Raw genomic sequence first — 72,089 nt, forward strand, 5'->3', positions numbered from 1 at the left:
CGTCTCCCAGATTTCGCCATCCATTTCAACGTAATTGAATGAGGACAAGTGGCTGACAAAGATGTCCTCTTCTCCGCACACAGTGACAATCTGTCCTTCCCATATATATTTCAACTTCTGGTGCAAAGTCGAGGTCACTGCCCCAGCAGCATGAATCCATGGCCTACCCAACAAGCAACTGTATGCCGGCTGGATATCCATGACATAGAAAGTCGACTTAAACACCTCCGGGCCTATCTTCACAGGAAGCTCAACTTCTCCAAACACGGCCCGCTTCGACCCATCGAACGCCCGCACTATCAGATCGGTGGGAGTCAGAATCAGCCCGTCACAATTCAGCTTAGCCAGAGCCTTCTTCGGCAACACATTCAATGAGGAGCCGGTATCAACCAGCACATGCGAAAGCACGACCCCTTTACATTCCATTGCTATATGTAACGCCCGATTGTGATTTCTCCCATCTACAGTCAGGTCCATGTCAGTAAAGCCCAACCCATGGCTGGCATGCACATTAGACACTACTGTCTCCAACTAGTTAATTGTTATCTCTTGAGGAACATAGGCTTTCTTCAGAATTTTCAACAAAGCCTCTCTATGCCCCTCAGAGCTTAACAGCAAAGATAAGATCGATATTTTGGAGGGAGTCTGCTGCAAATGGTCCACCAACTTGTACTCAGACTTCTTGATGATCCTTAAGAATTCCTCTGCATCATCATCAAGCTTTTCTTCCGACCCAACAGGCGTCGGTGTCACATCAGGAGTACCATTATTCACCACTTTTTGTTTTCCTTTAGCCCTGGCTAAAGCCTCGGCCTTTTCTTTTTTCTCTTTTTCTCCTTCTTCTCTCCTTAACGCATCAGGAGCAAATAGTCTTCCACTGCGAGTGAAACCGCTGGGACCAGCATTATCCACCTTTGAAATGGTGGTTTCATCCGCAGTCTGATCTTCTACTTTCTCACCATTACAGTAGACCTCTCCCCCATAATACCATGGAACGGCATCATCTTTGTCGTACGGAATTAGTCCAGGTACCGTGATGGTAACTGGAGCCGCCTCAGCTAGATTTGACAAATCCACCGGATCAAAATAAATTGTTATGGTGGAGACCTCTTCTTTTCCCAAATCAGCCTTTTCAAACTGAATACTTCCATCGTCCTTCAGTCTCTGGACAGTCTTCCTCAAGAGTTCACACCCCTCAGGGGCAATCATGCACTCAGCACAAACATTACCACAGCCCGGATAAACCCCATTCAACAACAACTGCCGTTTGACCTCAGCCAACGGAGTCTTCAATTGATTAACAGACAACAACCCGATTCGGCCCTCCTCAGAGATGGCATTCACCCCTCTTTGACCATGCGCAGGCATGGGATTAGCATTCACATTGGGAGATGGTGCGAAGTTGATAGCTTTCGAATCCACCAGGTCTTGAACCACGTGCTTAAAAGCTTTGCAGTTCTCTACGTTGTGTCCGGGCGCACCTGAGTGAAATTCTCATTTTGCATTCTCATCATAATTGGCTGGCCTTTGATCAGGTCTCAAAGGTGCCAGAGTTCTTAGCTGTACCAGCCCCAAGTCCATCAACTTTTTTAACAGAAAAGAATAAGTCACAGGCGGCCTGTCAAACTGCCTATCATTCATCCTTCCCCGCACCTGATAACCAGCCCTCTGAGGCCTCTGCTGAAATGGTTGTCTTTGTTGTTGCGGTTGCTGCTGTTGCTGTTGCTGATTCTCAGCAGGAATAGTTACCGCAGCAGTGTGCTGGAAGTAAAGATCCCTACTGGGTCCTCTCTGAGCGTAGACCGCACTGGTATCACCCTCTTTCTTTCTCTGGCCATTACTTAAAGGCTTCTTCGACCCAGACGACGAAGCATTACCACCCTGAATCTTCCCAAGCTTCAGCCAACTCTCTATCCTTTCACCAGCCACCACTATGTCTGAAAAGTTGGTCACCGGACAACCAACCATTCTTTCGGCGAATGCCCCCTGCAGGGTCCCCATGAAGAGATCAGACATCTCTCTGTCAACAAGTGGAGGTGCACTCTGGCAGCCAATTCCCTCCATCTTTGAGCGTATTCTTTAAACCCCTCATTATTCTTCTGAGACATACCCTGCAGCTGGGTACGACTCGGAGCCATATCAGCATTGAACTGATACTGTTTAAAGAACGCGTCCCCAAGATCTTGCCAGTTCTTTATATCAGAGGACTTCAGCTTGGTGTACCACTCCAGTGAGCCTCCGGACAGACTGTCCTGGAAGAAGTACATCCACAGCTTTTGGTCCATGGTGTATGCAGAGATCTTTCGGACAAACGCCTGCAGATGAGTCTCGGGGCAGGAACTCCCATTGTACCTATCAAATGTGGGCGCTTTAAATTTCTGCGGGATCACAATCCCCTCCACTAGCCCCATATTTGACATGTTGACCACCCCAGGAGTGGCATAGCTCTCCAAAGCTCGGATCTTCTCAGCCAGCAGCTGAATCTCTTTATTCTGTGGTGGGGCACCGTATTGACCGAACGGTTCGTTGTGCATCGAGAACTGATCGGCTTCTCTATCTTCTTCTCTGTCATCATCGACCCCAAAGAAAGGCGGATCAGACTGTCCTTCAGATTTTGACCAGGTTGACCACCCGCAGCACCAAAACCTCCAGCATTGTTCACTATTCCCACTGTTGTTCTTTTACCACCGTCTCGAGAACCACCCAGCCCCTGGTTGGAGACACCATCCAGGTTGACACCACTATTTGCCGCTGAAGCCCGCTCGAGCTTCTCAACTTTATCAGCTAGAGCTTTCTGACCAACTGCAAAACCTTGCATGATGTTGATCAGCTCGTTCATCTTGTCTTTCAACTCGAGGATATCTGTGTTCGGGAGATCCATTAGTCTGGGAGTATTGCGGCGCGTGAAATATCTGTGAGGACGGGTTGAGTGCAAAGGTACAACTCTACGAGCACGAGCAATGATTCCTGAAACAATCAAGCACGTTATAACTGATACCTGCAAAATAAAACACAAGTTATTATGATCATGCGTGAATGCAGTGTTTATCCACATGAGGAACACTTTGTCTCTTGATCCTGGCTTCATCGAGACAAACAATAATCCGACAGCAATATTCTGACATTCCTCCTTCGATTTCATCATACAGACCAGAGATATATGATTTAGCAAAATACCGCCCAACCATGTGTGTGCTGTGTGAGTGCATACGGGAAAGCAAATAAAGCTTGAAGATCAACCACTGAATGAAAATAACCATCACATAGCAAAATGCACAATAAGTGCCATAGTCATACATCAAATCAGATACAAATCTCCAGAATCGGGAAAGAAATACAAGCAAAATGAATTCCGTCAACAAGCCTGATGGTAATCCACACAAATGATAAAGCTAGCCTGATGAGGGTCCCACAGAAGGCCCTATCTCATCGACCATCTTCGCGAACTCCGCGGCGAACCTGAGCTCGGTGTTCTCCTGCTGTAATCTCCCCACCTCTTTCTGGTGAATCTTCATTTGCCTGAAGTAATGAACTCGCTCAGCAATGTAATGATCCCTCTCGGCGATACAATGATCTCTCTCAGCGATGATCTTCACATTCTCTGTTTCCTTAACCTTCAGCTTGGCCTCCCACTCAGCAATAAGAACTCTGACTCGGTCATCCCTCTGATCTCTCACGAGAATTTGCCTCTTCTTCTGATCTTCAATGACCTTTGAAGCTCTAGCCAATCTCTCTTTGGTGATGTCGTGCTCCTTTGTTGAAGATGCCAAAGCCTGATTGACCTTCCCATAGTAGGCAGTATCCATCTCAAAGCGCTTTGCTTCCAGAGCATGTCGCTTGTCCTGATCTTCCATCTTCACTTTGATCTCCTGATTAGCCATCTGAACCCGTGCGACACTCATCTCCAATTCCGTTTTCTCCGCCAGCAACTGATCTCTCTCCCGCTTCATCTCCAGGAATTCTTCCATACTAACAGAAGAAGGAGACTCCTCAATCAACGGATACCAAGGATCAACCATAGGAAATGGTAGACAAGTGAGTTCCACTCTCTTACTGAGCCAGTCATCAAACGGAGGAAAAGACCTGTTATTGGCTCTGCCCCAAGAAAACTTGCCTTTCCTTTGAATACTGCGCCATGCATCAGATACCTGCTTCAACCTGGCCTGATTGCCCTCAACCGGGAAGTACAAAGTTTCCTGAACCTCACTCTTGAACGGAGGAAGCTCCATAGCGAATCCCATTTGTCTCTTAAGAAGTGTCGGGTTATAATTAATGCAACCCTGAACTCCCATCAGTGGCACATTGGGAAAACCCCCACAACTGCAGATGAAATCTTGTCCAACCCCACTACTGTGAGTCCAAGCTATGTCTTTGGCCCTCAAACCCATCAGCTTGGTCGCCCAATTGACATTTTGGCCAAGAAGAATAAAAGCACCCCTGGTAGGCAAATATCCCATAAACCACTTGTATAGCAACTGAGTGCAACATCGAATCAATCCCCCACGCCGCTTCTCGTTCCTATTGTGGACCGAGTAATAGACATCTCCGATCAGGGTGGGGATAGGATTCCTTTGAACAAACAAGCGGATAGCATTAATATCCACGAAGCCCTTCTGATTAGGAAACAAAATGATCCCATAAATGCCCGCAGCAATCACGGCACAAACTGTGTTCCAATTACCCAACTCAGCATTCTCCTTGGCCTTAGCTTCTAGGAAACTCAAATGAAAACCAGGCAACTTCCCCTTCTCTTTCAGACTCCCCTTAACCATCTCCGGACTCAAATAAAGAGCACGGGAAATCCCACCAATATCAGGCTCTTCCTTAGTAGCATAGAAAGGAACCTGATTCCTGATCTGAATGCCCAAGATATCAGCATAGTCCTCCATCAAAGGCCCCAATAAGTAATCTGGGAAGACGAAGCACCTCAAACCAGGATCATAGAACTGGAGGAGAGTATGAATGGTGCTCCTATCTCTGTCAGTGAGTCTGAAAACCATCTTCAGAATACCAGCATATGCCTCACGAAACATCCCCACATGGTCGGGTGTAATCAAAGCTATCATATCCTTCAGCACACTGATCTCTGGGTCAAAGAAGCTATAGGCAACATCGTCCTTCAAACCGGGCCTCCTCATGTCTAAGAAGTCTCTCGACCAGGATCTCAATCAAAAATGTCCCTGCATATGGATAAACATGTGTTAGATGCAGATAAATGCAGAATGTGATGATGCTGATGAATGAATGCAATGCATTGCCATCCTCCAAGTCATCTGAACATCTGTTGCACTGAAACCCTGATTTCTGAACTGATCACAACCATCTGCGGGAATATGTAACCACAAATCCAACTCAAGGGTTCCGAAATAAACGGAAGATACATCACCATCATCATCAAACAATCTCTGAACAGATACCCACAATCCTCTGAATCGGCCCGGGGAATCCTGAAATAAACGGATCCCCACTGATAAATAACACGGACAGCACTTCGGCGTCTCCGAAACAAAGGTCCATAAATCCGACTTATATATATGACTCTGATCAACGGAACCAATAGTCACCATCAAAGTCACCAACAGAACAATGCATCTGTAAGAATCATCCCTCCCCTCACAGGTAAATTCTAATCAGGTCATCCTAAGGCGGACAATAGTCTCGACAATCGGGCAGAGATACTCAATGGGTTTGCCCTTTCGGGTGTGCCATTGTAGCTCCCTTAAGATCGTCTAAACCAAAGATCCGGGAAATGATCGGTCACCAGAGTCAATAGCTCAAAAGAGGTAACCCAACCAAAGTGGAAAACCCCACTGAGGAAGAGCACTCTCAGATGAACCTCGTCCGGCTTGTGGTATGTCACGTCGCAACAGCATGCCCAACCGACATGTGAGGAACGTGAGACCACACTAATCCTAGGTGTATACTCGGGCCTAGGTTTTAGCCCCACTCAGAACACCCACCCCAAAACAGAGGAACCACCTGCACAGAGGACGGCAACATGATAGTATGATGCATGCAAATATTTATGCAAATATATACACAACAGAATAATAAATGCAATAAATAGAACACAAGCAACCTAAACTATCCTAGAACGCTAGGAGAGACTCGCTTAGGGAAAATGGACCAGCACAGGTCAACATCTTATGTCCCCAGCAGAGTCGCCAGCTCTCGCATCCGCGAAAAACAACCGGCAGGCTAAAACAAAAACAGACAGAGCCGCCACCGTGCGTTATTTATCCCAAAAGAGGGAAAGGAAACGCTCAGAGTAAACCTGGAAAAAGCATGGTCTCGCGACCAAAGAGATGGGATCGGGAGTCGGTTATGCGAAGGGAAGGTATTAGCACCTCTACGCATCCGTCGTACTCGACGGGATCCACGCTCTAAAAGATAGGAAAAGGTTGCTAAAACAAACATCACACACACAAACAACACAGGTGGAGAAAGAGAGGAGAGGGCTCGCTAGGATATCGCATCCTATGCCTACGTATCTCGTCTGGAACGAGAATCAGAGCTGCCGTAGTTCGGCTCATGCACGCCAAACAGAACACACACAAACACGGGCAAACATGGAACCCGAACGCTAATCGCTGGACTTACATCGGCTTCCGAACCAAACAAACACACTCAGGATACGGGCAGCCAATCGCTGGGCTTACATCCATATCCTGACACACAAGAGGGAACAAACAACAAGTTACTAAGGAGTCGGGAACTCGAGCCTAGCAACTGTCAAGCAAACACACACAAAAAAGAAAAAAGGTGCCCGGAGAGACCTCGCACGGTCTCCTGCCTACGTACCTCATCTGGTATGAGGATCAGGGCGACGTAGTTCCCCTGAACGGGAAAGAAATTCTAACCAGATACAAAGGGAGACACACTACTCGGGAGCTGGACTCGAGCCTAGATGTTATCATGCATCATTGCCCTATGTTATGGTTTCTATCTACTTGCACAACAGCAAGCTAATCCTAACCAGGAAAAAGCAAAGCATGCAAGCATCAACAAAACAAATCAAACATTCACAGTTAGCACACGCTATATCCAGACAAGGTGGGCTCAATCAAGGGTTAAGTTGCAAAAGCAACACAACTGTGTCAGATGATATTAGCTCTTAACCCTGACATTGAGAGTCAGGGTGAAGCCAGATGAAAGGTGAGTGAAGATTAGACTTCACAGCTCTTATCCCCGGCCAGGGAGAGCTTCAGATAAAGGAGTGTGGGTTCAGAAAGTAGGAACCCTTCTACACTCATGACTCTGACTCAACTGATCTTGGGTTAATGTCCCAATGCATCAACACAGTGGTGTGAGCAGAGGGACGACTCAACAAGAATAGCAGGGGATGGATTGCACATCCCTTGGGTTCTGCCAATTGCCTTAATCAAGGTCTTTTCCTGCTTGGGGACAAAGTTAAACAATCACAAACATCGCCTCTTAAGGAGGACTTCAGACAGTTGCCTGGCTAAATAACAAGCCAGGTCTTCCAGACTACATGGAGACAAGAGAGTCTACCTCAATTGGTTTATACAACCAAGCAGCAGCACAGCAAGTTCTCAAAGAACTATTAGCAACTAATGTACCTGAAATCAATCAAATACAATCAGTATACCAATCACAAAGTCAAAACAAACAGTACAAAAACCAACAGACAATGTGCAATCAAACAATGCAATGTGCAAAGCACAATCAACTCAAGTGAGCCAAGCACAAGCTCAAAGCAAGTGAGCCAAGCATCCTACAAAACACACAAGTTAGTTCATAACAATTAACAAAATTCAATCAACTTGAATTAACATCCTCAAAGCATTTGCTTCTTCAACCTTATGGAGGATGCAGTTCGTGATTTGGCGCTTTCAAGGTCTCAATTGCAAAAACCGATGATGCTTGATGATGTAGAAGTTGAATGAAGCATGTGTCTCAGCTCAATTATGCTCCAGATCGAAGAACTTTCAATTTGCCATGGATGAGTGAGGTCGCAACAGTCACGATTCTTTAACCTTAGCCACGATCTTGTTGCAAACAGTTCTCCACAAACACTTGTAGATGATGGATCAAGCAAGAATTCACACTATGGATGATTGCAATGAAAAATGATGAAAAAGTGTGAAAAGGTTTTGAGAAAATTGAGAGAATTGTGATGAAAAGTTTGTTAGATCTGAAAAGTGAATTGTGATTATGCATTTTCTGTTATGATTAATGTTTTATACCACATGCTAATCCAAGTGCTAATCACAATTAGCAAATTCAAGTGAAATTAGCAAATTCAAGTGAAATTAGCAAAGTGAGTTTTATGCATAATTGGCCAAAATGCCCTTTTCTAGATGCATCCAATGTAACAGTAGAAAACCAGTGCAAACAAGTCATATTGGATATTTGGAATGTGTTGGAATTGGTCTTGTATGGAAATCACATGTATTTTGGAAATTCACTATTTTTCCCACCAATTTTCAAATGGTTCACTTGAAAAATGACCTTTTTATGTGAAGATTTTTAATGAAATGTAATGATGCATCATGAAAGTACATGTCAAATGTGGTTTGCTCAAAAAAGATGTTAGACGGTGTGGCTAGTGATCGAGAGGGGGGGGGGGTGAATAGATCACCTCTTTGAGATTTAACGGATTTGAAATTTTATCAGAGTTTTCAAAGTTGGCGGAAAAATCAGTCCCGAATCGACTTACGTCTATTCTAAACCGCTACTAGAAAGCCGGACACACAAGTTTAATTGCTGGATTTTAATGAGAATGACAGAAATAATTCACACCAGAATTTTAACTAATTGAATACACTTATCATTAAAGTCTATTTCCAACGAATAAAATCTAGCTAACCGTTTTGTCAAACAGTTGGTGTGTATGTGATCGATGATAAACAGCAATGGAGTTTGATTAAAAGTTTTCTTGCCACTGCTGTCTTGCAACAGGAACAATCACCACACACTAACTGAAATTGCGAAAATAGTTTTAAAACGTAAAGAGGAGTAAGGTAAGAATACGATACGCAGAGATTTGGTAAGGAAGTTCCCCACGTCGTCCTCGCGTGTGGGTACGTCTCCCTCTCAATTTCAAATGAAATTGAGAACTTTGATTATCAATATTTGCCGAATCCGTTGATACAATGTTATGTTACAAAGACAGAATTCTAAACTCTAAGAACCTCTTCTTGTATGAACCTTCACTTGATCTGAGCACGATCAAGATTTTCCTGCACGAAATTGCAAACAATCCACCGGTTCCACGACCTGCTTGCGAAATCCCCCGATTTCCAAACGCAACGCTGCGGCTGAATATGTTCTGCAAACGTGACTCCCAAACCCTCCAGAACACTCCAGTTCTTGAAGGACAAACCAATAGGTTTTTCCTAGAAACCCCCTTCAATCTTCAACTCAGCTAGATCCTCGATCGTTCCACTGCAAACCACAGCTAGATCCTTGATCGTACCACTGAACGTTATCTCGATGCTTCTTTAATCCAAAGAACAAGAATGGTTATGTGTAAATGTTCTTGAAGAAAAGTGATTGAGAAGATGAAGAAGATGAAGTCTCTTTCAGGTTTCTAATTGCTCTCAAACAATTGCTCCAACACTGCTTTTGATCTTGTGTTCAATTGTTTTCCCTCAATGAATTCGTAAAATGCACTGCTGTCATAACCTGTCTTATATATGCTGCAAAACAGTTGCTTTTATAACATAAAACAGCATTATGTATTGATGCATAAGAGTGTGTATCGATGCATACTGTAAGATATGTGAATTTTTGGTGAAATTTATTAATCATGTATCGATGCATAATTCGTATGTATCGATGCATGTGATTATTTCACTAGTATGTATCGATGCCTAATGCGCATGTATTGATACACAGGCTGTTTCAATTGGTCATGTATCGATGCAGGGATCGTGTGGATCGATGCATAGAGTCTTTAGCCTTCCATGTATTGATGCATGACTCGTATGCATCGATGCATACTGAACAAAAAGGTTTTGTGATTTATCACATGCTGTATGTATCGATGCAGAGGCTTATGTATTGATGCATACTGACATAAAATGCATTTTAATTGTTATTTTAAGGGAAGTATCAATGTAGGTTTATGTGTACAGTTATGCAACAATAGAGTGGGATGAAAAACATAATGAAAACACAAATGTATCATGTAATGCAATGCACAACCAACATTTGGATGATGATCACACAATTTGCTATCATTAAAAATTAATTCAAGGTAAAGAATTCTCTCACAAACTCCCCCTTTTTGATGATGGCAAATTCTTGGCAAGATGTGTGATACTCCCCCTGAGTTTGTGCATATCTGCATTTTCTCCCCCTTTGTCAACATCAAAAAATGGAAGAACCAGATTTATCAAGGTAGCATAGTGTAGCAGGACATGGCAAAAAATGGATAACAGGCTATCAATCACAAAGAATGAAGCTTCAAAGTAAAGAATCATTCACAAAGAATGATGAATAAGGGCAATAACAATAGAGATAAACAGAAATAGAAAAGCATTTTAAAGATACGAACGAGTTTAAGAGTTACATAAGCTAAACCATATATTGTGCAACAAAATAAAACTTGAGCAATATGAAATGAAATGCAGTGAGATGAAATGATGGTTGGTTAATTTGGATTGTGGCCACCACAGGACTCCTCATCATGTCTGTCAGGATCTCTGTAGCTTGGCGGAGGCGGAGGAGGAGGCATTGTGTCTGGATTTTGGCCCATGAAGCAGTATTGCCTAAATCGGTTCTGAACTTCAATGCTTCTAAAGCTGTCCATAATACCAGGATTTTCACGGCAGTCGTCCATAAAGCCGGACATTTCGTTGTAGAAAACCTGATGCCATTTAACCAAGTCTTGGTGTCAAGCGTGTTGATTCTGATACATCCGTGTATGCTCATCATGCCAGTCCCGATGCTCGTTGTGCCATTCAGATTGTTGAACATGCCAGTACCGTGCTTCTTCATGGCGTTCTTTGTTGACAATATCCATCTGTTGAAGCATATGAGTGATGTCCGCATTTGGTGTTGAGGCTGAAGTACCACCGGAGAATGGAGGGGCTGTAGGTTCAGGTACATAGTTGGTAGGAGACCACCTTCGTGGCACCCAATCACCCCAACCAGCATTGGCCTCAGCTTGTGGTGCATCTGTTTCAGCCGCATCCTGCATTTCTTCATCAGGCTGATCTTCAGCAACATGGATGCGTTCCGAGGGCACGTCAAAGTTGTAAATTCTGGTTTTGGATTTTCTTTCGAAGAAATAGAAACATTTGCGGTCCTTGTCCCACCGATATCCCATATGCGATAGAGTGGCAGAGTCAAACTCTTGAGCAGCAGATGGAGATAGGAGAAGAACAATAGGTATTGCAACTTTCCAAAACTTAAGAATTTTCATTATTTGAGAGGCATAACCTAGAGCCACATTCTTGGAGCTGTCTCGCACGAAAAATAGACGTTTTACAAAGTAATTAGCCCAATTTAAGAGCACCTTATTTTGCAAAATGTAGAGAAGATGTATGTTGGGCCTGTCCAACCGCGAATGTCCACTGTTTGTTGGACGCAGAATATGTGTAATAATCCAGTGAAGAATACGCGGAGTTTGCTTGATCATACCAGACGTGACGTGGTCATCATCACTCAACGGTCTGTCTATCTTTAGGATAGATAGAGTAAAGTCCTTCATGTCAAATTCAGGATCAAAATGCAGGTCATGCCAGCACTTGAAAGCCATCGACGGAGGCGGCATTTGAAATACCGTTTCCCAATCAGAGGCTTCAAAGGTATATGTTCTGACTCCGATAGAACACCGGAACATATAGCCTCTACCAGTTTGTAAGCCAGCATAAAAGACCCGAATGAAATCCTCATGATAATCATCCTTTGTGGATAGAAACGACCCAAGTCTTTGTGCATGTAAGAGTTCAACCACTTCATTTAGGTGTAGGTGAATAGCATCTGTTTTATCAAAGACGTGAGGTTTCATGACTAACCTTGTCTTGAAGGATTCCTCAAATTCAGCAGCAACAGCAAGATGAAGTAGCTCTAGGGCATTTGAAGGAACGTCTGGTGGTTGCTGAGAGGTACCGGCTGTTTCCTTTCCCTTTCCTTTTCCTTTGGCTCTGGCTGGAATAGTGCGTGGAGGCATGGTGATGTGAGATTTAGGGTTTTAGAGAGAGAGTGAAGATGAGGAGGATTAGGGTTAGCCACTGGTTTTGGGGTTTTTGAGGGCAGATGATATGAAGTCTTGAGATAGGAAGTGATATGATTGGCTGATGTGTCGATGCATGAGAGAGAAAGAAATGCATTTAATTCAGATAGCATCAGTATGTATCGATGCAGATGGTCATGCGTCGATGCCAAATAATCACAATGGGCATGTGTATCGATACATGCGATGGATGCATCGATGCATCCTGAAGCAGTTTTTAAAAAATTTGAATTTCAGAATGTATGGATCGATGCTTGCTTCGTTTGTATCGATGCATACTGATGCTGAACTAGCTTTTAATGAATTTTAATGCAGTATGAATATGCATTATGCACTATGTCATGATGATTATGCTCAAGAGAGATTCAGAAGTCAGATTGTTAATGTGCACACAATATGGACAAGGAGTATATGCAATCAAATTTTATATCAACTAGAGTAAGAACATTTGTTCTAACATACACAATCACTTAGCAATAAGAAAATTGTAGAAAGGATTGATATTACCTCTGTTGGAGAACTCTTGTGATGGATAATTGACATCTAAAACAGCTCTTATCAACCATGGTGAGGCATAATATAATTAAGAGGTAACATGCTTATGACATCAATTGAGAAAGATCTAAGATTCCCAATTCGCGACGAATGTTGAAGAAAGGTTCCGTTGCCAACGGTTTAGTGAAAATATCAGCAAGCTGATTTTTGGAATCAACGTGCTCAAAGACAACGTCTTCTTTTTCAACATGATCACGAAGGAAATGATGTCTAATCTCTATGTGTTTAGTGCGTGAGTGTAAAACAGGGTTTTTAGTAAGGTTTATGGCACTAGTGTTGTCACATTTGATAGGAATACGTTTGAGTTGAATGTTGAAGTCTTGTAGTTGCTGTTTCAGCCATAAAATCTGAGCGCAACAACTACCGGCTGCAACGTATTCTGCCTCTACAGTTGACAAAGCCACAGAAACTTGCTTTTTGCTATGCCAACTGACCAAGGAGTTTGAAAACAGGTGACATGTACCACTTGTGCTTTTCCTATCTGATTTGCAACCAGCAAAATCAGAATCGGAGTACCCTACTAAGCTACAATCACTTCCTTTGGAATACCAAAGCCCATATTTAGGTGTTCCGTGAAGATATCTAAATATGCGCTTCACCGCTTTTAGGTGTGATTCCTTAGGATTTGATTGATAGCGTGCACACATACAAACACTAAACATGATGTCAGGTCTAGAAGCAGAAAGATACAAGAGAGATCCTATCATACCTCTGAACCTTTTGACATCTACACACTTACCGTGCTCATCCTTATCTAGATTTCCGTTGGTAGGCATTGGGGTGTCGATTGATTTTGAGTCATTCATTCCAAAGCGCTTGAGTAGTTCTCTGCAGTATTTTGTTTGACATACTGCTGTACCCTCATCAAGTTGCTTTATTTGCAGTCCTAAGAAGTAGTTCAGCTCCCCCATTATACTCATCTCAAATTCACCCTGCATAACCTTAGAAAATTCTTCGACCAAGTGTATGTTAGTTGAACCAAATATAATATCGTCGACATAAACTTGAACTAAAAGAATGTGCTTCCCTTTGTGTTTAATAAAGAGAGTATTGTCCACTTTACCTCTTGAATATCCATGATCAATCAGGAATTTGCTAAGCCTTTCATACCAAACCCGAGGGGCTTGTTTAAGACCATACAAAGCTCGTTTTAATTTGTAAACATGATCTGGATTTTCAGCATTTTCAAAACCAGGAGGTTGTGAAACATATACTTCTTCATTTATGACACCATTGAGAAAGGCACTCTTTACGTCCATTTGGTAAAGCTTAAAATCCTTAGAACACGCATAGGCAAGCAAAAGACGTATAGCTTCAAGGCGAGCAACTGGAGCATAAGTTTCCTCATAGTCTATGCCCTCCTCTTGGTTATACCCTTGTGCTACTAAACGTGCCTTGTTCCTAGTAATCACTCCGTTTTCATCAAGCTTGTTCCTAAAAACCCACTTAGTGCCTATGATATGATGATCTCGCGGACGAGGGACAAGTTCCCAAACGTCATTTCTTTTAAATTGATTAAGCTCTTCTTGCATGGACATTAGCCAAAATTCATCAATCAAGGCCTCTTTGGCATTCTTAGGTTCTACTTGTGAAACAAACGCGAAGTGAGAACAAAAATTACTTATCTTAGAACGAGTCATTACTCCCTTTGAAATGTCTCCCAAGATGTTGTCAATGGGATGGTCTTTTGAGGATCTCCAAGCTGTTGGAAGATCATTCACTTCAGCTGTCTTTTCTTCCTCAATTTCTTCATGACTAGTATCTTCCTCCTTCTCATGGGCAGCTGATTTGGACTGATCAGTTTCCTCAACAGCTTCCTTGAGTATGTCTTCTGTAGATACACCTGCGTCATCAAAAGAAATACCTTTTCCGACATTTTTCGGATAAGACTCATCAAAAGAAACATGAACAGATTCTTCAACAGTAAGTAAACGCTTATTATACACTCTATATGCTTTACTTGACAGTGAGTAACCAAGAAAGATACCTTCATCTGCTTTTGCATCAAACTTCCCAATGTTTTCCTTACCGTTATTCAAAACAAAACATTTACAACCGAATACGTGAAGATGTGACAAGTTTGGTTTTCTTCCTTTCAAAAGTTCATAAGGAGTTTTGTTTAAAATAGGGCGAATTGAGATTCTGTTTAGAACATAACAGGCTGTGCTGACGGCATCAGCCCAAAAGTATTTTGGTAATCCACCCTCATTAAGCATTGTTCTTGCCAACTCCTCTAAAACACGATTTTTACGCTCCACAACGCCATTTTGTTGTGGAGTGCGAGGGGCTGAAAAGTTATGCTCAATACCATACTTGTCACAAAACTTCTCAAAGTGATAATTTTGAAACTCACCACCATGATCGCTACGAATTGTAACTATTTTGGAATTCATTTTGTTTTGGGACAGATTTGCAAAATTTTTAAAAGCAGAAAAAGTTTCATCTTTGCTATGAAGGAATATAGTCCAAGTGAATCTAGAGTAGTCATCAACTATTACAAAGCCATAGTAATTTCCACCTAGGCTCTTTGTCCTAGAAGGTCCAAAGAGGTCCATATGGAGAAGCTCAAGGGGTCGTGAAGTTGAAATTACATTTTTAGATTTAAAAGACACCCTTGTTTGCTTTCCCATTTGGCACGCGTCACATAGGTGGTCTTTTGAAAATTTTATTTTTGGTAGACCGACTACTAGATCCTTAGATACAACCTTATTTAGCAAATCGAAGTTAACATGCGCTAAACGTCTATGCCAAAGCCAAGAATCATCATTCAAGGTGACTAGACATTTAGTATTTGTTAAAGGTACATCAAACAAGTCAAGCATATAGATATTGTTTACTCTTACACCCTTAAACACAATGTTTTGTTCAACATGTTCAATTATGCAGCATGTTTTTGTAAACGACACGTTATAGCCCATGTCGCATAGTTGACTTATGCTTAACAAATTGTGTTTAAGTCCCTCAACTAAATGGACATTTGAAATAGTAGTGGTGGAGGGATTACCTACACTACCTTTGCCGAGTATAGCTCCTTTGTTGTTGTCTCCATAAGTGACATATCCCTTCTTCTTTGCCTTGAAGTCTATAAAGAGCGATATGTCACCGGTCATGTGCCTCGAGCAGCCGCTGTCAAGAAACCACCTTCTATCTGCGGAGGCAAGGCACTCATCCTACAACATCAAAAGAGAGAAGTTGGTACCCAATTTTCATTGGGTCCAAGTGGGTAAGTGCTAACATGGTTGCCTTTTGGCTTCCATTGATAAATGCCTTTAGGGACAAGAAATCTCCTAAATTTGCATTTCTCAATGGTATGGCCAGCATGGCAACAGTAATGACATAAACCATGATGATGTGTTTGTTGTTTCTTGTTCATTGAATCCTTTAGAATAAAAGAGTATTTTGCATATGGAGGATTCAATGACTTCTTAAACAACTTGGGGTCAACGGCATAAGTAACTTTAGGTTGTAGCGCTTTCTCTAATTTGACCTTAAGAGTGTTTACCTCTTTTTGCCAAATATAACAAGCGTCACAATACCTAACTCTACTACATCCGTCAATGTCAATAATTTTTGAATTTTCTGCAATACTAGCTTTCAACGCTTCTAACTCAATTTCAGCTTTGTTTACTTTACCTTCCAAAAATGAAAAAATATGTTTGTCGGAAGATAGTCTTTTAAAAGCATCTACAGCTTCGTTATGCAGTTTTTCAAAAGCTATTTTTAGTTCCAAAAAAGACATAGAAGAGAAATTATTGTAGTAGGCTTGTTTTACCTTTTTGTCATTGTTTTTCTTCTTGTGGTAGGACAGATTTTTTGTGTGAGCCATAAGGCACAGATTTGCTGCTTCATCATCATCACTTGAGCTTTGTGTGCTTGATGAATCGCTATCACTTTCCCATGCAATGTACGCTCTTCTTTGTTTGCTGTACCCTTTTGGTGAATCCTTTCTTTGATCCTTATACTTTATAGGGCAATCCGTTTTATAATGTCCAGATTTACCACAATTAAAACAGGATCCTCTTCCTCTACTCTTCTTGTTCTCTTCTTGTTTCGAATTTGTAAATTGTTTTCGAAACTTCATGAGATTTTTGTCGGAATGCTTGACTCCATTCTTTCGAATGAATCTATTGTATCTCCTTACAAACAGTCCCATTTCCTCATCATCCGAGTCTTTGTCACTACTTGAATCATTGTCGCTTTGCTCTTCTCGTGAGGACTTAGAGCTAGAGGCCACAAGAGCTATTGGCTTCTTCTCTCCCTCTTTGTCTCTTTTCTTCTCCTTTTCCTTCTTACTTTTGTTCTCATATTTTTCAAGACTTTCCAATGCTTGCTGATGTTCTTCCAGCTTTCCAAACAAAGTTGTAATCGTAAGTCTTGTTAGATCGTTGGCTTCCTTGATTGCTGTTACTTTAGGTTGCCACTCCCTGCTAAGACACCTGAGAATTTTATTAGTAGCAATTTCATTGGAAATAGGTTTTCCAAGAGCAATCAATCGGTTAGTTAGATGAGTGAATCTCTTTTGCATGTCGGAGATGGATTCTCCTTGTTTCATGCGAAAGAGCTCAAACTCTTGATTGAGTGTGTTAATGCGGGACTGTTTTACTTCAGTAGTACCCTCATGGGCAACTTCTAAAGCGTCCCACATTTCTTTAGCTGTCGTGCAATGGGATACTCGATAATACTCATCAACACCAAGTGCTGAAATTAACATGTTTCGAGCTCTCCAATCACACGACCACTTTTTCTCATCTTTCTCATTCCAATCATCTTCTGGTTTAGGTACTATGGCGCCAGCTGCATTAGTCATAGTAATTTGAAACGGACCGTTTTCAATGGCATCCCATACTAGCCTATCCACAGAATTTATATGAACTCGCATGCAGTCTTTCCAGTAGCCGTAATTTTCACCGTTGAAAATAGGCGCTCTATTATACGCCCCCTTTGGTTCAGAATCCATACTGTTACAGGCAGCCACAGAGCACCAGCGAACCGGCGCTCTGATACCACTTGTTAGACGGTGTGGCTAGTGATCGAGAGGGGGGGGGGGGTGAATAGATCACCTCTTTGAGATTTAACGGATTTGAAATTTTATCAGAGTTTTCAAAGTTGGCGGAAAAATCAGTCCCGAATCGACTTACGTCTATTCTGAACCGCTACTAGAAAGCCGGACACACAAGTTTAATTGCTGGATTTTAATGAGAATGACAGAAACAATTCACACCAGAATTTTAACTAATTGAATACACTTATCATTAAAGTCTCTTTCCAACGAATAAAATCTAGCTAACCGTTTTGTCAAACAGTTGGTGTGTATGTGATCGATGATAAACAGCAATGGAGTTTGATTAAAAGTTTTCTTGCCACTGCTGTCTTGCAACAGGAACAATCACCATACACTAACTGAAATTGCGAAAACAGTTTTAAAACGTAAAGAGGAGTAAGGTAAGAATACGATACGCAGAGATTTGGTAAGGAAGTTCCCCACGTCGTCCTCGCGTGTGGGTACGTCTCCCTCTCAATTTCAAATGAAATTGAGAACTTTGATTATCAATATTTGCCGAATCCGTTGATACAAGGTTATGTTACAAAGACAGAATTCTAAACTCTAAGAACCTCTTCTTGTATGAACCTTCACTTGATCTGAGCACGATCAAGATTTTCCTGCACGAAATTGCAAACAATCCACCGGTTCCACGACCTGCTTGCGAAATCCCCCGATTTCCAAACGCAACGCTGCGGCTGAATATGTTCTGCAAACGTGACTCCCAAACCCTCAAGAACACTCCAGTTCTTGAAGGACAAACCAGTAGGTTTTTCCTAGAAACCCCCTTCAATCTTCAACTCAGCTAGATCCTCGATCGTTCCACTGCAAACCACAGCTAGATCCTTGATCGTACCACTGAACGTTATCTCGATGCTTCTTTAATCCAAAGAACAAGAATGGTTATGTGTAAATGTTCTTGAAGAAAAGTGATTGAGAAGATGAAGAAGATGAAGTCTCTTTCAGGTTTCTAATTGCTCTCAAACAATTGCTCCAACACTGCTTTTGATCTTGTGTTCAATTGTTTTCCCTCAATGAATTCGTAAAATGCACTGCTGTCATAACCTGTCTTATATATGCTGCAAAACAGTTGTTGTTATAACATAAAACAGCATTATGTATTGATGCATAAGAGTGTGTATCGATGCATACTGTAAGATATGTGAATTTTTGGTGAAATTTATTAATCATGTATTGATGCATAATTCGTATGTATCGATGCATGTGATTATTTCACTAGTATGTATCGATGCCTAATGCGTATGTATTGATACACAGGCTGTTTCAATTGGTCATGTATCGATGCAGGGATCGTGTGGATCGATGCATAGAGTCTTTAGCCTTCCATGTATTGATGCATGACTCGTATACATCGATGCATACTGAACAAAAAGGTTTTGTGATTTATCACATGCTGTATGTATCGATGCAGAGGCTTATGTATTGATGCATACTGACATAAAATGCATTTTAATTGTTATTTTAAGGGAAGTATCAATGTAGGTTTATGTGTACAGTTATGCAACAATAGAGTGGGATGAAAAACATAATGAAAACACAAATGTATCATGTAATGCAATGCACAACCAACATTTGGATGATGATCACACAATTTGCTATCATTAAAAATTAATTCAAGGTAAAGAATTCTCTCACAAAAGAATCACCCAATTTGGCCATTCCATTCAAAAGTTATGCCACTTTGAATTTCAACATTTTCTGAAAATGATTTGATCATAACTTGCCAACCACACATGAGAAATGAGTGTTCTTGGACTTTTTGAAAAGGTGAGAGCAAGATCTACAACTTTCATGTTGAACAAAATTTCATTTGAAGCATTTTTGGACACGTAATTTTGAAGTGAAAAACTTTCCATTTTTGGCAGTTTCCAATTACAAGTCACTTTCTATTTTTGGAAAGTTTCCATCTGACTTTATTTTTTTCATTCTTGATGTTTGAAATATCAAATGAAACTTGTTTAGACATGAATAAAGTGTCTCTTGCCCTCTCCCACCTCCAAATCCATCATTCAGGCACAGTTGACCACAGTTGACTTTTCTGACTGATAGATGAATCTGGCTATGCATTGATCAAGTTGAGCCTCAAACTCCTGATGAAATGGCTCAATGATGAAACCCTAGCTTCCATAAGCTCAATACAATCATGAAATGATCCCCATATCCATTGAAAACCCCATCTCCTTGCCAAGCCCTGATTGCCCCAATGCAGCTGACTAGGGTTGACCAGAGGTCAAAACCCTAATCCCAAGGTATCTGATCAGTCTCTTGGTGATGACAAGACCATGATGATGATGATGTATCATTTCAACCAAGATGAAGCTCAAACTCCTTGAGAAACCATGAAACCCTAATTTGAATCACACATCCTCAAATGATTAATAATCAGTCCATGAAACCTTAGCTTGCATCTTAACCTCTTTATCTTCTGATCAAGACTTAGGAGGATGACTTTCTTAATGTTGCCATGTGATATGCAAATATGCAATGACTAATGACCTAAAAAATGATATGCAATATGTTAAGCTAGTCCCAAGAGAGGAGGGCAAATTTTGAGGTGTTACAAGAAGTTTGACGAGATTCCTTTTTTCTCTTTACTTGAGAAATTTGTTTTGAAGATCCCCGGTGGAGTAATTGGTTCCCATCTCTCTTTTAGTGATCACCTTTTTCTCAAATGAAAGTTTATTAAAGAAGAAACTGGATCCTTCTTCCAATATTGGAAGTTGGTTCTCATTTAATTATCATAACTTATGCTCTCGTTCCCCGGTGAAGTGTCAATTTTACCCCCAATAATTTAAACATTCTCCCCAATTTTTTAGCCTTTGGTGCTATTCCTCGATGTTAGTCCCTCCTCTCACTGCTTGGTTTCTCTAGCAATAGTGTGTCTTCTGTGGCATCATTCACATCATATCATAAGCATCATTGTGGTATCTTAGGATCAAAAATTGGCATTTTAATATTTAAGTCTCTCCGATCTCGTCGAGACGAAGATTTCATCTTTCATATCTCCAGATGGAAGAAACTTAAATAGGGGCAGCTGTAATACCCTAATTTTCACACCTAAAATCCCTTATCATTTGTATCATTTTCATAACATCAAGGTCATCAAATAATTTTGTGTATATCCTTATGCTTTGCTAACCCCATAAAAATACAAAAAATATATGTCTTGCTTTGCTTTGTTTGCAAGTTAAGGTTTTAGCATCAAGAAGTTCAAGGGATGGATCAATCAAGTCTTAGTATTATCATAAAAATATCAAGGTAATCAATAGTCTCCCTCCATCAATAATAAAATTTTGTACTCACCTCAATTCAATTTCATCAAGCCACAATTCATCTGGCACTCTAAATTAGGGTCTTTGGTCAAAGTCAACTTAATGTTGACTCTTTAACCAACGCATGATCCTATGGCTTGAGCAATGATCCAAGGTAATCAAATGTGTCCTCATAACCCACTCATATGATTCAAATTACTCAAGAAGTTAGGTTCATGAGCAGATGAAAGTTTTGAACACAATTGATGAAAAGTCAACAGATGCCTAAAGTCAAAGTTTGACTTTTAAGATTTTTTATCAACTATGGACTTTTCAAGTCAAGGATCATGAAAATGTGATCAATGAAGTAATTTGGTCAAGTTTAATCAATAAATTTAAGGTTACTTACAAAAGGGGCAAAGATAGAGAATTTGAAATTTTTACCAAGTCCCTAGACATCATGTCCAAATACCCAAGTTTCCAAGGCCAAAACTTGTGATCCAAGCCACTATTTTTTTTTGCTTCAATGATCAAATCAAAGGTCTTGTTTCATAATTCAACTTTGTCCTAGGTGATTAAATCCCAAAAAATGCATGGATGAAGAGATATGGGGCCATGAAGTTCAAGATTCATTTTCTTTTCAAGTGATAAAACACTGAGTGAAATTTTCAGCATGCTGACCAAATCAAATGACCAACTTTATGCCGATTTTTCACCAAGATCCCAACTGAATCAAGCAAAGTTCTCAACATAAAAGTTATAGATCATGATTCCATATTTCTAAAATGTCCAAGAGCAAGAATTTCCCATTCTTTAGCTAAGAGAATCGAATTTGGGAAGACATCATCATGAAATGGTTCATAGGTCGAGTTCCAAGCAAAGTTGCATTGCAAATCCAAACAAATATGCGAAATCTCCAAGTACATTTCCTTCTTGCTTCTAAATATCACTCTAATCAGAAGATTTCACACACTTTTGGTCCATTATCCAAGCAACTAAACCATTACACAATGAATCATTCCATTTTTGGCATAGAGGTCACACTTCCATTCATGTATATTTAATCCAACAAGAAGTACCATTGAGATCCCAAATGGATTTGGTTCTGATACATACCAACTCCAAACCTCAAGTCAATTCTTATGCTTAAAAAAAAGCAACACAAAACACTCCATGTACTTAATGATTTTGCCATGCTTCCCACTTGGTGTTTTGTGCAAAACCTATCAAAGCATGCAAACCAGTACAAGACACAATTATTTTATGATATCTGAGGCTTCTTAAACCCTAAAGGATCATTATAAATAGAGGACAAATCCTTAGTTGTCCACACACCAAGCTTACCAAGCAAAACTTCATTCTTGAGAGCTTTTCAACCTTAACATCCATTCTCTCATTTGGCTCGTCCATTATTCAACACAAAGGGTCCAATCATCTTATGGGAACTCATAGGCATTAGGAGGGGCATCAAATTGTAGCTGGAAGTGGTGTTGAAAAGGAATTGGATCTTGCTCCAATAGGTATATTCTTGCACTTAGAAACTCACTATACATGCATCATTTCCATTTGATTTCTAAAGCAAACATGTAGCATTTATTATGTTGAGGTTGATCATTAACTTACATGTCATTTATCTTGTTGTTTATGTGAGCTTGTATTGCATGAAACCTAGGGTTTCAGGTCTGGTTTTGGGCTTCGTGTGTTCTTATCTTTAAGTGTTATCTGAAACCTATCGTACCATTTGTTCCTTGCATTATTCTGAGCAACTTTGATCTTTATTTCATTAAAAATGGTTGATAAATGAGAGAAATATACTTGATCAAAAATCTGGAAAACAAATGAAAGAGTAAGAGAGAGAAGCGAGAGGTTGAAGATGATGCGGAGGTGGCATTGAAAAATTCAAACAAAATGCATTTTATAATATATATACAAATGTTTATGTTTTAACTAATAGATGTATCCCCCCCCCCCCCCCCAAGTGGTAGAAGTGCGCACCTTAAGTCACTTGTAACCAAAAGGTTAGGTATGCTGAATTTGACTAGTGGCGTACTAAAAGAGATCTAGGAAGGTCAGAAGTTGGAATTTGGATTGATTGATCGATTGGTGTTGATTAATAAAGGTAAATAAGTGTACTTCAGTGTAGAAGAAAATGGGATTATGAAGTTTGGGGACATAGTTTGTGTTCCAGATTTGCTTGAGCTTAAGAAAATAATTCTTGAAGAAAGTCATATGATTAGTTCGAGTATTCATCTCGTAGCCACGAATATGTATCAAGATATTAAGAAGATGTTTTAGTTGACATGTATGAAGAAGGATATTTCCTAGTTTGTGTATTCTTGTTTTACTTTTTAAAATTCAAAGATTGAGTATCATAAGTCATTTGGGTTGATGCAACCATTGAGAATTCCTGAGTGGAAGTGGGATAATATCTTTATTGATTTTGTAGTGGGTTTTCTAAGGACCACAATAGGAAGTGATTCAATATGATTTGTTGTGGATAGACTGAGTATGTCAAGTCCTTTTGTTCTAATAAAGATCAGTTAGTGTTGCAGAAGCTAGTAGAGATCTACATCAGTGAGATTGTGAAGTTGCATGGCATTCCTTTTAGTATAGTTTTAGATAGAGATCTGAGGTTCAAGTAAAGGTTTTGAGAGAGTTTCCAAGAAAAATTAGGAACCAAGTTGAGGTTGAGTTTGCTTACCATCCACAAACGGACGGTTAGACAGAAAAGATTATCTAGTCTTTGGAAGATTTATTAAGGAGTTGTATTTTAGAGCAAAGAGGTATTTGGGATAGTTAACTTTTGTTTATTGAGTTTACCTATACCAAAAATTTCCATTATGGTATTGGAGTGATAGATTTTGAAGCTTTGTATGGTATAAGGTGAAGGACACCAATGTGTTGGCATGAGTCAAGTGAAAGTGTTATGCTTGGACCTAAGATTGTTCAGCAGACTACTATGAAGGTTAAGATGATTCAGATTAAGATGAAGGCATTGCAGAGCAGACAAAATAGATATCATGATAATCAAACAAAGACGCTTGAGTTCTAAGAGGGAGATCATGTGTTCTTGAGATTCACTTTGGTAATTGGTGTTGGCCGTGCATTGAAGTCTCAAAAATTCACGCCTCATTTTATTGGTCCATCTCAGATCCTTAAAAGAGTAGGATAAGTGGCCTACAGAGTTTCCTTACAACCGTCTTTTTCAAATATCCATAGTGCCTTTCATGTGTCTCCACTTCATAAGTATATTTCAGATCCATCCCATGTGATCCAATTTCATGATGTGCAAGTGAGAGATGACTTAAATGCTGAGTCATCACCCTTGCGGATTAAGGATTGAGAAGTGAAACACCTAAGAGATAAAGAGATTTCTTTGGTTAAGATGTTGAGGGGAGGACCTATTGTAGGAAGCGTGACATATGAGTTGGAGATCAGGATGAGAGAGTCTTATCCATAGTTGTTTCTTTCAGGTAATTTTCAAGGGAGAACATTCTTTAAGTCGGGGAGAGTTGTAACACTCTGGTTTTAATTATTTAAATTTTGATTGAGTTTTGAAGTGTTTTTGACTTTTTTTAATTGTGTTTATTTAAGTGATTGGAATTTAGATAGAAGTTTATTAGTGTAGAAATAAAGAATGGTAGTTTAGTATTAAAGTATAATTTAATTATAATTTTAATAAATTAATTAATAGAGAAATAAGGGAAACTAAGACTTTGGGGAGAAAAATATAGGTTTTAATAAAATAAAGAGGTGGATGGAATTAGTGAGAGTTTAAGGGAGTTTTCAAAATTAATTAAAATAAAATAGAATTGGATTTTATTTATTTAAATAGAAAAAGTTGAAAGAGAGTTTGGTTAGTACGTGTTTTTGGTGAAAAAAGGAAAGATAAGAGAAACCTTAGGAGAGCTTTTGGAAGGAGAAGATAAAACCTCCATACCCAATGCTTCAGGTTTTCTACAAATTCGAGGTAAAGGGGAGGGATTGTTTATGATATGAATGTTTAGACTTGGAGGATAGAGAGGATTCCTTATCCTCTTTCTCCTTTCTTTCTATTTTCTTCCATTTATCAAATTGTTGAATACTGAGACGCTTTATGCAAAACCTATCTTGATTGATGTGATATGCAGTGAATTTCGTGTTATATTGGTGCCTGGTTTTTGTATGAAATTATATGTGCAATTTTGAGTTTTGATGTTCATGTTGACATGCTTTAAATTGATGAACTTGTTAATGGTTATATTGTCAATTAATGATATAATTGATTAATCTGTGCAAAATCTATATGTTTAATGTTGTATAAGTGATGAACAATGATTTGCTAAGAGTTTTGGGTTTTCTGGGATCGAAATTGGAGCTTCGAATGTGCCCCCAATGAAGAAACCGCAGAAATCTACATTTTTCACAGCGGTGATGGGTGTCACCTTCGTGATGGGCAAACCGCCACTGCGCTAGGATAAGTTGACATCCATAAAAAAAGTAATAGACCAACTGTCATGACCTTAGGGGAGAGCTCCTTGCTCAAGTGTCAGCATGATGACGAATGTATGAGAGAGAGAGGTGACGGATAAGCATGACAGTTGTCAGGCCTAGAGGGGTTACCGTCAGTCCTTGTTTGACCGATTCTAGTTCATTTGACTCAATTTTTCGAGTGGATTCTGTTTTCGACATCTGTTCGATGTTGTTTGATAACTAATGATGAGAAATTATATATTGTAATTATTATGTTGAGTTTGTGAGGAATGAATCATGAGGAGGAAAACTATTGAGTTTATGCTGAGATGTTTGGTTTAGAGAGGAACCAATATTATGGCCTTGTATTGGCGATATTCATGCTCGTTTTTAGGTTCAGATAGGAACTAGTAACGAGTATTGAAAGTGGAGGTTTTTAGACAAGTATTATATTTGTTTGTTGCATTCATGCATCATGTATATTTGATATAGGTAGGACATCGGTCCAGTGACGAGTTAGGACATCGGTCTAGTAACGAGTCTCAGGTTTAGAGAGGAATCAATGACAAGTTTCATGGTTCAGAGAGGAACCAATGACGAGTGGATGAATCAATAACATACCTATGTCTAAAACCTTAGTACCATGTTCATTGAAGTATAGGAGATGAATACATTACATACATAACGGCATTTTTTATCGATTATTGTGTTGGATGATTTATGGGATTGATGATTGATATTAAGTGCATTGTCCTTATTGTTTTATGCACTGCTAATATATATATGAATGTATTCTTACCCCCTGTTTTCTTGCTTGTGTTTTTCTTTACGCATATGGTGCAAATACTCAAGTAGAGGAGTCTTAGTTGTTATTGTACTTTTGATTTTATTTTACTTTCAGTGTGTCGCTCTGATAGTGTAAGACTGTGATGCGTTACCTTACTGTTTTTTGTTCTAAGACTTATTGAACTATTTCTTTTATGATTTGAAATAAAGTTGATTTTTACTTATGTGACAATTAAAGTTTAGTTGTTATTGTTTATTTTGCTGATATAATATGATAATTGAGGAATATGTTTATGCCAAGAGAATGTGACCCCCTGGTTTGTAAGTAAATTATCTGCATGCTTTTATAAATTAAGTATTTGGGGTTTAGGGTGTTACACCATTTACAAAAACACCTTTCTCACAAGCAAAGCTTCACTTATAAGCACTAAGGAAATATCAATTGAAAGGAAATATTTTCAAGAGAGGGAGATAGAAATAAATTAGAGAGATAAATTTCAAAGAAATAGTAAAAAGTTGGAAAGTGGTGTGAAAACAAGTGGAGGCGAGCCTCATTTATACAAGAGTTGGAGGCTCCAAAAATGGAAATGATCCATGGAAAGAATTGATGAGTCAATTGATTGACATTATGTTTCCTTCCACTGGCCTACTCTTTTTTAATCAATTAGCATGTCCAAATATGAAATATTTAATATAGAGTCTTTCAAGTCATTAATGTGTTATCCTAATTGCTTGGTTAATCGATCAGTCATTCTCCAATCGAGTGTCATGACATTCCAATCCATTGGCGGGCAAAAAAAGTTTATCCAATAGATTGGTTTAAGTATCCAATCAATTGGTTAGTTAAAAAAATATTTGGAAAGAGATTGGACAACTTCTTAATCACTTGGCTTGACCTTGAAAACAATTTTCATGATAAAAATGTTTGAAAAATATTGTTAAGGTATGTGTGTGTGTGCGTGTGTGCGCGTGAGTTGCCTTATTACTTAAAAAATATTCCTTACTTTTACAATACTCTGGTCACTCAGACAGACATGCAAACACGATTTGGCGATCCTTCACGCTTTATCATAGGATTTCGAGATTCTTTACTGGATTGTTCCTGATCATAAAGCATTTTAATATGTAGTTTATTTTTGTTGATGAGGCATGATATGTTTCTCTGGTTAGGTTACCGTTATCAAGGTTGAAAGCTATTGTTATTTAATTTAATTATTATTGTCGTTATCAAAACATCAAAAGAGATATTTTGCGGGATTGTCAACTTTATACATGCAAGCACATAAATCCAAAAAAGTGACTCCAAACATAAGAGTGTGAGTGTAAATTGTGTGTGTATGAAAAACAATTTGCAAATAAAAATCCTTTACAAAATTAATGTTTAAAATACATTTGTAAAACAAACAAGATAAAAGAAGCGAAAAGCAGAAAACCAAATAGATGGAAATATAATAGAGATTTAAAGTAGTTTGGTTAAATGAAGTTACATACTCCACTTCGCATGACTTCATTCTTTAGATTTTCCAATATGATGTGCGTTTTTCATAGGTTTTTCCCACGAACCTCTTGGAAATTCTCAAACATACCGAGAGGTTTAATCTTTAGGCTAAGCCCATGAACTGATTGAGAGTTTTAACTACAAAGACCTCCCCAATCAAACCAAAATTTTAACTAGTTACTTCAATAACCAAACAAGAGCTTTTCAATTGGTTTATCTCACAACAAAACAAAATTCATCACAATGAGATTTTAAAACAACGTCCTTACACTAGACCCAAACATCTCAAAATGTATAACTTCACTCTACAAAGCACTAACAAAAAAATGAGAAAATAAAGAGAGATAAATGAGAGTGATATAAAGGTATGTAAAATACATTTTATGGTGGCTCAAATATGGAAAAATCCATGGGCATTTTAAGGTTGATAATCATTTAAGCAAATCATATAATCAATTATCAAGTACCAAAAGGATGATTTTTAAAATAGTTATTACTAGTTAGTTAGAGTCCTAATAGTCGATTATGAGGTGTTACAAAAGTGATAATTGATAAGGTATAAGGGCTAATCAATTATATAGTGTAAATTGCACTCACAGTGAATTTTTTGAGTTGTTAGCCAACTGGCTAAGCACAACAACATTTTCCCGTGATTTTAATAAAAAATATAAGCTTTCCAATTAATTGAAAGTGCGTGTTTGATTTTTTAAAGTAAATTTAAGAGATGGTCTTATACCTTTACAAACACAAATCACTCGTATCAAAATCGGCGGACTTTCACACTTCCACTCTTTCACATCTCTTAAGCTTTAGGTTCCTTTCCATATTATCTTTGACTTTAGCACTTCAATGGAACCTTGAATCTTCTTCTCATAAGGCTAGAGATAACTCTTCAAGATAGAGACCATTATCAGACACAAGCTTTTCATAGATCTTAACTAGCTTCATCTAACGCCACTTGACATTAGGTATTGTCCTTCAAAGGTGAGAATATATATAGACATCCAAGTACTACAACTTGATCACCATATCAATTGAGCTTTGATATCTTGAGAACCACAACAAGATCATCACATCAGATGACACCACTTATTCATACCAGATGATAACTTCACTTGTCATCATACAAACCAAATCCTTGATCAACCCATTTTATAAAGACTTCAATTTATAGTGTTGTTATCATCAAAACCAAACAAATATCGACAAACATCGTATCTCTAAGCACATTGATTCATAATACGGATTTCAATTGGATTATTATAGTTAAAGAAACACTATAAAAATTAGTATTTTGATATAGTGAATAGTTTATTTGACATTCAAAGAAACCCTAGGGTTTCATGTCCTCTTAAGCATGAATCATTATTCCCATATTTTAACACCAGTTTAAAAAAAATTGAGATTTCTGATTTATTAAACTGTTGGATAGAGCCTATTTTTGAAAAAAGGTTTGTGAGACATAGTACTACACTTTCACCTTTAAGATGGTCGCAGCAAGGTCTGAGCAAAGAGATATCGCGTTCGAATTACACCATGTTTTTTGGTAACTTTTTTTCTTCTTGTTCTCAACGTAGTTTGTGGTGCCACGTGATATCTCACATTAATAGGAGTTAGAAGTGGAAACTTTACATGGTCTTCTTTACTAACTCAATAAATTTTTCTAAATTCAATTCCAATCAAGACTTTTAATCCATTTCTTAACATTCAAGCACATTTTGAAGAACACTTATAACATACCATTAACCCAATTATTAATTCCTTATTTTAAAGAGGATGAAATATACATAAGAATTCAGGAAGACGAATATGTTGAAGATCTTAATATATGCAAAAGATTCTTCCATGAAAGGATAATATTGAATAAAAGAAGAGTCTTCTGAAAAATTGATTTATCACACTGATTTATAAGTTTTTCATTGTTTTTTTCATTTCATATATTAAGTATATTAGGAGTGTTTTAGCAGTAAGGGTGTGGAATTTGTCTCTGGGTATCCTTCATGTATTCACTTGGCCACCAAATCTTAATTTGGATTTGATTAAAAGTACTAGCGTATAATGTTGAATAAGAATACATGGTCTTTCAATTGAATATTGGATATTAGGAATTATTTTTCCAATCGCAAGAGGTATCATTGTCCCTCTAGCCCTAGATGAAGTAATACTATTACAAAAAACACATTATTCCTCATGGGCATAGTAGATTTTAGCTCCGTTTCCCAAGCGAGGTAAAAAAGGGAGACCTGAAAACTTGCCACCTTACCTCTTAGTTTCGGAATAACCAGGGAATGGTTAAAATTGTAATTTGTTTGATCCCCAACAACAAGATTTTTTTCAAAACTATGTAGCATGCAACATATACCTCTCGGATTTTGTTAATAACAGAGCGAAAAAGACAAATTTTTACGTCGGTTTGGCATAATAATCGAGGTTATAACCTATTTTTTTGTCATTCATAATTTCTTTTAAAAATAATTTTGAGTGCCATGTATCATTTTTTTACATTGAAATTACAAATTTTGGGACAAAACACTAAATTTACAGAACATAAACACAGAATACCTAATTTACATTGTTTACAAAACCAAATTTACACATATAAAAAATTGTACACATAGAGAACTTATACATATTTAAAAAAAAAACCTTGTAATGCTTACAATACCTATAATGACATTTGGGATACACAAAACCTCTATCAATAGAACCTATGCATATTTGCACCTATAATGAAAACATTGTTGAGATATTAGGTATAATTCAAGTTTAGTTGTGTGGCCCAAGCCCAAATCTAATTAGGGTTTAGGATTTGTTACTTAGTTTGTTATTTTACTTAGTAGTCAAGTCACTTAGGTGTATATAAATAGGCACTTTGTAATCCAGTTTTATTATCATTCTATTTAATAAAACAATTCTTATTTCCTTATTATCTCTATTTCTCTCCTTACTAAAAGTGTCTCACGCGCTAACAAATTGGTATCTAGAGTTTTGGTTAGATTCTTGGTCGTTTTTTCAAGAATCACACGTTAGAGATCGTGTTTCCGGGATCATGGGTTGTTGTTGATCAATCGCTACAAAGATGAATGATAACAGAAATTTACCAAACTCCCTTACAACTCTTGACAGAAAGAATTGGTATAGATGGAGAAAACATATGCAATCTCTATTAGCTTTCATGAAACCCTATAAATGGTTACTAATGGTATTCATGCGGTTGGTGAAGATGAAACTGATGCACAGAGAACCGCTAACAAGGATGCCAAGAAGAAGGATTGCAAGGCGGCGTTTTACTTTCAATTGGCGGTTGATGCAGATAATTTTAACATAATCTCTCATGCTGAATCAGTGAAGGAGGCATGGGATATTCTTGTCAAGTACTATGAAGGAGGCGAGAAATTTAAGGTTGTCAAGTTGCAAAATTTGCGACGATAATATGAATTGCTGTCAATGGGAGAAAACGAAAAGATTGCAGGCTATGTGTCGAAGGTGCAGAAAGTCGTTTATCTCATGAAGGGTTATGGTGAAACCTAATTGATAAGATTATAATTGAGAAGGTAATGTGTATGTTGACCTCTCACTTTGATCATGTTATTATAGCTATTCAAGAATCCAACAATATAGAAACCCTAAAACTGGAAGATTTGGTTGGTTTGTTGGAGGTGCATGAGATTAGTATTGTCGAAAGGAAAGGAGTTCAAGACTCAATATAAGCACTACAAACTCAGCCATGGAAGAAGAATGGTGGTTCCAACAAGTTTAAAGGCAAAATCGACAAGACTCATGGCAAGAAGTCTTGGTCAAATCCTCACAAGAATAAGGTCAAAGATAGAGCTTTTGAATCCTCGAAAAGAGGAGAAGGAATTCCTATCAAAAAGACAAAGAAGAGAAAAATCGTGTTCAGTGCTATAACTGTGAAAAATGGGGTCACTTGGCCAAGCATTGTTGGTATAGGAAAGACAAGGGATCGACAAAAGGCAAGGACGAAGGAGCGAACCTTGGACGTCAAAATTCAAATGATTCTGATGATATGATGGTTATGGATGTAGTTGCAGATGACCATATCAAATCCAAGATCTGGTTCCTCCATTCAGGATGCTCAAATCACTTGACTGGTCGAAAAGTATGATTAGTAGATTTCGACGAGTCGAAGAAGAGAAAGGTCAAGTTGTTGATAATAGCTCGTTGCAAGCTGAAGGTATTGGAAACATAATTATTAAAATGAGTGGTGGAGCTAAAGCCTTGATCAAATATGTACTTTATTTCCATATAATGAAGTGTAATATGTTAAGTGTTGGACAACTGTTTGAAAAGGAGTTCTCAATGGTTATGAAAGATGGAGACTTATAACTTTTCGACATTCAAAATAACTTAGTCATGAAATCTCCTCTGTCGAAGAATGAATATTTAGGTTCATGATGAGTTCGAATAAGGTACAATGTCTGAAAACAGTTGTCGACAAAAAAAATAGTTGGTTATGGCATCCAAGGTTTAGCCATCTGAAATTTAGGCCGCTCAATCAACTGATCACTCAAGATATGATAACTGGTATACCAAGTCATGAGATGCTCGACAAACTCTATGAAAGTTGTGTAGTCAGAAAATAATCCATGAAGTCTTTCATTTCTAATATTCTAATGAGATCCTCCTACATACTCGAAGTTGTACATTCAGGCGTATGTGGTCCCTTTGAGGAGCATGTCATTGGTGGAAACAAGTACTTTTTGTTTGTCGATGAGTTTAGTCGAAAGATGTGGATATATGTGATCAAGAGAAAAGACAATGTATTTGAAATATTTAAGAGATTCAAGATGCTTGTCAAAAACCATAGTGAAAAGAAGATCAACGTGTTGCGAACAAGTCTAGGTGGCGAATACACATCCAAGATATCTGAAGCATCCAGTTTAGAACATGGTGTTGATCATGAGGTAACTGCTTCTTATACTCCTCAACATAATGGAATAGAAGAAAGAAGAAACATGACTATATTGGACATGGCGAGATGCATGTTGAAGCAGAAGAATTTGCCAAAATCCTTATGGGGTGAAGTTGTTTCGTCTTCTGTTTATATATTAAACATGTGCCCTACCAAGAAGATGAAGAACAAGGTTCCTGAAGAAGTGTATAGTGGAAAATGACCATTAGTGAGTCATCTGAAGGTGTTTGGCTCTATGTGTTACATACATGTTCCTAATGCAAGAAAAAGGAATATCGATAACAAGAGTGAACCTATGATTCTGGTAGGATATCATAATACTGGAGAATACAGGTTGTTCAATCCATTTAATTAGAATATTATGATTAGTCAAGATATTGTGATTGATGAAAATTTTGATTGGGATTGGAATTCTAGTAATACAATTGACAAGCCATTGAAGAGCTATGATTTCGAAGAAGCAAGTAATGATGTCGAATTCGAAGATATTATTGATATTCCAGTTGAAGTCGATTTTTTTACGGACATACCTGACACAGTCGAAGTCGGAGAGGTTGTGGCAAGCACAAGTCAGAGACCGCAAAGAACTAGAGCTCGTCTAGCAAGACTTCAAGACTATGAAGTGGTTGGTGATGATGAAGTCACAACATATGGAGACCTAGGGTCGAAGAGTATGAAGTGGAAGTATACTATGGTCAAAGAGTTATAAGCAATCAAAAGAAATAACACATGGGAGTTGGTCGAATTGCCAGCACATACAAAAGTTATCAAAGTGAAATGAGTGTTCAAGTTGAAGCATATTGTTTAGTGGACCTTTAGATGAAGAAGTTTATGTCATGCAACCTCATGGGTTTGTGATTCAGGAGGAAGTAAGGAAATTATAAAAGTTGCACCAAGTGTTAGATGGTATCAAGAAGGAACCTAGGGCATGTATTAAGAAGAATGACTCAAATGCAAATCAGAGTATGGTGTTTATGTTCATATTGTGGCACAAGATATAACAATCATCTGGTTATATGTCAATTACTTGCTAGTAACTGGAACTATCTTGAAGAACTTATCAAAGTTCAAAGATGTGATGAAGAAGGAATTTGAAGTGTTCGATCTGGGAAAGTTGTCATACTTCCTAGGCATGGAATTTCAAATGTCGAAGCATGGTATGGTGCTACATCAAAGAAAGTATGTCAAGGTGATACTCAAAGGATTCAAGATGGACGATTCGACTCCTGCATCTTCGCCTATCGAACTAAATTTAAAGTTGAAGAAGCATGGAGAGAAAGACAAAGTCGATGCAAGTTTGTTTAAACAAATTGTCGGATCTCTGTGATATGTGTGCAACAGTTGGCCTGATATATATTTCTCAATCGGATTAGTGAGGAGATATACGAATGAATCCAGGATGTCACACATGAAGGTTGCAAGAAGAATCCCAAGATACTTAAAAGGATTGACAAACTATGGAATTTTATTTTGATGAGACTATGAAAGCAAAGAAGCTATGGTTACTTATTATTCAAATGTTGATTGGTGTGAAGATAAGGAAGTTAGAAGAAGCACTAATGGATATTTCTTTCAAGTATTTGGTGCCCCAATCTCATGGTGCTCGAGAAAGCAACCAGTGGTGGCATTGTCATCGTGTGAGGCTGAATATATAGCAGGATCATATGTTGCATATCAAGCAATTTGGATTAAATATGTACTGAAAGAGATCCGGTTTTTCATGGAATAAGTAAGCACATAGAAGCTAGATTTCACTTCTTAAGGGAGAAGGTGAATCGAGGTGAACTTAAAGTAAGGCATTGCTCAAGTGAAGCACAATTGCTGACATTTTCACCAAAGGATTGAAGATCAATAGGTTCCTAATGTTGAGAAAGAAATTAGGAATAGTTCAGATTAACAATGATTAGTGTGTTTCGACAACTTGGATTATAAGGGGGTATGTTGAGATATTAAATATAATATAAGTTGAATTAAGTAGCCCAAGCCCAAAGCTAATTAGGGTTTAGGGTTTGTTAATTAGTTTTTTATTTTACTTAGTAGTCAAGTCACTTAGGTGTGTATAAATAAACACTTTGTATTCAATTTTATTATCATTTAATTCAAAAATAAAATCTTTATTTTCTTATTCTCTCTCTTTCTCTCCTAACTAAAAGTGTCTCACGCACTAACAAAAACATCTATACAATGCTTACAACAATCAAGAAAAAAAGTGTTGATGAGATTCATAATAAGGTAGAAAGATATCGTCCCAATGTGATCGAATATCATCTATATCCTCTTGTGAGAATCGTGCTTCGTTGCTAAATGCCTATAATTTGAGCAAAGTTTAAATTATGATAGTCTAACAACAACAGAGTTAAATTAATAAATATAAATAAATTTTATGTATATGTATAAATTTAATACCTTAATCCATGATACGACAATGCCTCAAGACACAATATTTAACATATGTCTCATAACGTATTATCCACAAGAAAAGTTGTAAGGTTGTAAGGTTGTTTTCGGGACTAAAAATATTTTTTATAAAGTAACTAATTAATGCAAACAAAGCACAAGTAATATATTATAGAAAATAAAAGAATATCAAAAAGCACAAGTAATACTTACTTTTGGAAAAATGAACCTTGGCTTTCTACCTTGTATATTACGTTTCACAAAATTGTATCCCTCCATAGTTTACATGTCGGTAGAAATTAAACATGAAAATAAAGTATTCAATACTAAAGGTAACATTTGAGTATTATAAATAATACCACTTACCCGCTCAAGATGTTATACATATCTACATTGAGTTTATAGTGTAACTGCCATAAGATAACTACAACATTTTTCTTCGGACATATAATAACTAGTTGTCATTGCGAACTCTGTAAACATTCAAAATAATTAATAATGTGTATAAAATTAATATATGAAAAAAATTAATATCTACTTACACATTATAAAATGGTCCCAAGTAAGATTCTTTGTTCTCATCAATAAACTCGTTTTATATGTACGTCTTAATATTGTTTTCTACCATACAGTGAAAGTAAATGTTCATTGGATCTAAGAAACAATACTTTCTTAATTTCATTTCAACTCACATATCGTGCATGAACTTAATTAAAAGTTGATGCAAAAAGTCACATCTTTATGTTAAATTATGAGAATAATGAATATAAATTGAAATCAGTCTAAATATTATACTTACGAGCACCACACTTGTAGTACTGTTATGTCCAGCCAATCATTTGCCTTCAAAAGTTCTATAATACAACTCTTAGGAAGTAAATAAACTTGATATGGGTCATGTTTTAATGTAATAATTTGGAAGATGTATAAAATCTCCTTTATCATTGTTGATAGTCTCAAAGTGTTATCTAGTTGAGGTGGTATGGTCTCAATATTGTTTTGTGGGGAAGAACAACTATCTTTTGTGCTTGCACAGTGCAAATAACTTTCTCAAATACCTTCTCAGGTATATTCAACTGATCAAAAATTGGGTGGTTGAGTACACCCATTGATTTCAATTATTGCATCATAAAAACAACCAAAATACAATACAAAAATTAAAATACACAAACAATAACAACAATATACAATACAATTTTTTTAAACTTATACTCATACCTCAATCACATCGCAGATACACTTCTCTCTCACTTCAGCGGATAACTTCTCCCGCACTTCCTCAGACAACTTCTCTCGCTCCTCCTCAGCCTACCTCTCTATCTCTCTCTCTCTCTCTCTCTCTCTCTCTCTACTCTTGGACCCCCTTCTGCACCTCCTGCAACATCATCTTTGCTCCTCATGCAACACACTCTTCTGATGCTCCATGTCCACCCTCCCACGTTCCTTCCGAGTCCACTTCTTCATCACTCCTAAGCCTACTTCTCCTCCTCTTGCTTTAATACCTCCCATAAATTTTCAACAACTATCCCTTTAATTTATCTCTTATGGTTTACTTTTTTAATTAATTGCGATGCTCCAAAATGTAACTTCCAGTTGGTTCCTCTTCCAACACCATTGATACACCTAACATGCTCCTCAATTCCAATCACTTCTACCAAGATGTTATGACGATCTGGTGGGACGAAGATACCAACTTTGGATTTTTCAACTAGTACCATCCTAGAACACATGTAAAAGTTCATCTTTACCAAATTGAATTAACTAAAAATAAGTAATGTTGAAAAAAGTATTTACTTACAATCTTTTCAGTCACTTTGTGTGTAGTCTCTGATGTAAACTCACCATCTTTTCTTTGATGTTCCCTCTTCCAATTCTCATGGCGTGATGGTGGAGATGGACTACGATCAAGGCTTCTAGAAGGATCTTTCATCTATAGTTCCCTTTGTTTTCTTTTTTAATTAATTATTTTCTGCTAAAGTTTATCATATCATCCATGAGACAATCTATGTGGATAGATATTTTTAGCTCTATTCTATAGCCAAGAAATCAGGAATGGTGTGTGGCTTTTCAAAATCCTCCTAAACTTTCTTATTAATGGATACTTCATGTATGGAGGCTCTGATTTAATATTTTCATTTTTAATATAGTCATGTGTGTGCTGTCTTCAAGCCCCTTCCAACGCTCACCAGCATATCCAAGACATTCCTTTTTCAGCGTTTTATCCTTTGGAGCAACAACCACTTCCTATATTTACATAATAGAGTTGTTATTAGTATTAAACCCAAAAAGTAAGTGGTCATCTATACTTGTAAAACAAATCATAAAATTCATAATATATAATGTATTATCGGTTTATATGCTATCTTTCAAATCACCATCAATGTCGTGTTAGTTATCTATACAAATACTCATTTTTCTTGTACCTTGTAATGCTAAGTAGCCCTTAAAATCACTAGCATGTTCACCATAAGCCTTTCCAGTTCTTACATTAAAATTAACCGAGGAGTGAACACAGTTTTCGTGGACATTTTTCACCTTAAAAAACATTGTGGAACCTCTAGTTTTTTGTTTACTTTTTGTATTAGCAGAGGTTGTAGAAGAGGTTGTATGAGAGGTTCTTGTCGAATCGAACATGTATGTGTAAATTAAGAAATTTAGCAATATATAACAGAGACACCAACATGAACTTCAAAGCCACATCACACAATACTTCATCCAAAATGATTCAAACCATAGAAACATACTAACTAGAAATATGCAGTAGAGAGTGACCATAGAAACATACTAACTAAAAACATAGACAACACTTCATCTAAAATGGTTCACAAATTGAAGTTATAAGAAAACACAATATTGAATATTTCTAAGTTCTAACACATAAGTCATATAACAACACATAAATTATTTCAAACACAAATTTAAACACAAGTACTAAGGTAATAAAAAGACACACTGTTACTATTTCTGACACATTTATAACACAAGTTATAATGACTATTTTTGAAACAAGTTACAAACACATTGAATGAACATGATTAAAGATTAAAACAATAAGTTATCATGAATTATTTCAAGAAAAATAACATATATGAATAGTATAATAAACAACGATATTACCATTCCTATGAAGATTTCTAAAACTATAATAATTTGTATGAACATTTCTAAAACTATAACCATTTCGGTTAGTACGTAACACAATTTCTAACAATATTTCTATGAACATTTCTAAAAATAAAGTCATTTCTATGAACATTTCTAAAACTAACATCATTTCAGTTATAAACAAAATCTCAGTGGTGAGTTACGTACCTCAAACGTGATGACGAAGCTTCAACGAGTAAGGTTGGAAGAGTTGATGTTCGAGTTGATGTTGAAAATAGATGGTGGAATCTGAGTTTTGATGAAAATCATCAAGGGTTTTTGTTAAGAGAATGAAAATGAAACACGATGAGTTGAAAAGTTAGAGTCTAGTTCTATGAAGTATTCATGCAAAAGAATAAACATGTCAGTTATTAGGCAAAATCGAGGAAAAAATTAATTAAAAAAACATGTCATATTCTGATTGTTAATGTAAAAGAACTATCACATCAATTTTAAGACAAAATTGATGAATTAGATTGTTTAATAATTAAAAATAAAAAAATAATTAAAAATATTAATTTATAAATAGTCATGATAATATATAATCCCTCGGTTGAGACAGGTAACCGATGGATAATACAAATTAAAAATAAAATTAATTAATAGAAAAAAAAAACGAGATTGAAATATTTACTACATAATTCAAAATAAATAGAAAAAGAAAAAAAAGAAAGGCATCAAATGAGAAATAGTGATACCAAAAGAATTGGAAAAAAATAGTAGTATATAGGATTCAAAACGAGGTGTCTCATACTTATTTCCTCTCAATTTTCTGTAAAATTGAGGGTATAAGTTGTATATTATTTTTAAAGTAAATTAAACATGATGTTCATAGGATATATACCTCGATTTTATGTTGGTCAAAATAATTTTTTTGTCATAATAAATATAATTTGTAGTAGTGCAACTAGAAATAGTTTTTTTTAAATTATGCAAGAACTTAATTGATCTTGATTTGTTAGAATTCTTTTCAAATTTATAACATGTTGAAAGGGAGGATTATGCTTTTGATTTTGACGTTGAGTATCAAATTTATAAAATGACACATTCAATAATTCTATTGGATATCTGTATAACAAAATTCAACGTTCGATTGAAAGTTATTATCATATAAATTATGTCTATAAATCTTAACATCAATCAAAAATCATTTGATATGTCAACAAGATGTTTGAAAACTAACATCTTACAAAACTTCAACAAAATCGTTAATTTTGATCATTCTCTTTAAGATATTAAATTATTTTTTATTGATATTAAATTTTGTATACATAATTTAAATGATAACGACTTTCAATCCAACTATGAATTTTGTTATATGGATATCTAGTGAAAAATTATTGGAGATGTCATGTTACTGTGTTACTATGTTTGACATATCAAATGATTTGTTTGAAATTAAATTTTATAGACATAATTTATATGATAATAACTTTCAATCGAAAGTTGGATTTTGTTATATAGATATCCAATAGAGTTATTGGATGTGTCGTATTATTAAGTTTAACATTTTAGTATCATTTGATCCTCGATATATATATATATATATATATATATATATATATATATATATATATATATATATATATATATATATATATATATATATATTATATATATATATATATATATATATTTATTTATTTATTTATTTATTTATTTACTGTTATGACATGTAACACAAGTATTAGGCAATGACCGAATGATTTTCATTCACTCATGTTATTATAGTGGGTGATGGATCATGGAACATAAATAAAATCAAAAAGATTTACTAGCATATACATAAATAAAATCTCAAAAGATTTACTAGCATATATAGTTTGTTGAAAAGAATATTATTAATTAGTGAGTGAGACATAAAATAAAGTCGCTTTAGCTTAAACATTCTGCTTTAAACCTACTTTTATACCTTTATATCTGTGGTGTTTAAGCCCTCTCTTTGGTGATCTTCCATCACCTCATTAATCATCATACATCCATTTTCAAACCATTGCACGTTCCATGTACCCTCCAAAGTGGGCAAAGACTGGTAAACATCACATAACTTCGAATCACAAGGTATTCACGTACTATAACCAGCAATTTTTGGAGTTTTGTCTATTCTTTCTTTCTTTTTTTTTGGTTTCGGATCCCATACACAAACAACAAAAATGAAATCATTCTTGTATGTACTCTTGTTTTGCAGGATGGATTTGCTACCATCTATATTTGTGAAAGATTCTACCCTTGTTAAGCCATACAGAACTTTAGTTATCAAGTTTGATAATTTTCTTCTCCATCTTTTACCTCAAAACCTCTGTTAGAGCCTATAGATTAATTAACTATGCATTCATAATAACATTTATTGCTATATGTCACTTATGGGTGATAAGCTAGTTTTTTTAGTAAATTATATCGAAGTCGAAGAGCTCTGTCGAAGTTGAAGAATTTAATCGAAATATGTTAGTATGTTATTTAAGTTAGCATGCCGAATTGTGTCAGTTTGATGGGTCAATTATTTAGTATATTAGTTGAAAGTTAGGGTTTAGTTTTCTTATAAATAACATACTAGTCATCAATCCTTGATAATCCTAATCAAAAAGAGAAAGTGGTGTGATTGAAATTCAATTGTAAACATTGTTCCTTAATGTGTAATTGAATCAAAAATCCAGTTTTTATACCGCTTTACTTTGTGGTTTTCTTGTTAATCACGAAATCAATCATACCTTGATTTCTAGGCATCCTTTGACAACAAATTGATGCGGTGAGCGTGGAGGAGAATATGTCGTCAACAAAGTATTAGATTGAGAAATTCACCAATGTGAATGATTTCAGGTTATAGCGCTTGAAGATGCAAGCTCTACTGGTTCAACAGGATTTCTTAGAAGCGTTGAAAGGATTAGAGAAGATGGATGTTGCCCTGATGGAGAAGGAGAAGATGATGATGATCGAAAAAACCCATAATGCAATCATCTTGAGACTTGGTGATAAGGTTCTGAGGCAAGTTTCAAAGTAGAAAACTGAAGCGGGTGTGTAGAGCAAACTCGAGGGATTATATATGACTAAATACTTGGTCAATCGTCTCTACCTGAAGAAAGTTTTGTATTCATTCAAGATGAGTGAAGACAAAGTCTTGACTGAGTAGGTGAATATGTTCAATAAGTTGATTCTTGATCTTGAGAATATTGAGGTAAAGATTAATGATGAAGATCAAGCATTGTGTTGTTGTGTGTTTTACCTAAGTCTTGTGCTCATTTCAAAGAAAGTCTCATGTATGGAAGAGATTTGTTGACCTTTGAAGAATTTCAATCAGCGTTGTACTCCAAAGATTTTAACGAACGAAAGGAGCATAAGTCATCGTCTGTTGGTGAAGGTTTGTTCGTTAAGGGGAAATTCTCAAAGAAAAATGGTAGGTTTGAGAAGAAGAATGGTATAATAAAGGATCATAATGGTAAGATTATTAAGGCTACCTACCAACTGCCTGTACAATAAAGGATCATCAATCAATCACCTTCATCGTGACGATATGTAACACTAACCTCGAGAAGAGTTTCCACTAGAGGGGCTGAAGTTAGACAAGCAAAAGAAATAATGTTATTTTAAATATTTATTTTAATGGAGAAAAATTACCTTGGAATTAGAACAAATCTCAAGCCCTAAAAAATAATGAAGATCCGCTAGATCTTTCATATGAAAAGAATATTGAAGTTGCTCTTTAAATTGCTAGATTGTGGCATGATCAGAATTGGTAATAATTATATCATCAACATAGATAAGTAGAAGAACAATATCAGTCAATGTGCGATGAATGAATATGGGTGAGTCAAATTTACTATGAATAAAAGAAAATTGAGTATAATATTCTGAAACATTTTAAACCATGCATATGAAGCTCGTTCTAATCTATATATACATAACGTTTAAGCTTGCACACCCCTTCAGATGAGGAACGCAACCCTAGAGGAAGGGTCATATAAATATCTTCTACCAAGTATCCATGAAGAAATTAATTATTCCACATCCATTTAAGTAAGTGGACATCCTTGAGAGGAAACAATAGACAAAATGAATCAAATACCAGTCAGTTTTACAACAGGTGCGAAGATCTCATCATAATTCACACCATACTCTTATTAACTACCTAATCCAACAAATCGAGCCTTGTAACACATAAGAGTACCATATGAATTCAGTTTAACCAAATACACCCATTTAATCCAAATAAGCTTAGCACCTGGAGGTTGAGGAACAATGTCCCGAGTGAAATTTTCTTCAAGGGAATGTAGTTCATCATTCATTATTGTAACCTAACAAGCATATTTAAATATCTAAGAATAACAAGTAAGAATAAACGTACCAGATAGAGTAGTAGTAAGACAAAAATGCTTCTATTCATACCAATCAGGTGGACGAGATAGTTGTTGTATGCATCGTAGAGGTGTTGGTGGTGGCTCGCGTGACAGATCAACGAAGAGAAGGGACATAATAGGAGTACTTATAACATAAACTTGACCTAGTATAAATCATTCTAGAAGAGGATATTTGTTAGAATAATTAACAAGAGCAACATAACCAACAAAGGAAGGTTTATAACTTGGAAAAAATTATTGATCAAAGAAAACAACTTTGCTATATTCGCGTAAGCGATGAAAGGTGGGATTATAACATAAGAATCCTTTATAAGGGGTATTATAACCCAAGAATGCACACCTAAATGATTGGGCACCAGGTTTATTTCATTCAGGAGGTGAAAGATGATCAGAGCATACACTGCCAAATGGAAGAAGATTGGTATAATCAAGACGTGCATGAAAGAGACGAAAATAAGGATAATCAAGCCTAAAAATCTTAAAAGGAAGACGATATATGAGAAAGATAATTGTGGGTAAAGCTTCAACCCAAAAATGGGGAGGGGAAGAGGCAACAAGAACCAAGGGACGTGTAACATCAAGTACATGCTGGTTTTTGAATTTTGTGATGCGATTTTATTGAGGCGTATAAGGACATGAAGGCTGAGATGTGATACGTTTTAGTTGAAAAAATACCCGAAAAGCATGAGAAATATATTCCCCACTAGAGTCAGTGCATAAGATTCTAATGGTGATGTGAAATTCGTTTTCAACATATGCAAAAAAATTCTTTAAAATTTCAAAAAATTTAGCTTTAGATTGAAGAAAATGAACTCAAGTAAAATAGATAAAGTCATCAATAAATGTCACAAAGTATTTATATTCGACATGAGAAAAAATAAAAGACACGCCGCAAACATCATTATGAGTGATTTCAAAACATTTCTCACCATAATAAGCATGGAGAAGAAAAGGAAGAGTTTTGCTTTTGGAAAGTTTACACACTAAAAATTTAAAAGAAAGATCAATAGTGACATTCTTGTTGCCCAAAAACATGTTTTTATTAAGTGAGATAAAAAAAAAAGTTTGGATGTCCTAATTTATTATGAAAATCTATAAACGGATGTGTGACATCAATACAATATAAATAAAAGTTAGAGGAATGAAATTGGAGCGGAAACAATCTCTCTATTTTAGGTCCATTCGTGATCATTATCCCCGACACTTGATTCTACATGAAACAATTGCTACGTGAGAACTCAATAATAATGTGTCCATGTTGTTTGCAGTAGTTGCATAATTTCTTACTTTGGCTGCGAGTAATATGACCAAACTGTTTGCACGAAAAACTATAGACACACTATGTATCACTTCAGTCGGCTATATTTTGGGTTTAATAGGAGACTGTGAGAGCTTCAAGAGTACTCTAGTCAAGCGACATGTTCTTTTGGATGAGTAAGTGATGCTCTTCGTGAAAAAGTTCCCGTACACAAACTTCTAAACCAGCAATTTGATTGCGGTTCAGTAAATTTGCATGAGCCACCTTAAATTTTGTGCAAAGTTTCATAAGAAACTAATCATGTTTGTTGACTTCATAAATCTTATGAACAATTGAAAAACATGTTTTAGGAACATAAACATGTAAGATAACATAGTGTTTAACCCATATATTTAGAAAACCAAAGTAGTAATCTTGAATGGACAGAGGGCCTTGTCGGTAGTTTTAAATATCTAGTTTAAGTTGAAAGCGTTTTGTTGCATTATTTTGATTGTATATAACCTTCAATTGATCCTAGATGGAGCTGGAAGTCGAGAAGGGTGCAAATTATTAACCATTTTAGGATCAATGGAAGGAAGCATCCATGAAATAAATTGTGCATCCTTTGTTTCCCATGTATCTAACACAACCTTCTCAGTTGGAGCCTTTGAAGCCCCATTGAGATGACCAAACATTCCTTTCCCTTTCACATACATTTCATATTGAAATGCCTACGTGTTGGTGTAAGCCCTAGAGGCCAATATTTTTGGTACTTGTATCGAATTATTTATTAATAATAAAAGGCTTTTTCTTTATTATGTTTGTTTAATAAAATCCCTAGAATAGCTAGTCCGTTTAATGTATCAAGTATGACTTAATCATGAGATCACATTAAACATAAGGAAATTATTTTTAAAGTATCCGTAGTCGAGCTTTATTGTGAAGTGGGATAACATTAAAGCATTAAGACAATTATGTATATAGACTGGTGATCACATCTCATGGATCATGGATAAGGAGTTATCAAGTCTTAAACATAGGTATGAATATTAAGAGTAATATTTATACTGGATTGACACGCTATGAGAATACTATATAGAATGTTATGCAAAGTGTCATAAGTTATTCTCATGGTGATAATGGTGTATACCACCCTTCGACCTGAAACCACTATGGACCCTAGATGTAGAGTAGAGTGCCTTATTGCTGATCAAACATTATCCGTAACTAGATGACCATAAAGACAGTTAATGGGTACTCCACGAAGCATGTTGAGGGACATATGAGTGATCTAGATGGAATTTGCCTATCCTGCGTAACAAGATAAATGTCGATGGGCCCAATATTGAACTGGACAAGGATGACACGGTCTATGCCTTGTGTTCAATATAGACATAAGGACAAAAGGGTAATTGTACATATAAGTATTATCACCAAAGGATTTGTCAGATCACATGACATTTTCGTGTCTTGGGTAGCAGTGATGTGTTGCTAGATACGTCTCACTATTTATTATATTAAATACGTGATTTAATATGATTGCCAATGCCGCGAAAACCTACAGGGTCACACACAAAAGGAAGGATTGATGAGAGAGAGAGTAACTAGGGAACACCGTAAGGTACGGTGCACTTAAGTGAGTTGTAGAACATCATAAGGTATGGTGTACTTAAGTAGAATACAAAATATGGTAAGGTACCACGCGCTTAAGTGATTTTGGCATATTATAAGATATGGGCCACATACACTTAGGTGGGATTTTTTAGCTTTTAGCCCACACATGTGGTTCTATAAATAGAACCCTTGTGCAGAAGCATTTGTGCAGTTGCAATTTCGTTTCTCTCACTCTCTCTCACTCAAAGCCTTCATTCGAAACAGCTAGCACTAAGATTGAAGGAACCCGTTCGTGTGGATTGAGTAGAGGCGTTGTCATCGTTCAACGTTCGTGATCGCTCTGTAGATCTGCATCAAAGGTTTCAATCGCCACAAGAGGTAACGATTCTATCACTGATCATGCCCATTCGTAAGGATCACTAAAGGAGAAATTTTTAAATTCCGCTGCATTTTGGATCGCTCTTCTCCTTAAATGGTATTAGAGTCACTTATGAAACCATGCATCTGATAGCTGTTTATTTTTTGTATTTTCTGTATTAATACAATTAAAAGACATAATGAATCAAAGAATAAACGAGTAATTAAATTTGGCATCATGTGTGTACGATTTGGATGATTGATGTTGACTATGCTTCGGAATCCGACGTTAGTATGGTGAAGTAGCGATACATTGACCGTCCATATGTTACACAATTGAGATCGATCAAGTTATATATATGATATAAGTAATCCTAATGCAAAATACGGTATATATGATATACTGTTTCTGTTTCGTTCATTCAAAAACTTAATGGTTTTTTTCCTTTTAGCGATCAATTGTCATTTGCTTCTTGATCCGACATTATTATGGTGAACCAATGACATGTTGATCAATCATACTGAACTAACAATCAAGGTGTGTTTGACGGTCTGAAATTGATGCATTAGGGTTAATGAAGGCACAAGGGTTGTGCTATCTAAGAGTTATGCGATTAGGGTTGTGATTGCGCAAGAGTTGTGCTTTAAAGTATCAAGTGTTGATGCAAAAAACAACGTCGATTTCAAATGAATTGTTCATTAAAATTTTGAGTTGGGGCGCTGCCCCTGCAACTCTGCAGGGGGCGCTTCCACCTTAACCCCCGTCCGCTGAACGGTCAGCGGAACCACTGTCCGCTGAACGGGCAGCGGAACCCCCGGCTAACTCTGCGTAGTGTGATCGGTCGCCGAAATTTAATTTGGTTTTAATTAATTAATAGAATTGAAATTAATAATAATAATGTGTTTATTATTATTGTCTTGTGGCGATCGGTTATGGCCTTAGTTTTCCTTTATTTTGTTTTGGGATTTTAAAATATGACTTGCGTGTCGTGCCTCTCTTTTAATCTCTTAATGTAACTTCTTTTCTCATCTCACTCCCTCGTATGTAAAATGAGTTTCTTTTATGTAATGTAATGTTATGAAGAAAGAGAAGAATTCAATATTAAAGGAGGACAACCTTGAAGATCTTGCTTGGAGAAGCTTAGATCGTTATTAGGTTAGCTTAGGTTCTCTCATTAGCTTGGGAAAACAATTGCGCTATGGGCCATAACTGTTTCATTATGTATGTTGATGCATGTGAATGTATGTTGATGCATGTGAGAGACGATTTATATGATAAATAAGCCGGTGAGATCAGAATAATTGCAAATTCCCTCAAATTAAATATTAAGTTTATGCTTTCCAAGTTTTAGCACTCATCAAGACTAGTATCGAATAATGTAGGTTTCGCCTATGCGAGGTGCATGTTCTATATTAGTAAGGTGCGATGGGATAATTGTAATATCCAATTGCTAAAACAATGGGTCAAACTTAACTAAACAAATTATAATAAGATTATATACGTTTAGAAGAAAGAGTAGGAAATGATCCATGTGATGGATTGGAATAAGGAGTTATTCACCCAACTAAAATATTCGACAGTTGTATTAGATACAATTGGAAGGAGTTCCTACCTAAATAACCTAGTTTTGTGTAATCCGCCTACGCGAACTTAAAACAAAGTGAAATGTGGATCTTGACCCACTAGAAAATCTTCCAACGGGATTTTCCGAATCAAATGGTGAGGGATATTTGTTTTGAGTAAAATAGTGGGAGCATATTTAATTAAAGGCCTAATTAAATATGTTATTGATACTTATATTTTCATTATTTTCATGTAGATTACCATGACAACAACCACCTCTAACAACATTTTGCGATCAATCCTTGACAAGGAAAAAATGTTTGGGACAAATTTTCTGGATTGGCACCGAAATCTGAGGATTATCCTCAAACATAATAGAAAGCTGTATGTCTTGGAGAAACCTGTTCCTGAAGAGGAACCTCCTAGTTCTGCACCTAAGACAGAAAGAGATGCTTATAAGAAGGATGTCGATGATGCCAATGAAACTGCTTGCCTCATGCTAGCTACCGTGAACTCAGAGTTGCAAAAGCAACATGAGAATATGATAGTGTTCAATATGATCGAACACTTGAAGATGCTCTATCAAGAGCAAGCAAGGCATGAAAGGTTTGAAGTTTCAAAAGCCCTTTTTCAAGGCAAGCTAGCTGAGGGAGCCCTTATAGGTCCCCATGTGCTCAAGATGATTGGGTATGTGGAGAACCTTGAGAGGTTGGGTTTTCCCCTCAGAAAGGAACTTGCGACTGATTTGATCTTGCAATCGTTGCCAGATAGATTTAGTCAATTTGTCCTTAATTTCAATATGAATGATATGGACAAATATCTTCCTGAACTGCTAGCCATGTTAAGAACTGCTGAGTAGAATCTAAAGTCAAAAGGGAAGTCCACTCTGATGATCGAAAATGGAAAGAGACAGAACAAAAGACCCACCAAGCAGGGTGATAAAGGGAAAGGCAAGGAAGTTTCCAAACCCAAACCCATTGTTGCTGCTTTGAAGCCTAGTGGAGGCATAGCAAAGGAAGGCACATGCTTCCATTGCGGTAAGACCGGACACTGGAAAAGAAACTGCCCAAAGTACCTGGAAGATAAGAAGAATGGAGTAGAGACTTCAACTTCAGGTATTTTTGTTATTGAAATTAATTTATCTACTTCTACATCATGGATATTAGATACTGGATGCGGTTCTCACATTTGTACCGATGTGCAGGGGCTAAAAAGGAGTAGAGATTTGGAAAAAGGTGAAGTTGACCTACGAGTTGGAAATAGAGCAAAGGTTGTTGCTTTAGCCGTAGGAACTTATGCATTGACTTTACTAGTGGTTTAATAATTCAGTTAGAGAACTGTTATTATGTACCTGCAATTAGCAGGAATATTATTTCCGTTTCTTGGTTGGAAAAGTTTGGTTTTGCATTTATAATAAAGAACAATTGTTGCTCAATTTATTTGAATGATATATTATATGATATTGCACAAATGAACAATGGACTATATGTCCTTGATCTTGAAATGCCTATTTATAACATTAATACTAAAAGGATGAAACCTAATAAGTTAAATCCAACTTACCTTTGGCATTGTCGATTAGGCCACATAAATGAGAAACGCATTGCCAAACTCCATAAAGATGGACTCTTGGACTCTTTTGATTATGAATCATATGAGACATGCAGATCTTGTTTAATTGGAAAGAGGACAAAGTCTCCATTCACAGGAAAAGGTGAAATAGCTAATGATCTTTTGGCCCTCATACATACTGATGTATGTGGATCACCGAACATACCAGCCAGAGGAGGTTTTCACTACTTCATCACATTTACTGATGGTTTCAGTCGATATGGTTATGTGTATTTAATGAAACACAAATCAGAGTCCTTTGAAAAGTTCAAGGAATTCAAGAATGAAGTACAAAACCAACTAGGTAAGAATATTAAAACTCTTCTATCAGATCGAGGTGGTGAATATTTAAGCCTAGAGTTTGATGACCATCTGAAAGAGTGTGGGATCCTATCCCAACTTACTCCTCCTGGAACACCCCAATGGAATGGTGTATCTGAGAGAAAAATCAAACCCTGTTAGACATGGTACGATCCATGATGAGTCACGCCGATCTTCCACACTCCTTTTGGGGACATGCACTATTGACAACAGCTTACACACTTAACCGTGTTCCATCCAAAAAGGTTGAGAAGACACCATATAAGATATGGAGTGGTAAGAAGCCACATATGTCTTACATGAAGATTTGGGGTTGCGAAGTTTATGTGAAACGAAAAATTTCAACTAAGCTTGAGCCCAAATCTGACAAATGTTTATTTGTGGGGTATCCTAAAGAAACAAGAGGGTATTACTTCTACAATCCTTCTGAGGGCAAAGTGTTTGTCGCTCGAACTGGAGTTTTCCTAGAAAAGGATTTTATTTCCAAAGGAATCAGTGGGAGGAAAGTAGAGCTTAAAGAAATTCAAGAATCACAAAGCATTGATACACCTATGGAGGAATTAGAGCAGGAAACACAAGTAGTTATGCAAGAGCAACCTGCTCAAGTAGAACAAGACTAGCGTATGTCAAGCAGGATACGTCACCTACCTGAGAGATATAGATATCTCATAACTGATCAAGGTGATGTATTACTCATGGATCAAGATGAGCCTGTGACCTACCAAGAGGTCATAACTGGTCCAGAGTCTAAGAAGTGTCTAGAAGCCATGAAATCTGAAATGGATTCCATGTACACAAACCAAGTTTGGACCTTGGCAAAACCTCATGTAGGAATTAACCCTATAGGATGCAAGTGGGTCTTCAGAAAAGAAGACTGACATGGATGGTAAGGTGCATATCTATAAGGCAAGACTGGTTGCAAAAGGATATAAACAATTTCATGGGGTTGACTATGATGAAACCTTTTCACCAGTTGAAATGCTTAAATATGTTCAGATTTTACTTGTTATCGCTGCATATCATGATTATGAAATATGGAAGATGGATGTCAAAACTGCTTTCCTTAATGGGAATCTTCTTGAGGATGTCTACATGACACAGCCTGAAGGATTTGACATACCAGAAGAAGCCCAAAAGATATGTAAGTTACAAAGATCAATCTATGGATTGAAGCAACCTTCCAGAAGATTGAATCTTCGTTTTGATGAAACAGTAAAACAATATGGATTCATCAAGAACAGAGATGATCGTTGTGTCTACAAGAAGGTTAGTGACAGCATGATCATTTTCCTGGTATTATATGTAGATGACATATTACTCATTGGAAACGATGTCCTTACCCTGCAACAAGTAAAGTCTTGGTTGGGGAAATGCTTTTCTATGAAGGACCTGGGTGAAGCAACCTATATATTAGGAATCAGGATCTATAGAGATAGATCATAAAAATTGCTTGGCCTAAGTCAGAGTACATACATAGACAAAGTGTCGAGACACTTTAATATGCATGATTCCAAGAAAGGATTCATACCTATGCAATATGGCTTGTGTCTATCAAAAACACAATCCCCTTCAACTAAGGAAGAAAGGGATCGCATGAATAAGATTCCATATACATCTGCAATAGGATCTATCATGTATGCCATGATATGTACTCGACCAGATGTCTCGTATGCTTTAAGTGCAACGAGTAGGTACCAATTTGATCCTGGTGATGCTCATTGGGTAGCTGTCAAAAATATCCTTAAGTATTTGAGAAGGACTAAGGACTCATTCTTGATATATGGAGGTCAGGAAGAGCTTATTGTAATTGGATACACCGATGCTAGCTTCCAGACAGATAAGGATTACTTTAGATCGCAATATGGTTATGTGTTTTGCTTAAACGGTGGCGTTGTGAGCTGGAAATGTTCAAAGCAAAATACAGTTGCTGATTCTACAACCGAGGCCGAGTATATTGCTGCCTCAAGTGCAGCAAAGGAAGCTGTTTTGATAAAAAAAGTTCATTAGTGAACTTGGCATAGTTCCTAGCATTGTGGATCCCATTGGTCTCTATTATGATAACAATGGTGCTATCACACAAGCTAAGGAGCCTAGATCTCACCAACGATCCAAACACATACTTAGGTGTTATTACCTCATTCGAGAGATAATAGATAGAGGAGATGTGAAAATATGCAGAGTACCTACACTTGACAATATTGCTAACCCACTGACAAAGCCTCTTGCGCAGCAGAATCATGATGGCCATACTAGATCTATGGGTATTAGGGGTATGCCTGATTTGCTCTAGTGCTAGTGGGAGATTGTTGGTGTAATCCCTAGAGGCCAATACTTTTGGTACTTGTATCAAATTATTTATTAATAATAAAAGACTTTCTCTTTATTATGTTTGTTTAATAAAGTCCCTAGAATAGCTAGTCCGTTTAATGTATCATGTATGACTTAATTATGAGATCACATTAAACATAAGGACATTATTCTTAAAGTATATGTAGTCAAGCTTTATTATGAAGTGGAATAATATTAAAGCATTAAGACTATTATGTATATAGACTGATGATCACATCTCATGGATCATGGATAAGGAGTTATCATGTCTTAAACATATGTATGAATATTATGAGTAATATTTATACTGGATTAACCCGCTATGAGAATACTATATAGAATGTTATGCAAAGTGTCATAAGTTATTCTCATGGTGATAATGGTGTATACCACCCTTCGACTTGAAACCACTATGGACCCTAGATGGAGAGTCGAGTGTCTTATTACTGATCAAACATTGTCCGTAATTAGATGACCATAAAGACAGTTGATGAGTACTCCACGAAGCATGCTGAGGGACATGAGTGATCTAGGTGGAATTTTCCCATCCTACGTAACAGGATAAATGTCTATGGGCCCAATATTGAACTGGACAAGGATGACACGGTCTATGCCTTGTGTTCAATGTAGACATAAGGGCAAAAGGATAATTGTACATATAAGTATTATCACAAAAGGATTTGTCAGATCACGTGACATTTTCGTGTCTTGGGTAGCAGTGATGTGTTGCTAGATACCGCTCACTGTTTATTATGTTAAATACATGATTTAATATGATTGCCAATGCTGCGAAAACCTATAGTGTCACACACAAAAGGACGGATTGATGAGAGATAGAGTAACTAAGGAACACCGTAAGGTACGGTGCACTTAAGTGAATTGTAGAACATCGTAAGAATATAAAAAGCAGTCAAAATTACAGGTAACTCGGAATTGGTTGTAAAACTGTTGATGAAAGAATATAAGTGCATCAAAGAGCTTTTTTTTATGTAATTTGTTACAACCAACTCATTCATAAAGATATTCGATTCATTCTACATCAAATATGTGCCTCGACTTGAGAATCAAGAAGCTAATGGCTTAGCTAAAATTTCTTCAGGATATAAAGTGTCCAAAAAGAAGTTAGAAGAATTGATCGAAGTCAAAGAAAAGTTGATTTCAATCAGTTCTCTCCCCTCAAATTCATCAAAGTCAAAAATGGTGGGGGTAGAACGGTCGGAAGAATTTCAAAATCCTAGAATTTTTGAAAAATTTTCCATTGATGATTTGTCGAGAAATCTTGGAAAACCCAACAGGGACAATAGATCGAAAGAGAAAATATAAGGCATTAAGCTATGCTACTATTTTTAATGAGTTGTTTAAAAAGAATTTAGAAGGAGCTCCTTGTAAAGTCTTAGCGAAAGTGAAGACTATTTGGCAATATAAAATGTCCATAGTGGATCTTGTGGAACCCATCAGGCAGGCCATAAAACGAAGTGGCTTTTGTTTTGATATGGTGAATATTGGCCAACTATGTTGAAAGATTGCATAGAATTTACAAAAGGGGGCCAAGAATTCCAGAAGAATGCAGGTATCCAACATGTCCCTACCGGTGAGTTATACTCAATTATTAAGCCTTGTCCTTTTAGAGGTTTGGCATTACATTTAATTGGTAGATTTCAACCTACATCATAAAAGAGTCACAAGTACATCTTAGTAAGCATCGATTATTTTACCAAATGAGTTAAAGTGGTGGCTTTGAAGAATGTTGATCAAGATGTTGTGATCAATTTTATTCAGAGTCAAATCATCTGCAGGTTTGGAATTCCTGAGGCCCTAACCACATACCAAGGTTATGTTTTCACTTGTCGAAAGAGGGTTGAGTTTATATCATAATTAGGAATCAAACAACTAACTTCCACCCCTTATTACGCCAAAGCAAATGGTCAAACTAAAGCTGCTATTAAGATCCTAATTGGCCTAATTAAGAGACATGTGTGTCAAAAGCTAAGGAATTGGCATAAGACACTAGACGAAGTGTAACACTCCAATTTTTATTATAATATTTTATTAGTCTTTAATAATTTTTATTTATTTTTTAGAGTTCCTTTGAGTTGAGTTGATATTTGTATATAGTTTAATGAGTTGGTAGCGTTTATTTAATTAATTTTAGTAATTTACTTAGGGGAAATTATGAGAAATATGAGTTTTGGGTGATAAATAAGATTTAATTAAAAATAGGGATATAGGTAGAATTATTTGTGAATGAAACGGAACTGGTGAGAATTAGTAAAATAAAATAAATTAGCTTTTTTTTTAAATAGAGGAGAATGAGAGAAAAGTATTAGTACGTAGAAAACGTGGGAGAAATGAGGAGTTAGAGATAAGAGCAAACCCTAGGAGAGCATTTTAAGGAGAAGAAACTCCATAGCCAAAGCTTTTTTGCTGCAAATTCGAGGTAAGGGGGGATTATTTCATAAGGGTGTTAAGCCTAAGGGATAAAGGGGATGTCCTTTCCCTTTTTCCTTGTTTAAGATGTGTTGATTGAATTGTGTGAGGTTTGTGCAAAACCTTCACAATTAGGTTAATGATTGATTTCTGTTTCCATGTTAATAATACTTATTTTTACTACTGTTAATGAGAAATTCATGTGGGTATATGGCATGAAAATTTTATTTTTGTTGATCATATGATATGATATGCTTTGATAAAAAATTCATGATAAATTGGAGTGAAAAATGTTAAACTGATATTTTGATATGCAATCTGTTGTTATATGTGTAACATCGAGTTCGAGATGTTTTACTAGTATGGGATTGATCAATAAAATGGAAAGTCTAAGATGTTTAAATGGAAAAAATGCAGAATCGTGTTCTACACAGCGGTGACCATCGTCACCGGCGTGGCGGGCCAGCTATCGTGCGTCCGGGAAGAAAGATGCCAAATCGTCAGCGGTGACGGGCGTCAAACGAGTGACAGACCAACCATCAACACCCCAGAACAAGCGTCATTCCCCAAATCGTTAGCAATGGCGTGTGAGTCACTAAGAGGGAGACAACCTTCATGGCCGAGACGGTCCAACCGTCATCCCTGTAGAATGGTCGTATCAGGCTATTTGACTCATTTTTCTGTAGATTTTCGGCTCTTCAATTCAAGGAGTGTTTCCAAATGATTAGTTTTATTGAAAAGAATTATTATGGATGATTATTAATGACTGAATATGTACCATCTTGGCGATTAGGCAGGGTTGAACGTTGATGAATTAAGGTTCAAGGCGAACAAGTGTTTAGCCCTAAAGGGAAATGATTGTTACATCAATAAGTCTGTTGTAAAGATTCAAAAGAACCAGAGTTGTAGGACTTTAATCCAGTGATGAAGGTCTCCAGTCCAGTGTTGTAAGATTCTCATCTAGTGTTGAGGATCCCTTAGTAACATAACTCTGATATCCAGCGTTGTAGAACTTTTTTCTAGTGTTGAAGGACTTAGGTGCAGTGTTTTTATTGAAAATTTATAATGGGAGTAGGAGGTTTAGATGGATATTTTTTGCATTTTTTTTAGCATCATGTATCATGTATATCCGAGAGTAGATTAGGGCTTTGGTCTAGTGTTGTATGACTTTAGCCCGATGTTAAGGATCCCTCAGTAATATAACTCTGATATCCAGCGTTGTAGGACTTCAGTCCAGGTTTGTAGGATGGTATGATATGCATGGGGTAGAGGAAATACGCATTGCATAATAAATTGTATAGTGTACATATGTGTTAACTGATTATATTTTGATGTGAACTATCCTTGTTGTTTATACACTATTAAACTTATGGAATTTATTCCCACACCATTCTTGTTTCTATGTTATCTACTGTTGTACTTGACACATGTGATTCCATAATAAGGATGAGGAGTGATTAGCTATTTGTTATTGAGGATGGCATAATTGTCTTATTTCTTAGTTTATTTTGCATATGTTTGTCGCATCTTTATCAGTTATTTAGTTTTGTATTCGATTGGGGAGTAGCTAAAACCTTAACTTTTGTTGAATAAATTACCTTGCTATGTTTTCTTATTTTAAGATATTTAAAAACTAAGTTGTTAATTTTATTCTTTTTGAATTAAAATTATGCTTTTTGGAATCAAAGTTTGGAGTTGTTAATGTGAAACCCTGGTTGTTATCTTCATATTTCCAATACTATTTTATAAATCATATTTAGGGTTTAGGGGGTTACACCAAGCACTTTGGGCTTGTCGAACCTCTCCTAAGGAAAGCAACTAACTCTACCCCTTTTCAATTAGCATTTGGCCTTGATGCATTCTTCCCTACTTAGATACACTTGTAACTAGTAAGAATTCAAAGGAAAACTTAAATTCCACTTGATTATTATTGGTACATGATGTTGGACGAGTTGGTCTACAATTAATTGGAGCACATGGAGAAAAATAAATTCAAGATTTCAACTCTTTCTTCATTTGTTCAAAACATAATCTGGCATGTCGAATCCTCATATCATTCGTAATATGATCAACCTTAATCTTGCTTACTTTCTACTCCAAGTCATGGGAAATCTTCGTGTGTTCGATTACATCATTAGCTTCCTCAACTAATTTTTCTTTGATAGAGACAAAACTTGAAGCATCAATCTAAACTTTCTCTTTCTCTGTTGCTTCAATCTTTCGTTGCGGCCAGGTAATCTGCAGAATCCAGGATATAATATATGCCTGAAGGGTTGCCATCCTATCTTTGTCCTTAATTTTTGTCTCCCACTTAGAAATTCAACTTTGAGATTAAGAAACTAAATTTCGTTGCTGGAGAATAAGTTCAGTCCTTTGGTCAAGGCGACTGACAAATTTCTATTTCTGATTGACAACTTCAATAATTTATCTAAGGAAAGGCTCAAAATCCAAGACAAAATCGTCAATGGAGTTAGGGGCTTCTGATTTTTTAATTTTTGGATCTCAAAGAGTAAATAGGGTTATCTTTAATGGTCTGAATGAGGTCCATGTCGGTAACTTTTGACTTTAATTGCTGGAATAATTTAGTAAAATCATCACTAGAAGTCCCTATGCAAGTATCAGGTGAAACATGATATTCGTCACGAAAGGTCTCCTAGTGATTTAGAAGCTTATTGAAAGCTTCAATTGGGTTTTTGACTTGATTCTCTTTTGTTTATGTCAGATTAAAGGTTGACCCAGAAATGTCGAAAGTTGAAGTAATGTTAGGGCTCTCAAGAGATTTGGATTGGGATTTTGGAGTAGAAGATGAATGTGTGTGTTCTTGTCCACCCTCTTTAAACTGAAACCCAGTTGTATCTTGAACTTTCTTAGGCTGATCCACATCTAAAATCCATTGACTAAAGCACCTACTTGGTTTTCTTGTATATGACCAGAGTGTTCATGGGTCTTTGATGTTGGAGCTTCCTCATTGACACCAACATATTTGTGGACAGAAATAGCCTCTCCAAGATGAAGAAAATCTTGTTCAGGAATTTGTATGTTTGGCCTTTCACATGTGGGTCCACTTGTTTAAGCTTCAACAATCTCTTCAACATGGTCCAAATTCCCTCTAGTTAGTTGTTCCAACTTATTGTCAAATGTTTCACCTTCTCAAGCATCATACTGTAGCTCAACTTATGGCAGGCTGGTTGTCAAAGGAGTCGTCCACTTGATGCTGGAGAAAGGAGCATGGGAGCACAGATTTTCGGCTAAGCCTAAAATGGAGGAAACTTGATGGCACACCCAGAATCCATCACTGGGTCTTAAAAGCTTTTTAGACAAGAAACGATTGAGAAATGAAAATTGGAGTTGCAATGTTTTTCAAAAGGTTGTCTAGGATTTTATTGAAGAAAATGGTGAAATAAAAGAGAATATATTGAAGAAGCATATAAATAGCCACCAAAAAGAAGAAACTTTTGAGTTCCCCCCAAAAGAATTGGGATAATCGGTACATCCGAATCGACATATGGCATTTTAATTAATTGGGAAAAATAAAATTAAATGATTTTTTTAAAATTCATTTCAGTTAGTGGTCCATTAATATTCTGGGAACTCAGAATAATGATGAGGGTTTACACGCACGTCTGTGACATGAAGATTTGATAGAAAGTGGTCATGATGACCATGACGTGTACATGCTATGGTAAACAATGTCGGGTGGTTACTAAAAATGACACCTTTCTTCCATCTGATACACATAGTAATATTTTTTGGGGGCTTCTGTTATCCTGGGATTCTTAGCTTAGTGAAAAGTAAACAAACTGGTGGTCATAACTACATTGACATTGCTATGTGTCTGAAGCTGAAACAAAAAGCATCGCCATGATGATTGTATTAATCGATTCGTTTGCCTGACCTGTAAGTAAAATCGAGGTCAAGAACGGTTTGGTGCAGTCTCAGGAACAGATCCACGAGATTATGATCACTCTCTCTTCCAAACATATTTAGAATCCTAAAAAATGACATAACAACCCTTCGATAGGGCGTCGAAGTCGACACTTTTAAGTGTTAAGAACTTAGAATATTTTCAAGTCTAAAGTGTATGATGTGGAGATATCTCAATCTTTGACAAAAGTTGTTAAAACATTCATAAGTGGTTATCAACACAGTTATCACCATATTTATTTTAGGTTTCAGTAGTTTCTCTTTGAAGATGCGTGGAAGCAAGTTATAGCAAAGCACCTCCACGTAGTAAGACATGCGTCCAACATGTAGCCAACACTACTGTCGACGATTATTTTAGGACTAGTATATAATACAGCCTTATGCATTGTAGTCGAGGTTGTAAAATTCTCATTCATTCACTATAGAACTAGAGTGCCCAAGTCAACGGGCGAAATAGTTTATGAGAAATGCGAGTATGCGTCCACTCTTTAAATCTGTTACAAAGCTTTTGTATTTTGAGCATTTACAATTAATGTCATTTGCTTTGTTTACTTTAATTATTATCTTTAATCTTTGAGATTTTTCGAATTAATCTTTTAAGTGAAATAAATTTGTGATTGTTTATTAAAAATACCAACAAACACTAAGATCTAACGATATTGGATATCATCGTTATATAAAACAAGTCTAGATATACTTCTAACCTTTCTTTTCCTTGCAATCAACTCGGTCCTTAACCAATGATTTAGACATATCTGACTACTCGAAATTATAATAGACCTCAAACTCGATAGTGAGAGGAGTTGTTCCTCCTAAAAAGGACAATTCTAATAACAAATGAACAAAAAATTTAAAAAGAAAATAAGAGGATGAGATATGAAAAAATATTCACAAGACACGTCTATTTATATAAATTTTGCAACATGTAAACTCCAATAAAACTGATGGCACATATTAAAAATATATTAAATAATATAATTAAATATTATATTTGATAAAAATAAAAATAAAACAAAACATATAATGTTATTGCACTATTGACACCTTCTATTAAACTAAAGAGGGATGCCAATAAAATTCAAACCTATTTTAAAATATGGAAACATGCGCCAATAACAAGTAGACAACTTTTATTTTTAGTTTTATAGTTGAGTATATTGAAATTTATGTGAGAAAATTGGGTGTGATGTAGCTAGGTAAAAACCTTACAAAAATTACATCGAATATTAATTATCAATATATACTTTTAGTAATTTAATGACTTTAATTAATTATATATAAAAAAATATTTTAAAAAATAATTAAATTAAATAATCAATTGAAACCTTTACATGAATAAAAATAAAAGATTACTATTACTACTTCTGTTAGGAGGTGTGACAGAAGTAATAGTAAATGACCGTATGATTTTCATTCACTCGTGTAACATAAATAAAATCAAAAAGATTACTACCATATATAGAAGTATAGTGGGCGATGGATCATGGAACATAAATAAAATAAAAAAACATTACTACCATGTATAGTTTCTTAAAGAGTGAGACATAAATAAAATCAAACATAAAATAAAGTAGCTTTAAGCTTAAACATTCTGCATTAAAACCACTTTTATACCTTTATATTTGTGGTGTTTAAGCTCTCTCTTTGGTGATCTTCCATCACCTCATTAATCATCATACATCCATTTTCAAAGCATAGCACGTTCCATGTACCCCCTAAAGTGAGCAAAGACGGGTAAACATCACAGAACTTCAAATCACAAGGTATCCACGTACTATAACCAGCAATTTTTTGAGTTTTGTCTCTTCTTGCTCTTTTTATTGTATTCTGATCCCGTAAAGGAACAACAAAAATGAAATCATTATTGCACAACTTTTGTTTTGCAGGATGTATTTGAAACCATCTATATGTGTGAAAGATTCTATGTTTGTTAACCCTTACTGTTCTTTAGTTATTAAGTCTGATAACTTTCTTCACCATAAATCAATTTTTATTTGTTTGACAAATAACCATCATCTCTAACATTAATACCACAGGATCCATCATCTCCCATAATACCAGTATTTAAAAACAAAATAATTAAAGAAGTATAAAACACTTAAAATCATTTGGCGCATAATAGACAGGCGAATTCAATTAATGTGGCCTCTATGATGAACAAAGAGGGGACCAGTTACATGTAATGTGTAGCGGTAAATTCATGATCATCAAGCTATAGATAAGCTAGACATCAATTAAACCAGAGTCACTACCGTACTTTTATTGTTTCAAAGGGAAAAGGGAAAAGTACGAACAAAACTAAAAAGGATAAGTTTTCAAATCAAAACTAATAAAATGCCAGAAATTACAGATAAGGGGATTGGTTACACATAGGGAAGGTGTTAGCACCAAAAGTGTCCTAGGTACTCCTAGGGAGCCCTTTCTTGTGTGCATATGTGTTTTTGTACAAAACGATATTTGTAATAAATAGAGTGGGAGGATGAGAAAAGAATTCATTAATTATATTTTTGTGTTTGACAATACCTTCGGACTTGTGCCTATGTACCAACATAAAAATGAGGGATCAAAACCTCGTAGTTCGTGGTAACAATTTCAAAATGAGTGCATTGCTTTTAACAAAGGTTTAAGTTTAACAAAGGCACAAAAGGCCTAAAAAGGTTTGAATGAGTGTTAGTTCTTTTTTGCTTTTGAAATTTTAAATCAAGTATAGTTATGTTTATTTACAAGTTTGATTAAAAAAATAAGTTTGAAAATGAAATGGCATAAGGCCAAAGTTTCTAATTTGCAATAAAGTCAAGGTTCTGAAAGCACAAGATAAGAAGATTTTAAAAGTAGGGAAAGATTTTGAAATTAAAGAAGTGGGAGGAGATGAAGAGACTAATCCTAAAAATTTAAAAGTTAAGAGTTGAAAAAATCTAATTAATGAGCTGCAATCCAATAGACAAGAATGTCATATAGAAACCCAAATTTCCCTTGGACTTTAGAATCAAGTAATATCAATACACAAATAGCAAGATGAAGAGCAATGCCTCAAATAAAGATAGCCACATCCAAGCTTAGCAACTCCATGATCTTCTTTCAAATTCCCATGTATCAGATGATTTCAAAGATGGCATTAGACACAGGTTCAAAGTAACAGCTTCAAATATGATCATGTTGTAGATGAACTCAAATGGACGTCCCATATTGTATCAGATGAATGCTCAATTCACAAGCACTTGGTTTCATGAAAGTTGGCATTGGCCAAGTCCTTTGCATAAGGAGTGTTGCCTAAATTCTAAATCCAATAGTCTCAGATCAAACCAACAGTCGACACAACATGTTTTTTAGGGTTTTTTGTTCTTATTATGTACATTAAGGTCAAAATACCACACAAACAAACAAGTATATACAAACACAGAATATCACAAATTATGGCCCAAGAGGGCAAAGTAAAAATGGCATTAAAATAAACAATTTGAATGGTATGAATAATGGCAAATGAATAAAAGCTCAAAATTGAACGTGCATAAAAATAAATGACTTGAAATTAAATGTTAGTTGTTAGTTGATTAGAAGTTAGTGTTGCTTTTGCTTTGTTTTGTTTAAGTCATTCTTTGGAGAACACTCAACCCACTTATCACAAGCATGGATCCTTGAACCAAGACATCTTCCAAAGGAAGGAAAAAAGACCAAGTTTCCACACAATACCATGAAAGAGGAGAGACTAACAATCTCACTTACCAGAATGCTATGCCTCTTTGTGTCACAAATTTAGCGCTATGTTAAGCAATCGTAATTGGACTTATGTAGAAGTCACAACTATTTGAGGTCGGGCAATAGAAATTTGGTGTTAGTGCATGTTAGAGACATAGTATGATGGAATATGCTCATGAAACATACCATATACAAAAAGAATATGCAAAAGGGTGGACCTAATCCCATCCATACTCATGTTGATTTTTCAATCAACTAGCCTTACGATATGGAGATATCATAGGTCCATGAAATGAATAAGTAAAGGAGGGGAAATGGAATTAACACAAATTGGTCAAAGGAGGACTTTTACCAAATTAAGATCATTCGCTCATTTTGGGAGATGAAATGTACATTTCATCAATCCCCTGAATCCAATGATCTTAACCTAACAAAGTAAAATCAACCTTTACCAAGGCCCAACAACACAAGTCAAACTCAACAAGTCAATTAAAATGGCTCAACACAATTTATTTGCAATTAATCAATTTAAAAACAAATAAAATATGCATTAAATTAAGCTATGGTTGGTCAATTTCCTAAAACCTCATCAAAACACCAAAGAAATGACCATGAGATTTCTCATAGGTCAAACAAGGTCAAAGGACCTTGGATCAATATTAAAATTAATATGAATTAATGAAAATAACACAAATAAAATGAAAATCAAATAAACAGAAAAAACGTGGACCACTTGATCTCCTTCATTAATTGAGGTGGCAGATCAAGTGGCCACAAACGCGCGTTCCGTGGTGGAGTTGAGTCAGCGTGCCACATGAGTGGTAATCAAAACCAACGCTCATGATTAAAACAATATGAATAGATCATGTGGCTCTAGAACTCGTCAACTCACCACCGGAGCAAACCTCCGGTCACCTTCTCAGGCGAGCCTCGCCGGACTGGTCCAATCATAACCATGACTAAAATAAAAAAGAAGGACATGATTTTGAAGTAAAATAGGCATTGAGCACGAATCTGACCTCAATTTATCATAACTCCAAGTATATTGAGAGATACATGGAGTTGAAATTTGAGGTGTATGATCTGAGTTGCTTCGATTTGACCTCAAAGCAACTCAATCTTCTTGCCTACATTGGTAGGACTTCAGACAACCAAGGAACCAAGAGAATTATGGATAATTGAGTGAGAATCCAAGAGATGAAAAATCTTGGAAAATACCTTCAATGCAGTTCAGAATTCAATTGCTCTTGCTTTGATTCTTGCTTGATCTTACTCAGGAGGCTTGCAGAAGTAGACTAGAATCAACCAAAGGCAATGGATCCTTGGAGTTATGAATCTCAAAACAGTGAGATTCAAACTCAATTTTCAAAGAACATTCTTAGGATTATCCTCTCAAATGTAAGGGTTTGGGATCTTGGAGCAAAGCTGGCGCGAAGGGATCCCCAATTCTGAACCTAGAAGCTTCTATTTATAGCTGAATCACATGTTATTTGCACCTTCAAATTGCACTTATAAATTTGGAAATGGATGATGCATGCTTGCATAGGCGTGTACAGGCCCATGAAGTCACTCCTTTAAGTCCATAATCAAGTGTGAATGAGTCTGAAATCAACTTGGAGTGCAAGGCAAATGTGTACAGTTGTTTGAAGTTTTTATTTTGCCATATGATGATGCCATGTTCAAGCCATGCGCAAACCATTCAAATCTTGTCCAAAATGGATAAAATTGGACTTTTTGGAAAGGTTAGATCAAGAGGAACAACTCTTATGTTGAACTCATTTCCATTTGAAACATGTATCATGGTGAATTTGTATGTGGAAGTTTGGAAATTTTAACATATCATAAAAATTTCTAAGTGTCAAGCTATATGTTCACTTATTCCACCTTGGCTAACTTTTTGTGTGAGCTTCAAATTAGAAAAGTGTCTTCATCAAAGTTGTATCTCTTTTAAATACCTCCAAAATGGTAAAAATTGGACCTCATTTGGATTTAAAATGAATGAGTTATGCATTTTTGAAGTTGTGGAAAATCACTTGTTCAATGGTATTTGTCCAAAATGACCTATAATGTATCCTCATATTACATGCTCATAAAAGTTGAATTAGATCTCCCTCCAAAAAGAGAGAATATCTGTCGCCGGTTAGGATGAACATATCAAGGATAGACTCAGAGCAGGGGAAGAAAATACCTGTCATCGGTTAGGATGAAAATATCAAGGATATACTTCTTAGGAAACGTGAAAATGAATTCGTTGGGAAAAAAAGGGGGTTACTTTTGTCGGGTATTGGACGAGAAGTAACAAAACTGCCAACTAAGAAGAATATTAACAGTTATGGGGTAATGAACTCTCAAGGGAACAAAAGCATCTAGCTAGGTAAGATCTATAAAGAAACGGTCAATCAAGACTCAACCCAATGAGGATTTAACTCAAGGGGAGTGGTTTCATCCAGATAATCAACTGGAGAGGAAACTGAAATAATAATCATCCATGAGGAAATAACTCAGTGGGGAAAGGAGAAAGGTTAAAGTCTTTCTTCTTAGGGGGATGACACTCTACGATTGAAGGAGGACAGACACACCAAACTTGTATGAGGATGAAGTACCACCATAGCAGAGGACAAAAAATCACAAGATGTAATAATGCAGTAATGAAGTTATATGGGTGTATATGTATATGTATATGTATATATGATGCTTATGCTGACAAAACGATCACAAAGGATACAAAAATATCATTGATCTGAATCATCGACGCAATTCCTAACCAATCCACCAAAGAGGGAAACAACTGCTGGAGAAAATTTCAAACATATCAAAGGCTCAACCCTAGCTGGGGAGGAAAGGAGGAGATCTGTTGAGGAAGTTGCTATCAACTCTGCGGGGAGTTTTAGGTCGACACCATATCAAATGGGAGACAACCCTATAGGGGATAAACACAAATAGCTGCTCAGAAACCAGGATGAAAATCTGACTGGGAACGAAACTGATGGCGACTTGCGGGGAATCAAAATTTCTGCCAAATTTTTTTATAATGAAGTGCCTACAATACGAGGGAGGAAAATCACAAACTCAGCAAGGGATAACGGCGAATTAACCGGCTGGGGAAATCAACAAACATCGGATGACAATTTACTGCCTGGGATGAAAGAGGAAACATGCCAACTGCTTGGGGAACACAATAATGCTCCACACTTAGGGCTTACCGCTTTCAAACCACCATTGATATTCCTTTTAATGAAATCGATTGCTTAAAATTAACACTTTTATACATTTAAGAAAATATGATTTTGATTAAAATTTAATTTCAAAAAATGATCATAATAAAATTTAAATCTATTTGGATGAATTAAATAAGAGTAAAAACAATTGGACAAAAGCTCAACTTTATTTAATAGAATGGTAGTCTGTAAATGACAAGACTCTATAGATCTTTACAAAAGTTTGAAAAACGGTAATTTACATGGAAAAGGGCTACATTGAATACAATGATCACTAATCCTTCTACCGCTCTTGATATTCGTTGTGCTGTTGGCCGCAACTGGGGATCAGAATCTGACAATGTGCTCAAGAAAGTCTTTAGAACTGAAGATCAGGAGGATGCAGTTACTTGCCATAATCCCTAATTTTTGCATAAATTGACCCAAGGTGGGGTACTCAATTTATCGGGATAATTCTTTCTGTTTTATGTCTCTAACTTTTGCCTGGATCGCCCTTTCGGGTTTTCAATCCACCGAGACGCTCATTTTTTTCCTAAGCGTCCCTTTCGGATTTTCAACTTAGCGAGCTTTTCTTTTCTTTTTTTAGGTGAAGTATTTCTTGAATGCATCAGCATTCACAGGACGAGTGAACTCTTCGTCATCCATAGTTGCAAGAATCAAATCACCGCCTGAAAAGGCTCTCTTAACAACATATGGACCTTCATAATTAGGAGTCCATTTGCCCCTAGAATCTGGTTTGAAGATAAAATCTTCTTGAACACAAGGTCGCCTTCTCTAAACACGCGAGGTTTGACCTTCTTATCAAATGCCTTCTTCATCCTTTGCTGATATAATTGACCATGACACATGGTCGTAATCTCTTCTCTTTAATTAAATTCAACTGATCATACCTAGTTTGACACCATTCAACTTCAGTCAACTTGGCTTCCATCAAGATACACAATGATGGGATCTCAACCTCTATAGGGAGCACAACTTCCATGCCATAAACAAGAGAGAAAGGGGTTTCCCCTATTGAAGTGCGAATGGATGTACGATACCCGTGCAAAGAAAATGGGTGCATCCCATGCCAATCCTTATATGTTATAACCATCTTCTGGATGATCTTCTTGATGTTCTTATTCGCAGCTTCAACAACCCCATTCATCTTAGGTCAGTAGGGAGAAGAATTATGATGTGCAATCTTGAAGTCTTCGCAAAGAGCTTCCATCATATTATTGTTCAAGTTTGATCCATTATTAGTAATGATCTTACTTGGCACACCATATCGGCATATAATTTGATTCTTGATAAACCTCTCACAACCATTTTCTTGGTTACATTTGCATAAGATGTCGTTTCAACCCATTTTGTGAAGTAGTCAATAGCCACCAAAATGAAACGATGTTTGTTCGAAGCTTTGGGATCAATCATGCCAATCATATCAATTCCCCACATGGAGAAGGGCCATGGAGAGGAAATGACGTTCAACATTGTCGGAGGAACATGAATCTTATCCTCATAAATTTGACACTTGTGGCATTTCTTCACAAACTTGCAACAGTCAGATTCCATTGTCAGCCAATGGTAACCTGCTCGAAACATTTTCTTTGCCATTGCATATCCATTGGAATGAGTACCAAAGGAACCTTCATGGACTTCAGTCATCAATAAGTATGCTTTGTGCCTGTCCACGCATCTGAGCAGAACCATATTGAAGTTTTTCTTATACAATATATCACCATTCAGGTAGAAGTTGTCGGCTAAACTTCTCAAAGTCTTTTTATCTTTCAAAGATGCCCTAGACGGGTAAATCTGACCTTGGAGGAATCATTTGATATCAAAATGCCACAGCTTCTCATCTTTGATCTCTTCAACAACAAATAAATGAGATGGCCTATCAAGATGCATCACGGTCAAATTGGGAGCCTCATTCCAATACTTCACCACAATCATTGAAGCCAACGTTGCAAGAGCATCTGCCATCCGATTTTCATCTCGAGGGATATGATGAAACTTAACCTTTTTAAAGAAAGTTGAAATCCTCCTCGCATAATCTTTATATGGTATCAACCAGGTTTATTTGTTTCCCATTCACCTTTGATATGATTCACAACCAAAGTTGAATCTCCATAGACATCCAAATACTTGATTCTGAGATCAATGGCCTCTTCAAGCCCCATAACGCAAGCTTCATACTCAGCCATGTTGTTTGTACACTTGAAAGTCAATCTAGCTGTAAACATAAAATGAGTGCCTTGAGGAGTAATAATCACTGCCCCAAATGCCATTACCATACTGATTAACAGCTCCATCAAATGCCATGCCCCAATAGGAACTAGGTTTTGGCCCTTCTGCAAGCAATGGTTCATCATAATCTTTCATTTTCAGGTACAAGATCTCTTCATCGGGAAAATCATAATGCACTAACTGATAATCTTCAATTGGTTGGTGAGCCAAATGGTCAGCCAAGATACTACCTTTGATCGCTTTCTGAGATCAGTATTCGATATCATACTCTGATAACAACATCTTCCAACGGGAAATCCTCCTAGTTAAAGCAGGCTTCTCAAAAATATACTTGATTGGATCCATTTTTTATATCAACCAAGTTGTAGGATTCAACATATACTGACGCAGATGCTTAGCAGCCCAAGCCAATGCACAACAAGTCTTCTCAAGCATAGAATATCGAGTCTCACAATCAGTGAACTTCTTACTGAGGTAGTAAATATCACATTCTTTCTTTGCAGTCTCATCTTGCTGACCTAGAACACAACCCATACTCTCTTCAAGCACATCCAAATACATGATTAACGGTCTTCCTTCGACAGGCAGAGACAGAATCGGAGGTTCAACCAAATACTCTTTGATACTGTCAAAAGGTTTCTGGCATTCTTCGTTCCAATCACAAGATTGATCTTTCCGAAGAAGCTTGAAAATAGGCGCACATGTGGCAATCATGTGTGAAATGAATCTCGATATATAATTCAAGCAGCCGAGAAAACCTCTGACTTGCTTCTCAGTTTTGGGCGCAAACATCTCTTGTATTACTTTGACCTTGGCAGGGTCAACATCAATACCCTTCTCACTGACAATAAATCCCAATAACTTACCAGAACGAACATCAAAAGTACACTTATTGGGATTCAAGCGGAGTTTATACTTCCTCAAATGCTGAAATAGCTTCAACAAGTGCTCAACATGTTCCTCTTCATCAACAGACTTAGAAATCATATCATCAACATAGACTCCGATCTCTTTATGCATCCTATCATGAAAAAGAGTAGGCATTGCTCTTTGGTAAGTTGCATCAGCATTCTTTAAACCGAAAGGCATCACTCTATAACAAAATGTTCCCCAGGGTGTAATGAATGTGGTCTTCTCCATATTTTTGGGTGCCATCTTGATCTGATTATATCCGGAAAATCCGTCCATAAATGAAAATACTTTGAATTTAGTTGTATTGTCTACCAACATATCAATGTGTGGCCGGGGAAAATCATCTTTCAGACTGGCTTTATTCAAATCTCTATAATCAACGCACATACGGACTTTTCCATCCTTCTTCGGAATAGGCACAATATTGGCCACCCACTGTGGATACTCAGCAGTAACAAGGAAACCGACATCAATTTGCTTCTTCACTTCTTCTTTGATCTTCACTTCCATATTAGGATGAGGTCTCCTCAATTTCTTGTTGACTAGCGGGCATTCTGGCTTCAATGGAAACCTATGCTCCACAATCTCAGAATCCAAGCCAGGCATGTCTTGATAGGACCAAGCAAACACATCTGAATACTCTCGGAGAAGATCAATCAACCTTTTCTTCACTTCAGGACACAATCGAGACCCAATCTTGACTTCCTTCACATTATCCTCGGAACCCAAGTTGACTAACTCAATCTGCTCTTCAAACGGCTGAATGGATTTTTCCTCGTGCTCAAGAAGACGAGACAATTCATCAGATACCTCCTCATTACTTCCTTCCTCGGCCTCGAACACAGGGAGTTCAAAATTTGGAGAAGGAGAAGGATCATTGTATTCAATGGGTTTAGAAACCAACCTGCATAATGATTTGATATTTTGATTTTAGAGAAGTGATTTGTAACCAAATATTATGAAGATGGATAAGTTTATTTGTTTATTTATGTTTTTTTGTGATTTCCATTTGCATAATAAAGCAAAAAGTAAAAATAAAACATCATAGATGTGGATGAATAGAATTATATTTTATTGATGATCAAAATTTGAAAATGCCAAACAATGTTCCCTTCTCCCTTAGGCATAGGAGAAGGATTTTCAAAAACAAATAAAAGCAATTACTTAGATCGATGCACAATAATAGGAACATCAACAGCAGTCCAATTGTTGCAAGCTTTTCCATGCGGCACAAAATTGGTGCAATCTTCATCTTCATCACCCTCTATCACATCAACTAAGTGTTGTTCATTACCATGAATGAACCCTCTGCTACAGAAACTAGGTTGCGCATCTTCAACTTTAGCCACTGATGAACCTTGTTGGAAACCCAAACCGGCTCTGCTCTTGTTGTCGGAGACCTCTACCATTCGTCCCCACTAATCAGACTGACCATCTTCAATAATTCTCTACACATCCTTATATGAGGCCATGGGTGCCCCAACTCTCTTTTCCTCACTAATAGACAAAGCTTGGAACGGAGTTCCAACCTCATCCTCAGCTTCTACATAAGAGAAAGATGACAGGTGGCTTACCAACAAAGCCTTCTCCCCACCAACAATAACTAGTTTCCCACTCTTGACAAAATTCAATTTCTAATGCAACGTTGAAGTAACAACTTTTGCCTCATGAATCCACGACCTTCCCAACAAACATCTATAGGCCACATGGATATCCATTACTTGAAAAGTAATTTGGAAATCACTCGGACCTATCTTCATAGGAAGGTCCACTTCACCGATCATAGTCTTGCGAGAACCATCAAATGCTTTGACGATCACGCCACTATATCTCATTTGAGCTCCTTGGTACGACAGGCTTGATAGAGTTGATTTCGGAGGTATATTCAATGAAGAACCGGTGTCAACCAACACATTTGACAGAGCATCCTCCTTGCAATTCATCGAAATGTGTATAGCCAAGTTATGATTTCTACCCTCCTCGGGGAGTTCTTCATCACAAAAACTGAGGTTGTTGCAGAAAGTAATGTTAGCCATAATATGATCAACCTGATCCACCGTAACATCATGTTCCACATAAGCTTGCTCTAATACCTTCTGCAGTGCTTCTCTGTGTGCTTCTGAGTTAATTAGCAGAGATAACACTAAAATTTTGGAGGGAGTTTGGAGCAGCTGCTCCACCATATTGACCTTTCTCTTCTTGATCAATCTGAGTACCTCATCGTCATCGTTAGGCTTCAAGCCGCTGGATTCACCAGACTGACACTTTGGAGCACTAACAGAATCTACCACAGGCACATCAACTTTCTTACTAACAGATATACCTTCCATGTTCTTTGGGAACACTGGCCCAAAGACACAACCACTGCGGGTCACCTTAGTGACATCAGTTATGCTCACAACAGAACTAGCCGTAGGTAAAGGGACCTCTTGACCATTCTCTAGCATGGTGGCATTGTACTGATATGGGACAGCCTTATCAGATGCATACGGGACGGGGCCCGCTAACCTTATAACCAACGACGATATCGATCTGTTGCTGATGTTGTTACTGCTGCTGCTATCATACTGGATCACCATTCTTTCAGGAGTTTTGAAAACAGGGACTATAACATTCACATCATCATCTACATGACGAGACTGGGTAATCTGAATCATACCTTCATCCATCAACTTCTAGATATCTCTCTTCACAATCATACAACCTCTAGGATTGACACTGCAAATTGCACAATCATCATGGTCATGCTCACAATCTCTAACCAAACAGACATCCTTGTGCATCCTCACCAAGGACCTTCTAATGAAGCGTACATCAAATACCTTGAATTCCCCAGGAAAGTCGTCCATCATATTAACAAATGAATTTCCACGGGAAGGTAGTGGGTTAGTTGTGATGTTTGACGCACGGTCCTCAAAGGACATCATTCCACTTTTAATCAGCTTTTGGACTTCGTACTTCAGGCGGTAGCAATTCTCAATATCATGACTGGTAGCTCCTTGGTGAAAGGCACAACGGAGTTCCGGTTTATACCACCATGGAAGTGGTTCAGGGATTTGAGGTGTGTTTCTTGGTTACAGAAGGTTCTTGAGAACCAATGATGGATACAATTCAGCATATGTCATAGGAATTGGGTCGAAAGAGACCTTCTTCCTCTCAAAGTTGGGTTGTTGTTGTAGGTGTTTGTTCGTTGATGTGGTGGTTGTTGACGTTCTTGTTGAATTGGTGTTGACTGATTGTTCAAAAATACTGGAATTACAGACGATACTTGATGATGGTGTTGATGGGGTGGTTGACTTCTTCTGACATAAGGCCTCTTCTTCCTCTCAACTGACACTGCATTAGCTTCACTTTCCTTCTTCTTAGCAAAATTGTTACCATACCTCTTGCTGGTCGAAGCTTCCTCCTTAGATAACTGTCCTTCTCGGACACCTTCTTCTAGTCTCATCCCCATGTTCACCATCTCGGTAAAATCACTGGGGGCACTGGAAATCACCTGCTCATAGTAAAATGAGCTCAGAGTCTTGAGAAAATCTTGTTTATCTCCTTCTCCTCCAAAGGAGGGGTAATCTGAGCGGCAAGCTCTCTCCATCTTTGAGCATACTCCTTGAACGTCTCCTTATCCTTTTGAGACATCGACTAAAGTTGGTCCCTATCTGGCGCCATATCCACATTATACTTGTACTACTTTACGAATGCTTCACCCAAATCATTGAATGTGCAGATGCTAGCACTATCCAAACCTATGTACCACCTCAATGCGGCACCATTCAGACTATCTTGAAAATAATTGATTAATAACTGATCATTATCAGTTTGGGTCGACATCTTTCTGGCATACATCACAAGATGACTGAGTCGACAGGTATTCCCTTTGTACTTTTCAAAGTCAGGCACTTTGAACTTCACCGGGATTTTGACATTTTGAACCAAACAAAGTTCCACATCACTCTTACCAAACGGATCTTTACTCCTCAAAGTTTTCAACTCCTTTCACAGCTCAAGGAAATGATCTT

At 36.8% G+C, this 72,089-nt stretch overlaps 1 long non-coding RNA gene across 1 annotated transcript; it reads left to right on the plus strand.

Moving 5' to 3' along the window:
- The first annotated feature begins 40,205 nt into the window (after positions 1-40,205).
- LOC127096757 (uncharacterized) lies at positions 40,206-40,893 on the plus strand. The gene is made up of 2 exons (XR_007792801.1): positions 40,206-40,344; positions 40,472-40,893. It is a non-coding gene; the product is annotated as an uncharacterized LOC127096757 (long non-coding RNA).
- Positions 40,894-72,089: the final 31,196 nt, after the last annotated feature.

Source organism: Lathyrus oleraceus, chromosome 6, assembly GCF_024323335.1.
Source record: "Lathyrus oleraceus cultivar Zhongwan6 chromosome 6, CAAS_Psat_ZW6_1.0, whole genome shotgun sequence".
NCBI classification, from domain to species: domain Eukaryota; kingdom Viridiplantae; phylum Streptophyta; class Magnoliopsida; order Fabales; family Fabaceae; genus Lathyrus; species Lathyrus oleraceus.